Source organism: Somniosus microcephalus, chromosome 22, assembly GCF_052327205.1.
Source record: "Somniosus microcephalus isolate GS21.2 chromosome 22, FLI_Smic_1.0, whole genome shotgun sequence".
In the NCBI taxonomy this organism is placed as follows: domain Eukaryota; kingdom Metazoa; phylum Chordata; class Chondrichthyes; order Squaliformes; family Somniosidae; genus Somniosus; species Somniosus microcephalus.
This window is the reverse complement of record NC_141008.1, coordinates 20,497,859-20,569,947: the sequence shown is the minus strand read 5'-3', so window position 1 is coordinate 20,569,947 and position 72,089 is coordinate 20,497,859. Positions and strand designations below refer to the sequence as shown.

Below are 72,089 nucleotides of genomic sequence, written 5' to 3'. Positions count from 1 at the left end.
CATCAATCTGAGACTGTATGAGAGCAGTCTGAGATTGGATGGCAGCAGCCAGTGACTGAATTGCAGCACTAAACCGTTGCGTTGCGTCAGCCTGTGCTGCAGCGGAGTGCTCCACACTCCTTGCCAGTCCATCAATGCTTTCGGGCACCCTTGCCATTGCACCCATGAGCTGAGTGTCCATGTCCACCGCCTGGGTGTTCATTTCAGCGATCAGCTGCTGCTCCTCTGCTTCCAGTGCAGCAGGACTTGCTGGCCTACTCTCCCTCCGGGGAAATGGCCCCTGAGCTTCCCTAGCCACATGGCGTTGCTGCAGCCCGCAGGGTCCTGGAGCTTTGTCCTCATCAGACCCTTCCCCCCTGCTCCTCTCCATGGAAGGCATGGTCCCAGTGTGGGCATGGGCTCCCTCGGGAGAGGGTGGCGGTGAGGCTCCGGCTTCCTCTTCCTCCTCGTCTGGGGCGTCGCTCCCACTGGTTGGTTGAGGGACAGGCTGCTCAGCTGGTGGTTCACTATCTGTAAGCAGGGAGGTACAAGAATGGCTTTAGAGTCAGGACAGAGGGGCAGTAAGGGAGCAAGGACTGGAGACATTTAGTAAGTTGGATTGAAAGTGTAAAAGGCTGGTGTTGTGAGGGGCAAGTGGAATGAGAGAGGAGGGAAAGCTGATGAACTTACCATTTCTGTCCCCAAGGGGCTCAACCTCTCCAGCGGCCACGGCACCTATCACCTGGCTGGCAACGATCCTGTGCACTCGCGCCTCCAAATCGCTGAGGGTCTGCAGCTCAGCCGGCCCTCCACCTGTCCATTGCTGCTGCCGGCTGTTGTGAGATAGCTTGGCCTGCAAGAAAAAGGACGGCGTCTGAGTGAATGTGCAGCCATGTGCTTGCCTGATGTGCCTCCCATAGTTGAATAGCCCTTAATATATGCAAGGTGTGGAATCCTGCAATGGCCTCCTGCCACTCTGTGGGTAGAGTATTGATCTTCGGTGCTCCACTACGCCAACCAGAGCCACCAAGGCCCAATCGCTGAAGCGCTGAGCTCGTTCCCTGACCCTCGCCATTGTTCTTTCCAGCAGAATTGATGTGCAGGTCTGTCCAGGCCGAGATTCAAGGCTACAATGAGCAGGGTGTGGATGGAGAGCAAGGTCGACCCTCCCCTTTAAGAACTGGCCGGCACCAGTCTGTCTGTGTTCCATTGCTGACTGACATCACATGAGCTTCGCCAGTGCTCTGAGGTAGCGCCTCACTCCTCGGCATTAGCGCCTTAAGAGAGGTGTGTAGTGCCGGATTTAGCGCTCCAATCACCTCCAGGGGCGATGGAGGCCGAGTTTGCAGTCAGAGGCGATAATTTGCACCAGGCGCTAAACTTTATGCCCGGCCGATAATTGTGCCCCAAACAGGACGATACTGAATTTCTCCTCCTCAATGTTTTCAAGGGGAGACTGGATAGGCACTTGAGGGAAATAAACTTGCAGGGCTACGGGGATAGAGCGGGGGAATGGGACTGACTGGATTGCTCTGCAGAGAGCTGGCGTGGATTCGATGGGCCGAATGGCCCCCTTCTGTGCCGCTATGACCCTATGATACTAAAGGAGCATGGAGGACTCCAGCACCAGCTTGGCACAGGGCTTTGCTCAGAGCTTGGAGCCCATCCTTTCCAGCATTGAACTGATAGCCAACTCCATCAACACACTTGTTGAACCAACCATGAGGCAGCATCTGATGGCCGTTGTTGATGGCAACCCAAATTGCCCTATCTTACTCTCTTCCCTGCCCTAAGCACCTGCTGTGAGCTAATCTCACCAACCTCCACCCTTGCCACTCTGCTAGTGCCCCTGCTGTTGCCTGTCAGCCAGCCAGCCCAGACTGCTGCCGCTGATGCCGAGATGGAGCCGTCTGAAGCCGGGGTTTCTAGGCCCGGAGTTGCTCGAGGTCGTCCTCCAAGGCCACCTGCAGTCTCCGCCACTGAAAGTCAGCAGCCTTCCACCAGCCACTGGGGTAGCGCTGCGTAGGAGCAGTGGGACAGGCAAAGGCACACGGAAGACAGGCACTAAGGGAATGCAGAAGGTGATCAGTTTAATTTTGTATGCAATATGGCATGATTTAATTTATAAAATTGGTTTGGAATGTGTACAGGAAACTTTCGATTTACCGGCACCTAAATAACCGGAAATCTCGGTTAACCGGCAAAATTCAGGAGTAGGTTTTACTTCATATTGTATTTGCCTTCTTCCATCTGTTGCTGTGCAAGGGTGTGGCTGCAGCTGTTGCTAAGCTACAGAGACGCTTGGAACTTGAGGCCATTGTTCTACAGTTGTTGCTAAGCAACAGGGTTTGTTGCTTTATACGGAGCTGTCAGCTCTCCCTATCTTTTACTATAGCGTTCGGTTATCCGGAATTTTTGATGAACCGGCACCACGTCGGTCCCATCTGTGCCGGATAAAAAAAAGTTTCCTGTATTTTGTGTTGGCTTTTATTTTTGCATTGTAGCCAAGAGGAAGGTGTGATGGTCAGTCAGAGAGGGAAGGTAAGGAGTGTGAAACGGGCACTACTGAGCCCAATTTCACCCCCCCACATCTTTGCAATAGCTCACTGCAGCTAGAGGCACCAGCACAAGCAAAACCCATGTAAAGGAGCAGTGTCACCAGGAATGGCAGGCGTGCCAGAGATTCGTACATTTTTTTTTACGGAGTTGTGAGATTGTCAGGGAGACCTGGTCCTTGTTTAAATGCAGCAAAATCTGGATTGCAATACTCTTTAATTCTCATGGCATTGTTTGTACAGGATTTGTTTCAATTTTAGATAAAAGGGTGAAAGTGCTGCAAACACACAGCAGCTGTGAGGAGAAGAGATAGGTTAATGTTGCAATCATGATGGAGCTGTGAATTTGAAGTGTTTACGGTTTTTATTTTCCCATTACGCTACAGGCCTCAAAATGCCACTAGAATAATAAACATACTCCAAGGGAATCCGAAGGGAATAGTGGGGCCGATTCCGCAGCGGAATGCGCGTGGCACTGCCCCTCTCCAGCAGCACGCGCTGCCCATGGAACCAGGAAGAGAGGCCTCGCCGTACTTGGCGCAATTCCCACTTTCGCAGGAGAAACTGGGGGAGGTGCTTTGTGGTCATGCTCTGACTTTATTACAGAATACAAATGAAGGCCAATTGCTCACACTCTGGGTTCCCTGTGTCACTTTACAGCCTAGCTCTTGATTTGCTGCATGGCTGTTTACGACTGGCGCTGGGAGGCCTGCAAAATCTTCGCTGACGAGCTCCTGCCATTTAAAGTGAGGCTGCCATCTTAGAGAGACTTATGTTCTGACTGCTGTTTCTGACTCCAATAACTGAATTTTGAGTTGTAGATTTTGTTTTCACTGTATTTTTTGCTGCTGGTGCCCTTTAATTCCGCATTTCTCTGGTATCTCATTGAAACTTATAAAATTCTAACAGGACTAGACAGACTAGATGCAGGAAGGATGTTCCCGATGGCCGGGGAGTCCAGAACCAGGGGTCACAGTCTAAGGATAAGGGGTAAGCCATTTAAGACTGAGATGAGGGGGAATTTCTTCACCCAGAGAGTGGTGAACCTGTGGAATTCTCTACCACACAAGGCAGTTGAGACCAACTTGCTGGGGCAGAAATTCGGGTCGGGGGCTTGCCGCGCGTGCAAGCCCCCGATCTGCACTTACACGACGCGCCTGCCGTTCACCTCCAGGGACGCCTGGAATTCCTGTTTGAAAGAGAAGAATCCCGGGCAGCGTCTGACGTCACGCCGCCCAGGAGTGCAGCCAGCGCGAAGCCTGTAGCGCGCAGTGCAACTGAGACACGCCCCTTGAGGTCTCAGTTTAATAGGACACGCCCCTAATGTTTCTCACAAGCTGAAAAGCATTTTTACATGGAGAGCAGCATTTCAAATAGGTTTTTGGTATTTTTATGAAGCTTTTGGTAACTTTTTTAAACTTTTAAAAACATTTACATTATTTTGAAGAATCTGAAGTAGTTTTAAACAGAATTAAAGCAATTTAAAGACTTTTAAAAGCCCTGAGAGAATTTTTTTCATTCCATTTATTTATTTAGCAACGTCGTCGTCATACGTGTCTTCACACTGTTCCCTTTGGGGAACTGTATGAAGTGGTGGAAGGATTTATGGCCGTGATTAACGCTCATTCCGTGACCGTAACCATCTTTGAACCAGCCATTAGGGTGGTTAGTCCTATGGCGGGAGGGTTTTACGGGCTCCCACAAGCTATACGAGGAGGGGGGGCCACCCACACCCACGGACGCAAGTATCCCGCTGGATGTCAACCCAGAATTTAGAGCCGGAGCTCCGACTCCACTTGCCGGGACTGTCTGGAGCGGGGTTCGAAACCCTACCCCGTCTGGCCCAGCGGCGGGGATCCTACCGCTACGCCAAAGGCCCACTCCGATTAGCAACGTGAAATGGCTGGAATGAGCACAATTCACAGCATTAAAAGAACTCACAATTGAACTGATGATGACCTCAGCAATCTCCTCAATGAGGTGGAGGCGCAGCGCCTGCTCATCATTGGTAATGAGAAGTCAAAGGCGCCGCAAAAAGGACAGATGATAGCTTGGTCTTTCAAGTGGCAGCATAGGGCTCCAGTCACGGGGAGGGAAAAGGCGCAGGAAACGTATGGGTGTCACCTTTTGCGTGGAGTGGGCCTTTTGCGTAGCGGTAAGCATCCCCGCCGCTGGGCCAGAAGGAGTAGGGTTTCGAACCCCGCTCCAGACAGTCCCGGCAAGTGGAGTCGGAGCTCCAACTATAAATTCTGGGTGGACATCCAGCGGGATACTTGCGTCCGCGGGTGTGGGTGGCCCCCCCCCTCAGATGGTTTGTGGGAGCCCGTAAAACCCTCACACCATAGGACTAACCACCCTAATGGCTGGTATGAAGATGGTTATGGTCACGGAAGGAGCGTTAACGTGGCCAGAAATCCTTCCACCACTTCATACAGTTCCCGAAAGGGAACAGTGTGAGGATACGTACGACGATGACCTCTTGCGCAATGCACCTCCTTGGACCCTCAGTCGCAGATGCGAGGGGGCAAATCGTGCAATTGTTAAATTTTTCATTTTATTGACATGTAAAATGTTGGCCCAGTAATCCCGTTCCAAACGCGTGAGTACGGTCGGGGTACTCACGCGTCTGGCCGGAGGAAATGCCGGTTTTCAGCATGCACAGCACATGCGGGGAAAACCGGCATTTCCTGTCCTCTGAACGAAGGGGTTCAGAGGCAGAACGCATGCGACTGCACAGGCAGCGCGTGCGCAGTAAAATTCGCCGGTTTCATTCATGCTTTCAGTGAGGTTAAGTCCTTACAACTTACACATGAAAAAAGCATGTGTAAAGTTGCTCCAGAGGCTGCGGAGGAAGATATATTTTATCGTGGAGCTTCTGAAAGGCAATATTTTTGTTTGGGAAAGGGAGGAAAGTTATTTTAAGAAATGCTGAGGTAAGTTTTAAAGTTTATTTTTGTTTTTTAAAATGGGTTTTCAGTGCTGTAGGTAGAAGGAGCAATTGTGGCTATGTGAATTGAATTTGCTGTGTTTATTAAATGTGAAAATGACTCCAACATTTTTAAGAAAGAAACTTTTCATCAGTAATATATTCTTTTAAGTAATTATGTATGTATGTCTGTATATATTCCTTTGCGTATATGTATGTATATATTCCTTTACTTATGTGTATGAATGTATGTATTTAATTATGACTTTCAGAGAAAGTAACTTATTGGAAAATCATAATTGCACATTCTCCCCGTGTTTGCGTGGGTTTTCTCCGGGTGTTCCAGTTTCCTCCCACAGTCCAAAGATGTGCGGGTTAGGTTGATTGGCTATGATAAATTGACCCTTAGTGTTAGGGGGATTAAATACGTGGGGTTACAGGGATAGGGTGGGATATGTGTTGGTGTAGGGGTTACGGGGATCGGGTGGGATATGTGTCGGTGCAGGCTTGATGGGCCGAAATGGCCTCTATCTGCACTGTGGGGTTTCTGTGATTCTGTGAAATACATACATTCATACACATAAGTAAAGGAATATATACATAAACGTAAAGGAATATATACGGACATACATACATAATTACTTAAAAGAATATATTACTGATGAAAAGTTTCTTTCTTAAAAATGTTGGAAATGTTACATTACTCATTTTAGAACAGTCATTTTCACATTTAATAAACACAGCAAATTCAATTCACACAGCCACAATTGCTCCTTCTACCTACAGCACTGAAAACCCGTTTAAAAAAAAAAAAATTAAACTTTAAAACTTACCTCATCATTTCTTAAAATAACTTTCCGCCCTTTCCCAAACAAAAATATTGCCTTTCAGAAGCTCCACGATAAAATATATCTTCCTCCGCAGCCTCTGGAGCAACTTTACACATGCTTCTTTCATGTGTAAGTTGTAAGGACTTAACCTCACTGAATCCATGAATGAAATCGACGAAGTTCACTGCGCACGCAGAGAACAGGAAATGCCGGTTTTCCCCGCATGCGCTGTGCATGCTGAAAACCGGCATTTCCTCCGGCCAGACGCGTGAGTACCCCGACCGTACTCACGTGTTTGGAACGGAATTACTGGGCCATTAAATATATTCAAGAAGGAGTTAGATATATTTCTTAAGGCTAAAGGTGTAATGTATGTATACCTTAAGGGAGAGAACTACTTTTTACAGCTCCTGTATACTGTAGTACCGGCAGTGACCACACCTGTATATAAACCCTGAGTAGTGATCTGTACAGTTAGTTCTAGAGTAACCCTCATTCAGTAAACACCTGTTGATCGTTCCCTGCAGTCTGTTGTCTGATTATTGAAGGACACAACATTAAGATACATGGATATAACAAAAGGGATCAAGGGATATGGAGAGAAAGCAGGGACAGGGTACTGAATTTGGATGATCAGCCATGATCTCATTAAATGGCGGAACAGGCTCGAGGGGCCGAATAGCCTACTCCTGCTCCTATCTTCTATGTTTCTATGTCCCCCACCACCCCTTCGCATCCCACAGCAGTATTCCCGCAGCTGTGAGCAGTGCTGACCACGGGAATGCCATTGGGTCTACCAAGCTGCTGCAGGATTGAAGGAGGGAGAGATAGGTGCTATGGTGAGTCGGTGCGTGGTATTACCAGCACAACTTCTTGGCCATGTCGGAAGAGACCTGCCTTCACGGTTTTATGATTCAACAGGGAGGCAGTCACCAAGTTGTACTGCAATCTGACCTGCAGGTGGCATCTAGCACAGGTATGGCTTTGTAGTTAAAGTCAGCACCACATTGAAGATAGTAGGGTAGCAGCAGGTAGGTGCTCTCCCTCCTCCTGTGATGATGTCGGAGGCATCCAAACCAGATAGCAGGGGTCAGCCATGGCTCAGTTAGTAGCACCCTCGCCTCTGAGTCAGAGGGTCGTGGGTTCAAGTCCCACTCCAGAGACATGAGCACATAATCTAGGCTGACACTCCAGTGCAGCACTGAGGGAGCGCTGCACTGTCGGAGGTGCTGTCTTTCAGCTGGGATTTTAAAGCGAGGTCCTGTCTGCTCTCTCAGGTGGATGTAAAAGATGCCATGGCACTATCAAAGAAGAGCAAGGTGTCCTGGTGCCCTGGCCAATAGTTAACCCCCAATCAACACCTAAAATAGATTATCTGGTCATTATAACATTACTGTTTTTTGTGCAAATTGGCTGCTGCATTTCCTACATTATAACAGTGATTACATTTCAAAAGTACTTCATTGGCTGTAAAGTGCTTTGGGACGTGCTGAGGTCATGAAAGGTGCGATAGAAATGCAAGTCTTTTTTTCAAATGTGCTTCTTCCTCCAAGTAGCACATATATAAATAGGACCCCCCCCCCTCCATTGTGGTGCAATGAGGTCCCCAGGTGCTGTTGGGAGCTCCTGCCCATACTGCATCGCTATGGCAACAACTAAATGAACAGGGCATCTCTTCTCAAAGAAGAAAAATGAATAGCTCAGCCTGTGTTCCAATTGTTGCCTTTCTCTTTAAACTTTCAGCATCAGTAATGTAGCACAAATAAACTGAACGTCCCGGTTATATGGTCATCCTGCACATGACCTGTGGCCAATAGAAAAAGAAGAAACCCATGGGTGGATAAGAATGATGTCACCTCAAGCTCCCATGAGCAAAATATAAATAACAATGCCTAATTCAGACCCAATGAAGCAGCCACTGCCCAATCCATTGTTGTGTATGTAACCTGTTCCACCTTAAGAGAGCTTAAGCCTGTTCCACCTTAAGAGATGTACTACTTTCTCAGGCTGCTGTAGACGTAATACCGGGGGTGAACACACCGGTATATAAGCACTGTGCAGTAATCTTGTATTCAGTATAGTCCCTACCTCCAACCAGTAAAGACCTGTTTTTATTGTTACTCATTAGTCTGTGTCTTAATTAACTAAATAATTCACAGACTTAACATCCATGACTAGAAGTGCACATGAAGTGGGAGTGAGCAGGGGGTGCTGGGGGATGGAAACCTGGCAGAACTTGTCTCTAAATCTCTCTCCTAGGCATAGCTGGAGCACAGAGCCGAGGAAAAGAGGTCTCAGTAGCTCTTCGTGTTTAAAAATCTAACAGTTTATGAGGCACTAAGTTTAGTTAATATGTCTGTGCGATCTGCATCGTCGCTTCAGGGCTTCATCAGCATGGCAAATATTCTTTGCAGTTTATTCAAAGATTGAAGGTGAAGTAAGAAATATTCACACTGAATTCTGAAAGTGTGATCACATTGTGGGGCAGCAGTTGCAAAGGTGTGTGATATGCTGGAGTGTGTAAGTAGATGCATAGAATTCAAGTGCAAAGCAGTATTGCTGGTACTGTATAAAGCATTGGCGAAGCCAGCCATTCTCAGAGAGAGTTGGAGCTGAAATGACACAACAGACCAGCGTGTGAGACAACGGTGATGGCACAAGGGGTCACCTGATTCACTGGAGGTTCCAGCAAGAATTGGAAGGTAGTTGGAGCCCAGCGATCAGATACCTGGGAATAACTGTCTCACCTCAGGGGTCAGATAAGATAAGGTTGGATTTACTGTGTTGAATCCATTGGGTAATGTGGAGTTGGTGCAGCTCCGCTGCAAAGAAAGAATGAACTTGCATTTATATAGCACCTTTCACATCCTCAAATTTCTTCACAGCCAATGAATTGCTTTTGAAGTGTAGTCGCTGCTGCTCTGTAGGCAATTGCCGCAGTCAGTTTGCGCACAGCAAGGTCCCACAAACAGCAATGAAATAAGAGACCAGATAATGTTTAGCGATGTTGATTGAGCGCTAAGTGTTGGCCAGGACACTGGGGAGAAGCTCCTATCTTCTATGTATCTATGTATCTATGTATCTTTTACATCCACTTGAACAGGCAGATGGTGTAATGACTCATCTTAAAGGCGGCACCTCCAACAATGCCGCACCCCTCCTCAGCACTGCACTGAAGTGTCAGTCTAGATCAAGTCCTGGAGTGGATCCTGAAACCACAATCTTCTGACTCACCCTTCAGTCTGCATTTTTGTCAGTGCCAAATTATTGAGGCCAGCGTACTTTGTGATGCTGATGCATTTTGACATGCACAAAAAAAGAACCATCAATTAACAAAACCAGTGCAAGTTTATTGACTGATAATCCACACCTGACTACCAGGGAATACCACAATAAGTGTATATTACAAATACCATAATCAGTATAGATTATAAACACTACAGCTAGTGTACATTATAAATAGCCATTATCAGTGAAGGTTATAAACACCGAGTCAGTACACTATAAATATTACCATGAATCCCCACCACTTTAATCTCAAGTAGTGTGGAGCTTAATGCAATGCTATTTGGAAATCTAGGTGCAGTTACACATCATTGGGCTTTCTACAGTTCACTTGGGAATGTCACCCTCAAAAAAGTAAAGAAGGTTCTTCAGATATCATCCTTCTCTTCTGAATCCTTGCAGGGTTGTCTGGCATTTACTAGGTTATTATCCTACAGGTGATCTTCAGGCTTACTCCTGATAATTCATGTTGTTACTTTTCCTACTATTGATGGGTCTGTAATTACCTGGACATATGCGGTCAACCCTTTTTGAAAATGGCCACTAGGTTATTTGGTTTCCAATCTAGTGGGAGCCCCCAGTCAGGGAATCAAGGGATATGGGGATCAGGTGGGAAAGTGGAGTTGAGGTAGAAGATCAGCCATGATCTTATTGAATGGCGGAGCAGGCTCGAGGCCTCGAGTATGGCTTACTCCTGCTCCTAAAAGAAAGAAAGATTTGCATTTATATAGCGCCCTTCACGACCACCGGACGTCTCAAAGCGCTTTACAGACAATGAAGTACTTTTGGAGTGTAGTCACTGTTGTAATGTGGGAAACACGGCAGCCAATTTGTGCACAGCAAGCTCCCACAAACAGCAATGTGATAATGATCAGATAATCTGTTTTTGTTTTGTGGATTGAGGGATCAATATTGGCCAGGACATCGAGGATAACTCCCCTGCTCTTCTTCGAAATAGTGCCTTGGGATCTTTTACGTCCACCTGAGAGAGCAGATGGGGCCTCGGTTTAATGTCTCATCCGAAAGACGGCATCTCCGACAGTGCAGCACTCCCTCAGCACTGCACTGGAGTGTCAGCCTAGCTTTATGTGCTCAAGTCTCTGGAGTGGGACAATGAACCCACAACCTTCTGACTCAGAGGCGAGGGTGCTACTAACTGAGCATGTAAACATGTTGCTACTTAGCATAATTAAGATGATCATATTTCACTCGTTGCTGAAATCAAATCTTGTACGAGATGTGGGTCGGAGATATTTAGTTCTGTCACCAGGCAGATGCAAAGTCCCAGTCTTTCCATCTCTGGTGATCAGCGATGCAGATATGCCACTGATCTCCATGGCCTCTTCCTCTGATGATGTCAGCTGCACTAACCGTGGTGGGCCGCCACCGGTCCTCTGCCTCGCCCTTGTGTTTTGTGCTCACTTCTCCTGCAACGGGGGAACAACAGACCTATGGATGCCTGTGAGGCATGTGTTCTCCCGATGGAAGCAGTGCATTCGGTGAGGGTGACGATCAGACAGATGCATCACATTACATAGGGGCAAGCACGGTGGCATAGTGGTTAGCACTGTTGCCTCACAGCGCCAGAGACCCGGGTTCGAATCCGGCCTCGGGTGACTGTCTGTGTGGAGTTTGCACATTCTCCCCGTGTTTGCGTGGGTTTTCTCCGGGTGCTCCGGTTTCCTCCCACAGTCCAAAGATGTGCGGGTTAGGTTGATTGGCTATGATAAATTGACCCTTAGTGTTAGGGGGGTTAAATACGTGGGGTTACGGGGATAGGGTGGGATATGTGTTGGTGTAGGGGTTACGGGGATCGGGTGGGATATGTGTCGGTGCAGGCTCGATGGGCCGAAATGGCCTCTATCTGCACTGTGGGGTTTCTGTGGGTGGGTTTCTGTGGATTGGGGTGAGTGACAGTGGTGGGGGAATAAATGGGAAAGTGAGGAAGTGCATAGAAAGTAAACGATGGGTGTCTGTGAGGAGTGATGTGATGGAGTACACTTCACTAGAATAGTGGGGGAGGGGGTGTGTGCACCACTGGATGTAGGTGAATCTGCAACTGTACTCACCTTTCCTGATCTGGTTAGGACATTAAACCGCTTCCTGCACAGGATCCAGGTACGAGGCACAATATTCCTCCTGCTGACCTCCTCAGCCACTTCTAACCACGCCCGCTTGGTGACAACAGCATGTTTCTTCTTCCCATTTCTGGGACGATTATCTCCTTTCTGCATCTTACTGCACCCAGCAGTATACTGAGTGCGGTATCGTTAAAGCAGAGCGCAGCCTTTGAATGTCCTGAGTTCATCTTGTTATCTTGTAGTCTCTTTGCAAAACATAAGAACATAAGAAGTAGGAGCAGGAGTAGGCCATATGGGCCCTCGGGTCTGCTCCGCCATTCAATAGGATCATGGCTGATCCAAACCTAGACTCACGTCCACTTCCCTGCCCGCTCCCCGTAACCCCTAATTCCCTTATCTGCTAGGAAACTGTCTATCTCCGTTTTAAATTTATTTAATGTTGCAGCTTCCACAACTCTCTGAGGTAGCAAATTCCATAGATTTACTACCCTCTGAGTGAAGAAGTTTCTCCTCATCTCAGTTTTAAAAGGGCAGCCCCTTATTCTAAGATTATGTCCCCTAGTTCTAGTCTCACCCATCAGTGAAAACATCCTCACCGCATCCACCCGATCAAGCCCCCTCACAATCTTATATGTTTCGATAAGATCGCCTCTCATTCTTCTGAATTCCAATGAGTAGAGGCCCAACCTACTCAACCTTTCCTCATAAGTCAACCCCCTCATCTCCGGAATCAACCGAGTGAACCTTCTCTGAACTGCCTCGAGAGCAAGTATATCTTTTCTTAAATATGGAAACCAAAACTGTACGCAGTATTCCAGGTGTGGCCTCACCAGTACCCTGTATAACTGCAGTAAGACTTCCCTGCTTTTATACTCCATCCCCCTTGCAATAAAAGCCAAGATTCCATTGGCCTTCCTGATCACCTGCTGTACCTGCATACTAACCTTCTGTGTTTCAAGAAAAACGGCATTAACGGTTGGCACTAAGGTAGGGAGCTTCCTGGCCACAGACTCAAATAAAAGCTAAGATAGGGAAAGAGAAGTGAAAACAAAAAAAATATTTTAATAGGGAACTTCAACCGACCAACTATAAAGTGGAAATACCCAAGTGGTTCGGAGCTGATAAATGTAATATGTGAATGCTTTGTGATCCAATACATCACAGGAGTAAGTGCACATCTCGACTTAGTATGGTAAGAAACGCAGGCAAACCTCCCAACTCCTCCAAATTTGCCATCTTTAAATTGGCCCTTTAAATAGTCCAGTTGAAATCGCGTCATGCAGGTGCGTATCACGCTTGCTGACATGCATTGGAGAAGTGAGACCCGGAAATAAAATGATAATTAGGTAACCATGTTGAAATCGGATATTCCAACATGGCAAAACTTCTTCCAGGTTTCGCGCCTGCTATCGCCCCCTCCCCGCCGCTCAGAACCCGCCTCTGTATTATTATCGAGCCTCATGTGTTTACTGAAGAGTTGCTGGACAACCCCCACCTCCTCCCCCAATCAATTTTGCTTCAGCTCCTCCCACATTTCCTTAAAAGTGAACCTTTTAATAAAATAATATATTCTTGACTGCTGGCTTTAAAATTCATGAATCCCAGATTATGTTACACTTGCTTGCTATCTCCCAAGAGTGCCACAACTTCTATTTCCTGTATGTTGCCTGCGTTTCTTAGCATACTAAGTCGAGATGTGCACTTACTCCTGTGATGTATTGGATCACAAAGCACTCACATATTACATTTATCAGCTCCGAACCACTTGGGTATTTCCACTTTATAGTTGGTCGGTTGAAGTTCCCTATTAAAATATTTTTTTTGTTTTCACTTCTCTTTCCCTATCTTAGCTTTTATTTGAGTCAGTGGCCGGGAAACTCCCTACCTTAGCGCCAACCATTAATGCCGTTTGTAATGTATACAACATTGAAGGGACTACTTTGTTTTACGGATGTACATCCTTAGTTGCGAGCGTATATAACAGACGCGTATCGATTTGTATAGTCAGTGCCGAAGTTCCAGTTACCCAGTAAAGATCACTTGAAGTTACTCTCAGTCTCTGCTGCTTTATTATTTTATGTAGTTGTGTATAGCGGTACAAACACAACAAATTGGCGACGAGAATTATGAACCTACGTCTTCCTATTCTGGCATCGCATCCAGAGGACACCGAAACTTGGAAGAAAGGAGCGAGAAGGTAGAGAAAACGGAGCACGCTTGCTAAGCTAGGCAGGGGATATGTAAGTCAAGTGAAAAGTGCACAGGACTTGCATGACGCTAGCTAACTAGTAAAGAAAGAAAAACGGGTTTGGAAAAAAAAAATGGCGATGATTGGCACGATTGCAGCATTTGATAGCAGCATTGAAGACTGGGCAACTTACATTGAAAGAGTGGAGTTGTACTGTGAGGCTAACGGAGTGGAGGTAGAAAAGAAAGCCACTGTTTTGCTGAGTGTTATGTGTGCAAAGACATATGGGCTGCTACGTAGTTTACTAAGCCCTGAAAAGCCAGCAAACAAAACATTCAAACAAATAGTGGACACGCTCCAAGACCATTTAAGCCCCAAACCACTGCTCATAGCCGAAAGATTTAAATTCCATAAACGGAACCAGAGCAAAAATGAAAGCATTTCTGAATATTTGGCAAAGTTGCGCAAATGATCAAAACATTGCCAATTTGGAGTGGGCTTATCAGACGCATTGAGGGACAGATTTGTGTGTGGCATGCAAAGTGAAAGCACACAAAAGAAGCTCCTGTCTGAAAAAGACCTCACATTGGAGAAGGCTCTGAGCATCGCAATATCAATGGAAGCAGCAGCACGTGGCGCTTTAGAAATTCAACAAAAATCCCTGGAATAATCAACTAATAAAATGTCACTGAAACAAGAAAAGAAGTGCTATTGCTGTGGCAAAATGTCACATGACCACAATGACTGTTGGTTTAAAGACAAAGATTGCAGACAATGTGGCAGACGAGGGCACATTGAAAGAGTCTGCAAAGCAAATAAGAAGCAGAAAACTGATACAATACAGAGTAACAAAAAGGTACATCAAGTGACTGAAAACAAGAAACCTTTCAAAGATAGATACAAGAAGGTACACCACGTAACTGGAGACAGTTCAGATAAAGAAAAAAGTGACACAGACTCAGAGGAAGAGGATCTGGCTTGTCTAAAACTACACAGTGTGAAAGAAACAGAGGATCACAGAATAATATGGGTTACTCCAGAAGTGGCAGGAGTTAGGCTGAAAATGGAGTTGGACACAGGCTCAGCTTTAACAGTGATCTCTGTACATGACTACAAACGATTGTTTTCACACATACCGCTAAGACCAACTAAAGTACTGTTAAAGACATACACAGGACAAAGAGTGTGCCCCAAAGGTAAAATAAAAGTGACAGTGACATACAAAGAAAAAAAAATACTGCAATTGAACCTCTATGTAGTGGAAAATGAAGGACCACCATTACTGGGACGTGAATGGCTCAGGAAAATACAGTTGCATTGGCACACCATCCAAGCACTGTTTGTGTCAGCAAAGGAGGACAGCAACGCCACTCCTGAGAGACTGTCACAAATACTCTCTGACTCTCAGGAAGTGTTCAAGAAGGGAATAGGAACACTTAAGGGCATGAAAGCAAAAATTAAGATTGAGGAGAACGCAAATCCAAAGTTCCACAAGGCCAGACCAGTGCCTTATGTAATTCGCCCTTCAGTAGAAGCAGAGCTGGAGAACTTGGAGCAGTTAGGGGTCCTGTCCAAGGTGGATTGGAGTGAATGGGCCACACCTATAGTTCCAGTGATGAAGAAAACCTCCAGCACAAAACCAGGAAAGCCAAGAAAAGTGCGCATCTGTGGAGACTTTAATGTGACTGTTAACCCAGTCCTCCACACAGTACAGTACCCATTGCCTCGCATTGAGGACATCTTTGCTTCCCTGTCAAGAGGGGAATGCTTCACAAAGATTGACTTGGCCCAGGCCTATCTCCAAATGGAAATTAATGATGTACCTGACAATAAATACGCACAAAGGCCTTTACCAGTACAATCGGCTGGTATTCGGAATAGCATCAGCTCCTGCAATCTGGCAAAGGGCAATGGACCAAGTCCTGCAGGGGATCCCAGGTACTCAGTGTTATCTTGATGACATCATCATTACTGGCAAGAATGACAACGACCACCTTTCCAACCTCGAACAGGTGCTCATCAGGTTACGGGAGTATGGGCTCCAAGCGAACCGAGACAAGTGTGAGTTTTTCAAAAAGGAAATCTCATACTGTGGACATGTGATTGACAAGGATGGTTTACACAAGTCTCCAGGCAAGATTGAAGCAGTGATTAATGCACCAACACCTGAAAATGTGTCTCAGTTGACATCATATCTTGGACTGGTGAACTACTATCACAAGTTCTTGCCCAACCTATCCAGTGTTACATCCACTAAATGCACTGCTACAGACAGGGTCACAATGGAAGTGGAGTGACAGCTGTGAACAAGCTTTTCAAGAGAGTAAAAGACTCATTACTTCAGAAGAGGTGCTAGCTCACTTTGACCCATCCTTACCTATTCGACTGGCATTGGTGCCGTGTTGTCACATAAGTTCCCAGACAGCTCAGAAAGACCAATAGCCCTTGCCTCAAGATCATTGACTACAGCTGAACGCAATTATGCACAGATTGACCGAGAGGCCCTCAGCCTTGTGTGGGGAGTCAAGAAATTCAACCACTACTTGTATGGTCAACAGTTTACACTGTTAACTGACCACCAGCCTCTCGTTTCAATCTTCAACCCAAGGAAGGGCCTTCCAGTGAAGACGGCACAACGGCTACAGCGATGGTCACTCTTCCTAGGGGCTCACCTGTATGACATTGAATACAAGGGGACCAAGCAACATGGCAACGCCGATGGTTTGTCACTTTTACCACTGCCGACCTCCGAGAGAACTACAACAGTTGACTCAGCAGAGGTATTTCACACAACAATAGTTGAGCAGCTACCAGTGACAAACTCCCTCATTGAAAGAGAAACACGCAATGACCCTACATTGTCAAAAGTTTATGACATCACTGTGAAGGGATGGCCAGCGCATGGTGACTCATTGTTTCCAGCATTCTCAGCTAGGAGGGAGCAGTTATCAGTGTGTCGGGGAACACTGATGTGCGGCTCATGAGTTGTGATTCCTCCCAAGCTTCGTAACCGAGTGCTAGATGAACTGCATGAAGGCCACTTAGGTACGGTAAAGATGAAAAGCCTTGCCCGTGGTTATGTGTGGTGGCTGGGAATTGACAAACGGATCGAGGACCTGACAAAGAGCTGCTCAGGATGTCAAAAGGTCCAGAACGCACCACCACAAGCCCCTCTCCATCCATGGGAATGGCCCTCATCACCATGGCAACGTGTGCACATCGACTTTGCTGGACCGTTCATGGACTCCATATTCTTGATTGCAGTCGATGCACATTCCAAATGGCCCGAGGTCATTAAAATGAAATTAACCACATCTGAAAAGACCATTTCAGTTCTGAGGACCATGTTCGCTAGAAATGGCCTACCAGAACAAATCTGCACAGACAATGGACGACAATTTGTCTCTGACGAATTCCAAGGTTTCATGAGGAAAAATGGAATCAAGCACTACACATCTGCCCCGTACCATCCAGCTACAAATGGCTTGGCAGAAAGATTCGTACAGACTTTCAAGAAGGCCATCAAAGCAATGTAGAGCGAGAATCTACCACTGCAACACAAGATAGACAATTTCCTCTTTGCTTATCGGAACGCAGTACACGCAGCCACTAATCAGACTCCAGCGATGATGTTTCTGAACAGGAACCTGAGATCTCGCATGGACCTTCTTAAACCGAATGTACGTCGTGATGTAGAGAACAAACAGTTCAAACATTTGAATGCTAAGCCAACAAGAAGCTTCAGTGTGGGACAGTCAGTTCTTGCTCATGATTTCCAGACGGAAAAGTGGCAACCAGGGACAATATCCACAAGAGAGGGACCACTGATGTATACAGTGGATGTGGGAGAGAACGTTTTGAGACGTCATGTGGACCAAATTCTGGATGTTCAGGTGGAACACACCCCTATACCTCGCCCAGACTCACCTGACATGGAAACAGACACTCCTGATTCATCAACATCAGCACCAGCCTCATCCACAGCTAAGAGCTCTACCTGTGCTGATAGCTCATCTGATGCACCTGTACTGATAGCTCATCTGATGCACCTGTACCTGTACAGTCTCATTCCCCAAAGCAAAAGAGTCTGGAGAGACGTTACCCAGAGAGGCAGAGGAGGCCTCCCCAGAGACTTGACTTGTAAAAGGGCTGTTGACAAAATAAAATGTTATGTTGGAATTTGAATTTTGTTACTTTTAAGAAAACAAAAAGGTTACTGTAAAGACAGGCTCTGTATGTTAATTATAGAAATTTTGCGTTAATATATTATTAAACTAAAGGGGGAGGAAGTGTAATGTATACAACATTGAAGGGACTACTTTGTTTTACGGATGTACATCCTTAGTTGCAAGCGTATATAACAGACGCGTATCGATTTGTATAGTCAGTGCCAAAGTTCCAGTTACCCAGTTAAGATCACTTGAAGTTACTCTCAGTCTCTGCTGCTTTATTATTTTATGTAGTTGTGTATAGCGGTACAAACACAACACCGTTTTTCTTGAAAAAATGGCAGCCGGCGTGGGACATGGTGGCTGCAATTTTGGAGAGGTCGATAGTGCTGCCTGCGCTCACCTCTCTAATGCAAATGTGCAGATTGTGATATCAATCGGTATGCAATGCCTAATTTGACCCACGACTGCGATTTTGGACGTTGCGACGCTCCATAACACTCTCCTAACCACGCATGGAAGAACGTGCGTTCCGCAATATTGCAGAGACACTGTCAGCGCTTCTTAAAGGGACACGCATAGAGTTCAGGTAGATTTCAATTTCAGCTTTTGGTGTGTTTGTTTTAAATATTTTACTGAAGCAGTGGCTTGGTGCAATACATTTAAGAATTTGTTAAAGTGTGCAGGGAGTGCTGCTGGACATTTGCAAGGCTTTGGAAGTTAAAGGAAGGCTTCTGAGAAGACCACTTGCTGGGGGGAGGGGGGGGGCCACATGGAGATGAAGCCGAGGCAGCAAAAAGGACAAGCTGCTCGCAGAGAGAAGAGGAAGAAGCAGAAGGGGAGGAAACAGAAGGAAGGGTGCATCCCAGACAGCCCCTTTCTGGCTGGGATATGTGGGGTGGAATCATCCGCCTGCGGTCCCAGGGACCAGAACCCCAATTCCCCTTTCAACATTTGTCCCACACCTTACCTTCCCTTCAGCACCAGAATAACGTGCTGCATGCGATATTTTTACAGCCGCGAGCAAATCTCGCCCCGCGGTGACACCGCCCGTTTTCAGGCCCTATCAAATTTCTAGGCCTTTGTCTTTGTTCCTTTTGTACCATACTCCTCATGTTAAATTTGCCTTTTTTACATTAAAGATATGCAACCAGGGCAGTTTATTGTGTAGCTTCCCACCTTGCAAGGGGTCAACTGAGTTTACCTCCCAGATATTGCCAACATATAAAGATGCATCATCTCCTTTCCTGCCTGCTCTATCTTTCCTGAACACTCCAAACCCTTGTATGTTGCAGTTGGTTTTATCTTCTGGTGTTTGCCATGTTTTTGATATTCCTACAAGTACTTTTGAAGTGTAGTCAGAGTTGTAGTGGCAGCAAATTTTTTGCACAGCAAGCTCCCACAAACAGCAATAAGATAATGACCAGATAATCTGTTTCAGTGATAAATATTGGCCAGAACACCAGGGAGAACTCCCTCTGCTCTTCTTCAAAATTCTACCATGGGATCTTTTACGTCCACCTAAGAGGGCAGCCGGGGCCTCGGCTTAACGTCTCATCTGAAAGACAGCACCTCCGACAGTGCAGCACTCCCTCAGTACTGCACAGGAGTGTCAGCCTAGATTATGTGCTCAAGTCTCTGGAGTGGGGCAAAGTACAAAATGCCAACCTTGCATGCAACCTTTTGACCAAAGATACGGGATAGGTTGGCGGTCTTCCATAAGCTTACTGTACTGACTCCCATTATCTGAACCTACTATTGCCTCTATGCCTGGGCATGTAGCGAAGGGGAATTTCATATATCAGAGCAGTGGCAAAATACCACACACAGCAAAATGATTATAATTTGATGCTTCTTTAACATACATCACTGATACAGTATAACCCCATTGTAACACCTTGTTTATAGTAGCATCAGGAAGAGTCCTCTCAAGTGATGTCATGATTGGGATGGTAGAGCTGCAGACAGCATTCTCAATTCACACTGCGGGGAAAAGCCTTCGAGATGTGACAGAAGAGAGGAGTGTAAAAATATATCTATCTGTTCTCAGGTCAGCTCCATCCAGCAGCTTTAAAGCATAATGCACAAGAACAAGGGACAATAAAGACCGCCTCCAAAAGGAGACCAGACTATGAAGGCAATGCTGTAATATAAATGAGGTTGCATACATGCTCCTGGAGGCAGTGAGCACCACTTCATGGTGTGGGTTTGCTCCCTGCCCCAGAGGTAAAGCACCAACAGTTGTGATGGTAAATGGCTGCTGCTGCTGCCCCTTGCCCGTACAGGCCTGCATTGGGATTTTAACCAGTAGTGTAGCTCGGCAGCCAGAGTGGGAAAGGCATACCTCTGTGGTTATTATGGTGTTGCTGCCAGTCTCATGATCACAGAATCATCCAGCACAGAAGGAGGCCATTCAGCCCATCGTGCCTGTGCCGGCTCTTTGAAAAGAACGATCAAATTAGTCTCACTCCTCTGCTCTTTCCCCATAACCCTGAAAATTTTTACCTTTCAAATATTTATCCAATTCCCTTTTGAAAGTTACTATTCAATCTGCTTCAACCACCCTTTCAGGCAGCACATTCCAGATCACAACAACTCGCTGCATTAAAAAAATCTCATCGCCCCATTGGTTCTTTTGTCAATCATCTTAAACCTGTGTCCTCGGGTTACAGACCCTCCTCTCTGTAGAAATAATTTCTCCTTACTTACTCTATCAAAACCCCATATAATTTTGAACACCTCTATTAAATTTCTCCTTAACTTTCTCTGCTCGAAGGAGATCAATCCCAGCTTCCCTAGTCTTCCCACATAACTGAAGTCCCTCATTCCTGGTTACCAGATCCCCCCCAAAGTGCAAACATTGTGCATTAGGCATTGCAGAAAACAGATCGTTTTGTCAAACCATTTGCTTTTGCATTGTGTGATGTAGGAAACACCGTTTGATACATAGGAATTTCCCTTAATAACATTTTACCTTGTCTAACAATTGAGCTGAACACAATTCCCTTTTAAATTATGATTATCTAACACTCATTGGTGATGTGGCAAATGGTGAACCTTCTCTGAACCTTCCCTAAATAGGCTTGCTCCTTCTTAGTAATAGGAAACATATTTACAAACCAGCCGTATTGAACTGAATGATACACCGTTCTCACTAAAATGTGGCCTTTGACTGGGTAAAAGACACCATATTACAATGAGGGCATGATAGTATTTCAATACAATGAAATATAAGCAGATCTCCTGTGGCATTGCTCATGGGCACAGCACAAAATCCAGGCTGACACTCCAGTGCAGTACTGAGGGAGTGCTACACTGTCGGAGGTGCCGTCTTTCAGATGAGACATTAAACCGAGGCCCCGTCTGCCCTCTCAGGTGGACGTAAAAGATCCCATGGTACAATTTTGAAGAAGGGCAGGGGGAGTTCTCCCTGGTGTCTCAGCCAATGTTTATCTCTCAACCAACACCACTAAAACATATATCGGCCCAGAACTTCGGGTCTCCACGGGTGAGTACGCACGGGGTACTCACCCGTAAGCCCAATGGAAGTGCCGGTTTCCTGCATGCACTGTGCATGCACGAGAAACCGGCACTTCCATTCCCCTGAACGAAGGGGTTCAGAGGTCGAACGCGTGCGCAGGAGAGGCTGCACGTGCGCATCGAACTTACGTTTTTTTTTCCAGGTTTTCCCGGGAGGGTAAGTCTCCAGAAGTTACACATATAAAAAGCAGGCGCAAGGCCTGCTTTTTACAAGGTAAGTGGAGAATTAATTAAAATTAAAACATTTTTTCCACAGGTTTATTATTTTTAAATACTTTAAAGAAAGGTAAGTTTATTTTCAGTTAGAAAGTAAAATTATTTTTTTCAAAAATTTAAATTATTGTTTAAAATAGTTATTTCATGTAATTTATAGTTTATTTAAAAAAGGTGATTTAAAAAAAAATTTATTTGAAGATTTTGTGATGTTTTGGGGCTTATAGTATTCATAAGTTTGACAGCCCTTCCTGTCAAACTTATGAATGAAGCATTCCCTGCTACCATTGGCTCTCCATGGCCCACGTGAACCCGGGGGACGCATCGAACTAACTGCGCCCCTGGGATAAGCAAGCACTGCGCGCCGGCAATTGGAGGAGGCCCAGGATCGCAATTCCACGGGGGCCCACAGCTCAACGGCCGGCGCGCAAGGTAAGTGCAGGTCGGGGGCTTACACCCGCGGGAAGCCCCCGACCCGAATTTCTGGGCCATTATCTGGTCATTATCACATTGCTGTTTGTGGGACCTTGCCATGCGTAAATTGTCTGCCGTGTTTCCCACATTACAACAATGACTAGACTTCAAAAACTTACTTAATTGGCGATAAAGCGCTTTGGGATATCCTGAGGTTGTGAAAGGCGCTATATAAATGCAAATCTTTCTTTCTTTCCTCCTTTCTTTCTTTTATGGGTAGCCTTGAGCTTGCAGCATGACTGAGATGTGGCGTTGTTACCTTAACCTGTGCTTTTAAGACCATTGCCCTAAATATACAAATGCAGGCGGAATCCGATCACCAGGATTATCAGTCTGCAAACCAAACAGTAAGAATACAATTTAAAATAAAATGTTAAATAAAAATAAACGGTTGTGCTTGTGTGCACCTGTTATCTCTTTTACTCCTATTTTCTCTTCTTCCCTATGCTCTCATATTATCATTTCAACATTATTATTTTAACTTTCACTTCTCGTTTCATAACTAACATGATCTGTGTGTACTTCTGTTATTTTTTGGTTTCATCAGGTTTCCTGCTTCAATCTTCCATTTTGAGGGTCAAAATAGCAAGGATAATGGTTGGTTACCGTCACTCACATGAGGGAACAATGTCTGAGTAACCTCACCCACAGTAAGGTTGTGAAAGGCGCTCTATAAATGTGTCTTTCTTATACACCAGTCCTGACCATTAATATCAGTACCTGCCCATTGTAAATACCACTCCTGACCATTAATACCCATACCTGCTCGCTGACCTACATTGACTTCTGGTTAAGCAACGCCTTGATTTTAAAATTCTCATCCACGTTTTCATATCTCTCCGTGGCCTCGCCCCTCCCTATCTCTAATCTCCTCCAGCCCTACAACCCGCCACCTACCCCCCACCCCACATCTCTGTGCTCCTCCAAATCTGGCCTCTTGAGCATTCCCAATTTTAATTGCTCCAGCATTGGCTCTGGAAGGCCCGAAGCTCTGGAATTCCCTCCCTAAATCGCTCTCTTTCTTCCTTTAACACACTCCTTATAACCTACCTGTTTGGCCAAGCTTTTGGTCATCTGTCCTAATATCTCCTTATGCGGCTCGGTGTCAAATGTTTGTTTGATAACGCTCCTGTGAAGCGCCTTGGGATGTTGTACTACATTAAAGGTGCTATAGAAATACAAATTGTTGTTGTTGTAGTACACACAAGTACAGCCCATTAATACCAGCACCTGCCCAGAGTACACGCCAGTACAGCCCATTAAGACCAGCACCTGCCCAGAGTACACACCAGTACAGCCCATTAAGACCAGCACCTGCCCAGAGTACACACCAGTACAGCCCATTAAGACCAGCGCCTGCCCAGAGTACACACCAGTACAGCCCATTAAGACCAGCACCTGCCCAGAGTACACACCAGTACAGCCCATTAAGACCAGCGCCTGCCCAGAGTACACACCAGTACAGCCCATTAATACCAGCACCTGCCCAGAGTACACACCAGTACAGCCCATTAAGACCAGCACCTGCCCAGAGTACAGCCCAGTACACCAGCCTAGCCTGCTGGTGGGTGGTTGGAAGCAGTAACTTCTGCAAGCTCTCGCTGAGCATGCGCGGTGGCGGCACTGGACACTCGGGAGTGAGGCACGCCCCCTGGCGCCGGCGGCGCGCAGCACGAGGCGCGCCGCCAGGGGGCGTGCCTGTTGATTTGGGGGCGGGGCGCGCGCCGCCAGGACACGAGAACGCGCACGGGCGCGGGCACGCTGTGTGTCGAGCTTGCCGCCCCGGCCGTTGCTATGAGCTCCGAGCGGTCAGCGCCGGCCGGCTCTCCCGCTCCTCCGTGCTCGGAGCCCGAGGGAGGAGCCGCCGACTACCGGGACTGGGTTCGGCGCAGCTACCTGGAGCTGGTCTCCTCCAACCACCACTCGGTGCAGGCTCTCTCCTGGAGGAAGCTCTACCTCAGCCGAGCCAAACTCAAGGCGTCCAGCCGGACATCAGCGCTGCTCTCCGGCTTCGCCATGGTGAGTCACCGGCCCGCCCGCCTCCAGTGTCCAGCATCGCTGGAGGGCGTTTCACATTAAAACCCACTTTGCACGATTGTATGGTACTTACAGCAAATATGCCAATTATTTTTAAATTAAGCTCATTATTTTTGGAGCACCAATAATTTTAAGGTGAAGGGGGAAATGTGTGGCATATGTGTTAGGATGAAGGGGGAAATGTTATTTCTGTATTATCATGGTTAAATCTGTGACGATTACTCCACAATTATCGGTTCTCTCCACGGATGTTGCCTGACTTGCTGAGTTTTTCCAGCATTTTCTGTTGTTATATCGGTCTGTCATTATTGACGTTATCCCACATCACTTGGAATAAAACACTCGGGCACTCGCTATCGCCCATGATGCCTGCTGCCAGCAACACGGAACAAAAGCCCCAAAACAAAATTGTGTTTTTTTTTTAAAAAGGCTGAGTGAGTTAATGGTTGTCGTCGGTCCGAGGGTTTGGATCGTGATTGTAACGCGCGATTCATCTCTGCCTCTTGATGCTTTCTGAGGCCAGAGAGAGGGGTGCTGCTGTGTAAAGAGTGCTGTCGCAGGCTTTGCTTAATAGTAACACACTGAAGGAATATATTCCAGCCAATAGCTTATTAATTCATCATTTAAAATTACTTCCACTATGAATGACAGTCCTGCAGCCCTAGCTTTGGAAGGGCAAAATCTTAAAAGCGCCCTGGAGTGTTTTTCTCACTTACAAAAATTTTACATGCCCGCTGTTATGTTATACTGGACCCCCACTGATAGCACAGCAAATCAGTCCAAGATATCCATTATTTATGTAATCTATATGGAAGTCTTGTTTCCTGGCATTCTACCAGATAAACTTCTTAGATAACATTACACAGGTACTGTGATATATCTATTCAGTTATCGGTGTTATTATCCGATCACATTTCTGCTGTGCAGGCATAACTTCATAACAAGGAATGAAAAATGCATTTGACTAAGTGTTTTGCATTTGAATTCTGCAGCGCTTTGAATTAAGCAGCATAAATAATAAAGCAAAGTGGGAATTTAGTGCTGAAAATTTAAATTATCGGGTAATTTGAATTAAGACTAGACTGTAAATCAACTTGCTGACTTTCTCTTTTCTCTCCCCCCCATATTCCTCCAATATAACCAAAGGTGGGTATATGGAGTTAGGACAGTGATCAGCCATGATCATTGAATGGCAGAACAGGCTTGAGGGGCTAAATGGCCTCCTCCTGTTCCTATGTTCCATGATTGAAACAAAAGCAAAATACTGTAGATGCTGGAAATCTGAAACCGAAGCAGAAAATGCTGGAAAGACTCAGCAGGTCAGGCAGCATCTGTGGAGAGAGGAAGGTCGGGTTAACATTCCAGATCGATGACTTTGTCGGAGGGAGGGGGGTTGAGTGGGTTGACCCTACATACAGCAACATCCAGGTTAAGTTGGCAGAAGATCTAGTTTACAAACAAAATGGCTCTTCCGGATGGCTTGTCTCTGCACTCTGGCAGGTTTGCTCTAAGGTTGCCCGAGGAGCGCCGTGTCAGGAGCTGATAGCACTAACACCCCACTATAAATCAGTATACGAACAGATTCAATCTCTGCCTGTGCGCACAGGGGTTCAGAGCTGAGTCATGTTGGCTTTTACAGCCCCTAATTGAGTAGGATTAGTTATTGACAAGCCAGTGAACGATTTTGGTGACACGTCATTTTGTTGCGATCACGCTACATCATCACTTTTGTTGCCAGAAGTGCTAATTTTATACGATTCTGTAGGCAGCAGGGCTGTAATTCAATCCACAAACCACGTATCACTCGCATGATTTATGACCTGAGAATAATTTGATTGAAATATAGCCTTCATCTGAGTTTTAAGTGCATGTGCTTTGAGTACAAGGAGACGTGTCCTGCTGCATTTTCCAAAATTTGGCAAGTAAATTATTCATTTGTGGATTTTTCTGCAACTTGGACATCAGAGACCTGTTTCTGCGTACCTTGGATATCAGCCAGCGATTATTCTCCTTTTCTGGTGGCCTGCTGACCGCGGCAGTCTTCTGACCTGCAGCACCTTTGTCGAGATGTTAAACTGATGGAAAAAGTACATTGTCTATATTCTACAAAGTATTGGAGATGAATCATAAGCAAGAAAGAACTTGCATCTATAATAGAGCCTGTCACATCCTCAGGAAGCCCCAAAGCACTTTACATTTCAAAAGTGATTGACGCGCTGTAGTCACTCTTGTAATGTCGACAAACACAGCAGCCGGTTTAAGCACAGCTTTCTTCTTCTCTTCTTAGGCAGTCCCTCGGAACCGAGGATGACTTGCTTCCACATTAAAAATGAGTTCTCAGGTGACTGATGAGTCCAATGCAGGACCTACAGTCTCTGTCACAGGTCGGGTGCGTGGGGGTGTTCGGGTTGACGTGCGCTGCTTGCGCTTGGCTTCCGCTTGCTCCCAACGAAGAGACTCAAGGTGTTTGGTGCCTTACGCACAGCAAGTTCCTAAAAACAGCAGTAATAAATGACTCCCCAAAGCCTTTCCACCATCTACAAGGCACAAGTCAGGAGTGTGATGGAATACTCTCCACTTGCCTGGATGAGTGCAGCTCCAACAACAATCAAGAAGCTCGACACCATTCAGGATAAAGCAGCCCGCTTGATTGGCACTCCATCCGCCACCTTCAACATTCACTCCCTCCACCACCGGCGCACTGTGGCTGCAGTGTGTACCATCTACAAGATGCACTGCAGCAACTCGCCAAAGCTCCTTCAACAGCACCTTCCAAACCCGCGACCTCTACCACTTAGAAGGACAAGGGCAGCAGACGCATGGGAACATCACTACCTACAAGTTCCCCTCCAAGCCACACACCATCCTGACTTGGACCTGTATCGCCGTTCCTTCACTGTCGCTGGGCCAAAATCCTGGAACTCCCTAACAGCATTGTGGGTGTACCTACACCAAATGGACTGCAGCGGTTCAAGAAGGCGGCTCACCACCATCTTCTCAAGGGCAATTGGGGATGGGCACTAAATGCAGGCCTAGCCAGCCAGCGACGCCCACATCCCATCAATGAATAAAAAAAAAAAAATTTACTCTGTGTTGGTGGTGATGCTTGAAGGCTAACTGGTGTCCGGGACACCAGGAGTCCCCTGTTACTCAAATAATGCCACAGATCTTTTACATCCGCCTGAGTGGGCTGATAAGACCTTGGTTTAACATCTCATCCGAAATCTAGTTCGCAGCACTAATTTCATCTACATGGGATGAAGGTTTTATCTATCTAGTAGCGGTGATTAATTTCTGTGTATTGGCACCAGATGATGAATCACAGCTCCTGTTTGGAGAAAGGTCTAATAAACTACCAGATTGTATATAAAACCATGAAAAACTGCCGAATAAAGCCATAAGAAACGGCCATATCTATTCACATAGTAATACTTAGCGGCTCAAAATTCCATTCCCGAAACTAAGAAATCCATGACCCTCCTATAAGACGAAGGTGAGCATTATGAAGCGTCTGTCCACCAAACTTCACATCCTTATGCCGGCTGGAGTTCACAAATACATTTTCTCTGTCCTTTTTCATTTCAGCCAGCGCATGCCTGCCTGCTAATGCTCTGCTCCTGCGGCTCTGTGATATTTAAGTGGCGGCGTTCTCTCCAGACTCCTGCTGCTGACGTTTTACAATCTCCTTTTTAATCCTCTGGGCAGACTCTGCTTTTAAATCGCCCCAATTGTATCGGTCCTGCTGGGCTGTTTCCAGTTTTCAAACCGCAGCGGTTGAGGCTTGTGGCGAAAGCAGCATTTCAATATTGCAGCGATGGAGGGACTGAGTGGGAAAACAGCTGACTTTGGCCCTCTGATAGTAATGTACTATGTGGTGCCGCTGGGTTCAGCACTTTGGGAGAAAATTGCTCTGCTAGGAAAGAAACCTGAGCGAGCTGTTTGATTTGTGTCTAAGATGATCTCACCCCTCCGCTGATATCTAAAGTCCTGAATTTGTAATTTAGTATGGGAGCACATGCAGTAGAAATAGTAGATTGTGGAGGAGAACTTAAGTAGTTAGATTTATGGGGAAAACGTTCGTAATAGTAATTAAATGAGCGTTTCTGTCTATTGGTAGTTGTCCTACACTCTGCCCACTCTACTTGGAACTCAGGCAGAGCTGCTGAGTTTCCGTGTTGATTTATTCCCCTTTTAGAGAAATGTTTGGAGGAGATTTAATTGAGTTACTTGCTGAAGCAATCTTCAAACCCAAGCCAAAAGCAAGGTATCTGAGTAAAAGGGGATACAAAAGGAGAGTTGTAAACAACGCAAGGTATAAGGTTGAGTACAGTATAGTGTCAGAATTACTGGAGAAATGAGAAACTTCAGAAGGGAAATCAGCTGGGATGAGCATAGAGAAAGATTGTTTCTAGGCAGTGGGCTGAGAGAATAATGGGTCACATTGATTGTGATGAGGTGGAGTAGTTTCAGCTTCACATCAATGCAAACTATTGTAAGTTGGGTGCAAGGTTGTGTGAACTGAATTTAGGCAAACTGTTTGGGAGCAGCCCCAGAGTTGTGTAATGATATTTTGAGGTCACACCCTCTGCCAACGATTTCAACACTCGGTCAGCTATAGCGTACAAATCTTTCTTCTGTTTCCTCATCTTTAACAATATACACACTTCATTGTTCAGCTGTGTTTTTCAGTACCAATGTACCTTGCATTTCTCTCTTAACTGGTATTTGTCATTCTGTGTCTGGTTACATAGTTTGTAAATACCCTGGAATGCTATCCCTCTCTGTGGAATGTATTATGAAGGCCTGTAGGATATGATTTATGTCCCATGAGTCGGCTGAGCTGGTAACTCACAAGCAACTTTCCTGTGAGTGAGTTGGAAGCCTGGATTTTCCGACTGCCTTTATTTTAACAGCAGTGGTGACCCACTTGTGCCAGCAGTAACACATTTAAATTAAATTGGATACGGGCCGACGGAAATCCAGTCTGATGAGTCTGCCGAGCTTATTCTGTTTCCACCAAACTGAAAGCACCTTGGGATGTTGTACTGCGTTAAATGTGCTTTATAAATACAAGTTGCTGTTGTATTAGGTGCAGAGGTGAGTGGTTGGGTTTAATGATGCATTATCTTCCTTTCGGGGGTTTGGTTCCATTGCTGTTAGGGGCAGTGTGATTTGCAAATTAGTCTGTTGCGTCCAGAAGGCATTTGATAAAGTCCCACATAGGAGATTGTTATCTCAGGCAGGAGACAGAGTCGGGATAATGGATAGGTACTCAAATTGGCAGGATGTGACTAGTGGTGTTCCGCAGGGATCGGTGTTGGGGCCTCAACTATTCACAGTATTTATTAATGACTTGGTTGATGGGATAGAAAGCCACATATCCAAATTTGCCGATGAGACAAAGATAGGCGGCAGTGTAGATGGAAGAATAAAATTACAAAGGGATATTGATAGATTAAGTGAATGGGCAAAACTGTGGCAAATGGATTTCAATGTAAGCAAATGTGAGGTCATTCACATCCTAAAAAGGATAGTACTTTCTAAATACTGAAAAGCTAAAAACAGTGGATGTCCAAAGAGACTTGGGGGTTCAGATACATAAATCATTAAAATGTCATGAACAGGTACAGAAAATAATTTAAAAGGCTAATGGAATGCTAGCCTTTATATCTAGAGGACAAGCTGGTAGAAGTTATGCTGCAGCTGTACAAAACCCTGGTTAGACCACACCTGGAGTACTGTGAGCAGTTCTGGGTACCACACCTGGAGTACTGTGAGCAGTTCTGGGTACCACACCTGGAGTACTGTGAGCAGTTCTGGGCACCACACCTGGAGTACTGTGAGCAGTTCTGGGTACCACACCTGGAGTACTGTGAGCAGTTCTGGGTACCACACCTGGAGTACTGTGAGCAGTTCTGGGCACCACACCTGGAGTACTGTGAGCAGTTCTGGGCACCACACCTGGAGTACTGTGAGCAGTTCTGGGCACCACACCTGGAGTACTGTGAGCAGTTCTGGGCACCACACCTGGAGTACTGTGAGCAGTTCTGGGCACCACACCTGGAGTACTGTGAGCAGTTCTGGGCACCACACCTTAGGAAGGATATATTGGCCTTGGAGGGAGTGCAGTGTAGGATTACCAGAATGATACCCGGACTTCAAGGGTTAAATTACGAGGCGAGGTTACAGAAATTAGGGTTGTATTCCCTAGAATTTAGAAGGTTAAGGGGTGATCTGATCGAAGTTTTCAGGATATTAAGGGGAACAGATAAGGTAGATAGAAACTATTTCTGCTGGTTGGGGAGTCTCGGACTAGGGGCCATAATCTAAAAATTAGAGCCAGACCATTCAGGAGTGAAATTAGGAAACACTTCTACACACAAAGGGTGGTAGAATTTTGGAACTCTCTTCCGCAAACAGCAACTGATGCTAGATCAGTTGTTTTTAAATTGGAGATAGATAGCTTTTTGTTAACCAACGGTATTAAGGCATATGGGCAAAGTTGGGTTTTTGGAGCTAGATCGCAGATCAGACACGATCTCATTGAATGGTGGAACAGGCTCAAGGGGCCAAATGGCCGCCTCCTGTTCCTATGAAGTGGATTTAGAAAGGTTACATGGTGAACATAGGAATTTTCAAATACAAGTCGAATCATAGAATTTTACAGCACAGAAGGAGGCCATTCGGCCCGTCACACCTGTGCTAGCTCTTTGAATAAGCTGTCCAATTTAGTCCCATAGCCCTGCAAGTAGTTCCAGTAATTGAAATTAGATGTCCTCGCTGTACATTCCATGGAAATACGTCTGTTGTGAATGAGGTAACTGTCCTAACCTAACCTTGCACCCCATTTAGGTGGCAGAATTCCATACTGATGTGCCTTCAATAACCACAAAACTAGAAGTTATTAACTTAAACAAGTTGGCTTTTAATCACTAAGATCAGAGCTAACATCTCAACACACTGACTGGCTCACAGGAATGAGTCATACAGATCCTGGGATCTTTATGTAAGAGAAGTCAGGGGCGGAGCCAAGAGCCAAGACCTGGAACCTTCCAGGTTAGTCAGGAAAGAGGAAGTGAGACTATACACCGTGTGGGGGAGGGTAATATACATGAGTGCAAAACGAATACAGGCACGACACAGATTTCATTACATTCATCCCTTCTTTAGATTTAGTCCATCGGGGTGATGTTTCTTAAAAGTTGGTATAAGTGAGTCTGTCAGGAGGTTTTGCGGTTCTCGGTGATCGGCGCAAAGCCGGTTGGGGTGCCTCTAGGGGAGTGGATTCTGGTTCCTCTGCTGTCCGGGCCTCCGCAGTGTCTTCCAGGTTATCTGCAGTGTCCTCCAGGTTAAAGTTGGGTATTGATACCTCTGGGCGTCCTGTCTCTTTTTGGTGTAGGTCTTCCTCGGGTAGTCTCTCATCGTTCTCTCCGCTCCCTGAGGGAGCGAGGTCTTTTATGGAAACAGTGTCCTCTCGCCCGTCAAGAGTATTCGATATAGGCGTACTGAGGGTTTGCATGGAGGAGCTGTACCTTTTCCACAAGGGGGTCCGTTTTATGGCCTCTCACGTGCTTCCGCAATAGTACTGTCCCCGGAGACATCAGCCACGCGGGTAGAGATATGCCCGAGGTGGATTTCCGGGGGAAAACGAACCTCTTTTCGTGAGGGGTAGCGTTAGTGGCTGTACATAACAGAGACCTTATGGAGTGGAGCACGTCTGGGAGGACTTCCTGCCAGCGGGAGGTCGGAAGGCCTTTTGACTTTAAGGCTAACGTGACAGCCTTCCAAACAGTAGCATTCTCCCTTTCCACTTGCCCATTACCCCGGGGGTTGTAGCTAGTGGTTCTGCTAGTGGCTATCCCTTCGAGAGCAAGAATTGGCGCAGCTCGTCACTCATGAATGACGTCCCCCTATCGCTGTGTATGTAGTTCGGCATGCCAAACATGCAGAATAGATTACCGAGACACTTGATGACCGTGGCACTGGTCATGTCTGGGCAGGGAATGGCGAAGGGGAAGCAGGAATATTCATCGATGATATTGAGGAAGTATACGTTACGGTCGGCAGAGGGAAGGGGTCCCTTGAAGTCCAGACTTAGGCGCTCGAATGGCCGTGTGGCTTTGATAAGGTGTGCATGGTCAGGCCTGTAGAAACGAGCATTGCATTCCGCACAGATGCAGCAGGCTCTGGTCATTGCCCTGACCTCCTCGATGGAGTGGGGCAGATTGTGGGACTTTATAAAATGGTATAGTCGGGTGACCCCTGGGTGACAGAGGTCATTGTGGAGACCCTGTAATTTGTCCGTATGAATGCTGGCACACATTCCCCGCGATAGGGCGTCTGGGGGTTCATTAAGGGCTCCCGGCCTGTACATAATATCATAGTCGAACGTGGATAGTTCGATCCTCCACCTGAGTATTTTGTCATTCTTGATTTTCCCCCTTTGTTATTAAACATGAAGGCCACCGACCGCTGGTCGGTGAGCAGGGTGAAACGTTTGCCAGCTAGGTAGTGTCTCCAGTGCCGCACTGCCTCCACTATAGCCTGTGCCGCCTCCTCGACAGAAGAGTGCCTGATTTCAGGTCCTTGAAGGGTTCGGGAGAAGAAGGCCACAGGTCTCCCAGCCTGATTGAGGGTCGCAGCTAAAGGAAAGTCTGACGCATCGCTTTCGACTTGAAAGGGAATGCTTTCGTCCACTGCACACAGTGCAGCCCTTTCAATGTCCTGTTTGATACTGGTGAAAGCCTCCCGAGCTTCAGCTGATAGTGGGAAGGACGTCGATTTAATGAGGGGTCGGGCCTTATCAGAGTAATTGGGCACCCATTGGGCATAATACGAAAAAAAATCCCAGGCACCTTTTTAAAGCTTTGGGATTGTGTGGCAGGGGCAGTTCCTTTAGGGGGTGTAATCGGTCAGGGTCCGGTCCAATTACCCCATCTTCCACCACACAGCCGAGGATACAGAGACGGGTTGTGTTCACAGAAAATCACAGAAACCTCACAGTGCAGATAGAGGCCATTTCGGCCCATCGAGCCTGCACCGACACATATCCCACCCGATCCCCGTAACCCCTACACCAACACATATCCCACCCTATCCCCGTAACCCCACATATTTAATCCCCCTAACACTAAGGGTCAATTTTTATCATAGCCAATCAACCTAACCCGCACATCTTTGGACTGTGGGAGGAAACCGGAGCACCCGGAGAAAACCCACGCAAACACATTTGTCTTCGTTGTAGGTTAGATTCAGCTTTAGGGCAGTTTTTAAAAATCTCGCAAGATTTAGATCGTGGTCTTGCTGGTTGTGCCCGCAGATAGTGACATTGTCGAGATAGGAGTAGGTAGCTTGTAGTTTATTCTCGTCAACCATGCGGTCCATCTCACGTTGGAAGACCGAGACCCCATTTGTTACCCCGAAGGGCACTCTGAGAAAATGGTAGAGGCGTCCGTTCGCCTCAAAGGCGGTGTATGGGCGGTCCTCCGTTCTAATGAGCTGGTGATACGCAGATTTGAGGTCGATAGTCGAGAAGACTCGGTATTGCGCAATCTGGTTGACCATTTCTGATATGCGGGGTAAAGGGTAGGCGTCCAGCTGGGTATAAATATTAACAGTCTGGCTGTAGTCAATTACCATCCGTTTCTTTTCGCTATTTTTAACTATGACTACTTGGGCACGCCACGGACTGGTACTGCATTCAATAATGCCTTCCCGCAGGAGTCTGTCCACTTCCGCCTTGATAAAGTGTCTGTCTTCCAGACTGTACCGTCTACTTTTGGTCGCTATGGGCCTACAGTTCGGAGCGAGATTAGCGAATAAAGAGGGCGGGCTGATTTTTAAGGTTGATAGGCCACAGACTGTGAGTGGCAGCTGGGACCTGCCATATGCTAGCGTGACACTTTCGTGGTGGCACTGGAAGTCCAGGCCCAAGATTACATTAACACAGAGTTCTGGCATCACGAGGAGTTTAAAATCCTTGTAGTCCGTGCCTTTTACAGTCAGTGTTACCACACAGTAGCCCAAAATGTCCGAAGTGTGGGGCTTAGCAGCCACAGCAATTCTGCTCCGTGTAGGGGTTACCGTTAATGAGTGCCGCCATACCAGGCTAGGGTGGATAAAACTCTCGGTACTCCCACAGTCAATTAAACATTTCGTTAAATTCCCGTTTACCTGTATGTCCATCATGGATTTTGTCAACAGGTGTGGCCTGGATTGATCCACCGTGATCGAAGCCACTGTTGGGCCCTGGGTGGCCGTTGAGTCAGGAAAAGATGGCGGATCCCAAGATGGCGGCCCACACGGCACGCACGAGGCGGTGACGGAGTTGGAAATCGGATTCCCCCTGCAGACTTTGCTAAAATGCCCCTTTTTCTTACATTTGAAGCATGTAGCGTCCTTCGCTGGGCATCGTTGTCTGGGGTGCTTGGCCTGGCCGCAGAAGTAGCATTTCGGGCCTCGAGACATTGCCGCTGTAGTAGGACTCCTGGGTGAACGTCTGTGTGGGGTTTCCGGCGGTGTAGAGCTGGTCTGAGACCTGGATGGGGAAGATGGCTGATTCCAAGATGGCGGCCCGCTCGGCGCGCACGAGGCGGTGAGGGCCGCATGGCCGGAAGAATAAGAGTCAGAGTTTTTCTGGGCTACGTCCAGTGATCGCGCAGTGGCCACTGCCTTTTTTAAGCCCAGGACCACCTCCTCCAGCAGTCTCTGCCGGATATAATTTGATTTGAGGCCCGTGATGAAGGAATCGTGAACCAATTCGTCAGAGTACACGTTGGCCGTCACGGCCTTGCAGTTACAGTCCCGGACCAAGTCCTTTAGGCCCTGTAAGAAATCGTCCATTGATTCCTCAGGTCGCTGCCTGCGTGTAGCCAGCAGATGTCTGGCGTACACTTTGTTTACTGGCCTCTGGTATTGGGCCTTCAGGATAGTGATGGCCTCCGTGTAAGAGGTGGCGTCCCGGATGAACGAATAAATCCGATGACTAACGCGAGTAGTCAGTAGACTCAGTTTATCTACCTCGCTAGCGGATGAGGCCCTCGCGAAGAGTTCGAAGCATTTGAGCCAGTGTCCAAATTGATTTGATGCTTCAGCAGAATGTGGATCCAAGTCCAGACGCTCTGGTTTTAGGAGTCGATCCATCCTAGTATTCTTTAGTGATTAAAATTGATGTGCCTTCAATAACCACAAAACTAGAAGTTATTAACTTAAACAAGTTGGCTTTTAATCACTAAGATCAGAGCTAACATCTCAACACACTGACTGGCTCACAGGAATGAGTCATACAGATCCTGGGATCTTTATGTAAGAGAAGTCAGGGGCGGAGCCAAGAGCCAAGACCTGGAACCTTCCAGGTTAGTCAGGAAAGAGGAAGTGAAACTATACACTGTGGGGGAGGGTAATATACATGAATGCAAAACGAAGACAGGCAAGACAAACAGATTTCATTACACATACAAAGGCTGCTGGTGTTCTGCATTCACCCTGTCAGTTCAGACCACACTGGAGCAGCCGCACCGCTTTACCATTAACCACTGATGTTGAGTGATTCATTCAGCCGACCATGTAAAAATCGCATCAGTGCGCATTCCTGGTGGTCCACCCACAGCCATTGTAATCCTCTTGGGTATAAGTATCAGCCTTAGCTCAGTGGTAGCACTCTTCGCCCTGAGTTTGAAGGTTGTGAGTTCAAGTCTCACTGCAGGATTTGAACACATAATCTAGGCTGACACTTCAGTGTAGTACTGAGGGGAATGCTGCATTGTCGGAGGTGCCGTCTTTCAGATGAGCTGTTGTACAGAGGCACTCTGTATGCCCTTTCAGGTGGACGTAAAAGATACCACTGCACTATTCAAAGAAGAGCAGGGACGATCTCCTGGTGTCCAGGGTGACATTTATTTCTCAGCACCACCAGAAACCGATTAACCAGTGATTTGTTTTATTGTTGTTTGTGGGACCTTGCTGTGTGCAAATTAGCTTCGACATTTGCCTGCAAACTAACAGTGATTACATTTCAAAAGTAATTCATTGGCTTTAAAGCGCTTTGGGATGTCTTGAGAATGTGAACAGCACTGTATAAATGCAAGTTCTTGCTTTTCTTTATGGCACTGCACTAGAGGTCGTGAGTTCAAACCCCATCATGGAATTGTGAAACTGAGTTCAGTAACTAATTTGTAGGCGGGCACCAGAAAAATGACCTTGAAAGGTGCTGGATTTTCGTGGGAACCCAACCGGTTCACCAATGTCCTTCGAGGAAAGGAACCTACCCTACACATGACTCCAGTGCCACACTATATGGTTGACTCTTGATGTGTTCAAGGTAACTAGGGGTGGGCAGTAAATGTTACCTTGCCACTGTTACCCATATCTTAAACACAAAATAAACACAACAAAATGAGAGGTTTTAATAGGGAAAAAATATTCCCTCTGGCGAGTGGGTCAATAACTAGGGGTCATATATTCAAAATCATTGGGAAAAGATCTAGAGGGGAGATGAGATGTTTTCACTGAGTTGTCAGGATCTGTAATGCTCTACCTGAAGAGGTGGTGGAAGCTGATTGCAGCAATAATTTGAAGTGAGTTGGACAGGTACTTGAGGATGAGGAATTTACTGGGTTACGGACAAAAAGCGGGAGGGGGGGGGGGGGGAGGTGAGACTGAGCACGACTGCTCTTCCAAAGAGCCAGCACGGGCACGATGGGCCGAATGGTCTCTGTCTGGTGCTGTAAGTTTCTATAATTCTAAAATGGTGGCCATTTACACTAGCCACCTTGTGAGGTGAATCTCTGGAGGTGCCAGTGTCACTTCATTTTGTATTACAATGGGCTAGTAGACATCACACAGGCGGCCCCCTAATCGGTTATCACCGATGCATGCAGCAGAGGTACTAGGTCCTAGAGGACCCTGCTACTCATTATAGCTCCGCTGTGGGTAAAAAATCTGATTATCATCTACTTCCTATTGTCAGGATTAGACATTCCATTTTACAACTTCTGTGAACATCTTGTGGTTTTCTCCTGTTGTTCATTTTTTTGTCGCAACGCCTCTTACTCAATGTTGTTTTTCTCTACTTGTCACTGTTTTATACAGGCATTCATTCACCCTTTATGGGCCAGTTTATGGGAAAGATTTATTGAACTTTCCCAAAATATGGATGTTGGGGTAGGAGAAGCTGTTGACTTAAAAGTAATTAATTTTTAAAAAATTGCGGTCAATGAAATGAAAATATTTAGTAGCTAGTTGACCACCGACATAGAGAAACATAAACTTCCTGTGCTCATCTCTTCCTGTAACTATCTCTGCTCATCGCCCATGCTCTAATTCTTCGGTCTATTTCTCTCGGTCTTCAACTCTCCGTCTCCCTCCTTGACTTCTTTTACAGCTTTAACACTTTTTCTTCTCATCATCTCTATATAAATCTGTCTGAAACAAGATTTTCTGTCACCCTCTTTCTGTAAGTCTGTCCTTCACTCCCCCCACACTCTTCTGTATGCACCCCATATTTAGCCATACAGTTTGTGTATCTCTCTATCTGCCTGTATTTTCCTCTGTCTCTCTCTTTATCTGCCTGCCACAGAGTTCCTTCTCATTTTGTGTTTTTTTTTTACCTTTAGGATTTGCTTTGTGTTAGATCCATGGTTCAATGGATAAATAATCACACGGATGCTGTACATTAACAAATAACAGGTCTTTACTGGAGGAGGGTAATCTCTAGACTGGGGGTACAGAGGCATGCGCAAAGCTTATATACCGGTGTGGTCACTGCCGGTACTACAGTATACAGGAGCTGTAAAAGTAGTTCTGACTTAAAGGCACACACACTACACTTTGCATCTTTTTTTTTTCTTTCTGCCCTTTTGCTCCTTTGACTTACGCTCTTTATTAATTTCTGATTTGCTAAAGCACAGGTTCACAGCTGAGCTTGGAGGGGAGACATGTCTTGGATTGGATCTGGCAGAGGAGCGAGACTCAGTCAGTCAGGACCTGGCTGTACGTAGAAAAAAGTAATTTAAAAAGATCTTGGAATACTGAAAATAAAAAGCTGAAAATTCAGGTGGAGTAGATAATAAACAAGGCAATTAGAGTAACTGGGAAGTATGGGTGCAAAGTTAAAAGTAAAGAATAATAGCTGCCTTTGTCTTAAGTTGTCAGCAGGGCTCAGTTGGTAATATTCCTACTTCTGGATCAGAAGGTTCAAGCCACCTACCCAGGATTTGTGCACATGATCTAGGCTGACACTTCAGAGCAGTACCAAGGAGGTGCTTCATTGTAGAGTGTGCCGTTCTCTAAATGAGATGTTAAACTGTGGTCCTGTCTACCTGCTCTGCGGAATCAGGTGGATGTTTAAAAGTCTGTAGCGCTAATCAAAGAACAAGTAGTTCTGTAGATAATTTTGGCCAACATTCATCCCTCAACCAATACCACCCAAACCAGATTAACTGGTCCTACGTTGCCATTTATGGGATCTGTGTGTGCAAAATAGCTGCGACATTTGCCTATATAAGTGGTGTCACTGGATCGCAATGTAATCCATTGTGAAATGCAATGTGATATTTCTGAGAGATGTAATAATATAAATAAACGCAAGACTTTTTGTGGAATTGATTTTTGGGGTGTGGTTGTTAGCTGTGTGGAAAATGCTGGAAGCATTTTACAATCATGTGATACGTTCTCACAGATGCAAAACTTTGATATCGGTGAGCTCACATGAATTTGGAGGATGTGTTGCTTTGTAAGGATAGGAGTGGGCTTCTTTCCCCTTTAATAGAATTCCCTTTTGCACAACCGGTTGCCTGATTTATCATAGCTCCGTAACACAAGATATCAAAAGGCATTCCATGCACAGTGCACTAGGAAGCCACTGCTTAAAAAATGAGTATTCACTTCATACAAACAGCTGCCAGCAACCAATGTAAAAACTCACTTTATACCAGCGACCATCAATCAGCATTGCACTCCTACCAAAAAACTACGACAGTCTGCTCTAATTCAAAGCCAATTCAAATTGTCTGATATTTCACATTTCTGGCACTTAATTTTGTTATCAGGTGTAGACTGGTTGGGAAACAGAAATTATGCGTCAAATTTTTCTCATTTTGTTAATCTGTTTTACACAATGCACACATCAAAATATGACTAAGTGAAATGTCGCTCCAACAAATACACAGATCATCACACTCTACTGCCATCTTTATCATCATGTTGAACTGAAGACTCTCCCATTCCAACTCATTCTTTCCCAGGTCCTCAAAGCTGTAGAACGCCATATCTCTCAATCTTCCCTCCTTCCTACAATCTACAGGTTTCTAAAATGCAAGTTTTGTCACCTAATCGCTATTTGATTATTCTGAATTGCCTCGTCCTCTCTCCTCCTTTCGCACCTAGTGTGATGCCCTACAGTATGGGCCCTGGCTCCTCGCCAAACTTTCTCACAAAAAGAATGCATATAAATCCAATGAGTCTGGCGCTATTGTGGGCTCTAATGCACTCTTGGCACTTTATATTCAGATTTTTCTGAGGAGTTTTAATTTATGTGTATAAAACATTTTCAGAATAGAAGTCTCTTGCCATACCCTCAATCCCTTGTCTTCACATCGATTTACCTCTTAAACCCATTGGTACTGCCCACTTCAATGGCCTTCCATGGTAGTCTGTTCCTCAAGTCTATTACTTCAAGTAGACTTTACTAAAGAAAACAATCTCAAACTTCTTGATCTTTCTTTGTAACTTACCTTTCTATTGCCCTCTCAGTAATGTCTTGTTAGAAGCAGATAATGCTGGAAATGCACAGGTCAGTCAGTGTTTAAAAGAGAAAAGATAGGTTACATTTTTTGGTACAAGAAGCTCTGCAATTGGAATGTTAAGCTGTAAGATTAACCCCAGTATAGATTTGAGTTGCAAACTGATCTTTTCCCCCCCTTCTCGAATGTAATTTGCAGCGACCGCGTCAGTGAGAGTACATGTTCCATTGCCCTCTTATGTATGTGTTGTTGTACCTTACGGACCTGCCCTCGTTCGTACCTGACACGACCAATGTTCCTTTGCCACTTTTCTCCTTCTCGTCCACTGAAAGTGTTGACTCATGCTGGCTACAGTTTCACGGGAACCAGAAGCATTACAACACCTTACTCACTCAATTAGTCTCCAAGGAACAACCCGTGGGGCCACATGCAGCCTGCATGCCCTGGCAATCTGGCCCTCAAAGCCCAGTTTTAGTAATATTGCCTAGGATGGCCAACAGCAAATCTTGTTTGCTAATTCATACTGGATTGTCTTATACCCTCAGATTCTTTCCAGACTTCAAAAAGTGGGATAGACTAACACGAGATCTTGTTTAGAGTGTAAAATATGAAGCACATTTATTACTTAAAGAATAAAGTCGCCTAACGACAATAAAATACAGGGAGGTATTTACAGTCGGAGTTTTTATTTGTCTTCTTGAAATGATAAAATAACAAACCGATCACGTCTAAGAACTAATCTAATAGGTTGTACTTATATGTAAATATAGACTGCATTTATTTTGCTAAGCCTGTAATTTAAACTGTCAAGTTCTTTCACCTAAGATCTCTCTACATGACTGCCAAACAGGAAGGTATTCTTTAATTGTTCCTTTAACTCCGTGTTACCCAATAGAAGTTGCTGACTAGCCACGGATGTGGCTACAGTGGTGCCATATTCACCACATGTACTCATTTTAGTAGAAAACGCCTTACACACACCCACAATACAGGTAAAGTTACTTCGTGTATATTTACTTAACAAACATCTACCACCTTCAGTAACCAAGAAAGTAAAGCACTCAATGATCAACAAACACTCGCGCACCCTGCTTTTAGTCTTACTATTTTCCCAACAAACGCACAAAAAGGTTAAAGTGCACATGCTTACACCATGCGATTGAGTATTGAAATTACATGCCCAACGATGGGGTCTATTGCACATTTTTTATTTACTATTCAGAAATGCAATTAGCCACATCTGGATTCCTAATTATCCACATGTGGCTAACTTGTTGGACAACACTGCTTTAACTCGAGTCATGTCCATCTACCCTTCTTTGTAGAGTATTTCCACCTGCTCTTCCTTGTAGAGTTTCCTACTGCCCTTTTTTTGTAGAATATTTCTGGCTGTCCTTCCTTCCTCGTCTGCCTGTTCCAGTGGAGGTAGAAGTGCCATGTTACTTTTTAAGAAGAGCAGCAAGTTTTCCCAGTGACCTGGCCAACATTCTTCCCTCAACCAACATTACCAAAACCGATGAATTGGTCATTAATCTCATTGCTGTTTGTGGGGCCTACGGCATCCAATTTGGCTACTGCAAAAAGTAATTCAATGACTGTGCAACGCTATGGGATGTCCTGAGAACATGGAAGGATGTATAAATACATCTGTCTGCCTTTTCTAGAGTGAATGCCCTACTGACTTTTTTGATTCGAGTAAGTTTGTGCATTTTATCTGGAATTGAGTAGACGGGGTCATCCTGTGCTTTGGATTGCTCGCTAGTTAGATTCAAAATACAGACTTAACCAATCCTGGATTTTGTATATAGTTAAAATTGTGTTTCAGAATCTCTCAAGGCTGTTTCCAGGATGATCATACCAACACTTTGCCACGTTATGTCAGGTAGACTTTAGCTGGCTGCTAAACACCTTTTCCACAGTGACCGAGTTTCAAAGTGACATCTACCAAACCAACACTAGGCACTGCTGGCCGACAGAGTGAGCATCTGCAGGTTATTCAGCTGCCTTGGGCATTATTGTCAAGCCCACGCCTGACCTCCACCAATGGCTATGTAATGATCAAAAGCTAGCCAGTTTTTTAATCCCCCTCTCTATCTCAAAAACATAGAGGCCAATTTCTAGTACTCTACCCTGCTGCCTGGGCTACAATCTGCTAACTGGCACCTTCACACCATGTAGTGCTTTCACCCAATGAGCCATTTGGGGAGCTACTTTCTCATGTTTTTATATCATTAAATTCTCTACCCCATGCACCGTAAGTCTACGGGTATGTAGGGCACACGAGTTGGCAGATGAAGGAGCTGGCTATTCTCAGACTTATTGTAGTGCATTGTGAAACTGGCAATCGGGTGTGTGTAAGAGTAATTTGAGTTTCTCTCTGTTAAACCAGTTCTTCTTTTGTCCCTTTCTCATCCATCACTGCCTCTGTTTGCCATCTCCCCTGACAATATACCATGACTAGAACTCATTGTGTCTGTGTGTGTGTGTGTGTGTGTATGGGGTGCTATGGGGGGGGGGGGGGCGCGTGGATTGCAGGTTCAACCCTATATATCGCACTGTATGACGCAACAAGCGGTAATTACTCTGCCACAAGGTTTCCTTACTGTAAGGTATCTTGAAAAGATTGAGGTGGAAATGTACCTATAGGATGGGCAGTCCTTTTAAAATAAGAAACACAAATTGCTGGAAATACAGGGCAGGTCAGTCAGTAACTGAAACAGCAGGTTGTGGGTGTGGTGTTTCAGATGTGTACCCTTCTGTCTTCAGTTCCGATGAGCGGTACACAGCTTAAATGTCACAATCTATCTTGCTTTTTATGGATGCTGATTGACCTGTGTATTTCCAGCATTTGCAGTTTTTCCTTTTTATTTTACGGACTTTCTTTAAATATGGAGCACTTGAGTGCAGATGAGTCAAGGGGTTTGTGACTAGTTCGCAGTTTATGTTTCAATCAATCATCACCATTTCTAGCTAAGTAAAATGGGCTTATGTTGTAACTAATGGTATCATGACAAAGGCACAATTGTTTTTTTTTAAACCTAAGGAACTGGATGAGTTGCACTGTAGATAGGGCAGTGAAGCCTCTGGATTAGTTGCACTGTAGATAGGGCAGTGAAGCCTCTGGATTAGTTGCACTGTAGATAGGGCAGTGAAGCCTCTGGATTAGTTGCACTGTAGATAGGGCAGTGAAGTCTCTGGATTAGTTGCACTGTAGATAGGGCAGTGAAGTCTCTGGATGGGTTGCACTGTAGATAGGGTAGTGAAGCCTCTGGATTAGTTGCACTGTAGATAGGGCAGTGAAGTCTCTGGATTAGTTGCACTGTAGATAGGGCAGTGAAGTCTCTGGATGGGTTGCACTGTAGGTAAGACAGTGAAGGCTCTGGATGGGTTGCACTGTAGATAGGGCAGTGAAGTCTCTGGATGGGTTGTACTGTAGATAGGACAGTGAAGTCTCTGGATTAGTTGCACTGTAGATAGGACAGTGAAGTCTCTGGATGGGTTGCACTGTAGATAGGACAGTGAAGTCTCTGGATGGGTTGCACTGTAGATAGGACAGTGAAGTCTCTGGATGGGTTGTACTGTAGATAGGGCAGTGAAGTCTCTGGATGGGTTGTACTGTAGATAGGACAGTGAAGTCTCTGGATTAGTTGCACTGTAGATAGGACAGTGAAGTCTCTGGATGGGTTGCACTGTAGATAGGACAGTGAAGTCTCTGGATGGGTTGCACTGTAGATAGGACAGTGAAGTCTCTGGATGGGTTGTACTGTAGATAGGACAGTGAAGGCTCTGGATGGGTTGCACTGTAAATAGGGCAGTGAAGTCTCTGGATGAGTTGCACTGTAGATAGGGCAGTGAAGTCTCTGGATGAGTTGCACTGTAGATAGGACAGTGAAGTCTCTGGATGAGTTGCACTGTAGATAGGACAGTGAAGTCTCTCTGGATGAGTTGCACTATAGATAAGGCAGCCGGATCTCTGTAGAAGAGTTACTCTACTAGCATCAGTGATAGATGTGTAGTTCACCCCAGTGTTACACCACTCCAAATGCTCTCCAGAAACGACCCAAGTTTGGAAGGACAGGATCTATACTTGTTCTGTGGGATGATTCCACTTGTGGGCATTGCATGGAAGTTTTACACCCCACTACTGTATTGTAATAACCTTAATATGTCAGCACTTGTTGGAAACCAGACAGAATATGTGGGACCTTTACAGTGTCACAGTTTGAAATGAGATGTAAACACTGCAAATCTTTAAACCACAGACAGCTGGTACAACAGAGGAACATCAATTGCAGCTGCTGCTAAGAGATAGTGATTTTATTATGCATAAGCAATTTTCTGTCTGTGTTTGTGGTAAGTGCATGAAGTGTGCAGTTAACAGGTCTGTTTGCCATCTGAAGCTGGAAGTAAAGAGATTCAGCTATTCTACTGTACCCAGTGACAGCTACCGTTCTTATTGTACATGGCCCTTTTACTTTTAAAAGTAAAGTCACACTAACTTCCTTCATCCCATCCCTCCAACTCAAAAAAAAACATGAGCATGAAGGTGCAGTAGACTCAAATGCTAGAGCTTTCTTATTTCTGGTTTCTCCCCATCCCTCTCAAAGGTGGTGTTTGCACGATATGGTTCTGTGGGCCCCAGCTAGCCTTTGATACTTTGGCGTGGCCTTTTTTTCATCTGAGTTATCAATCGGGTTCCCCAGGCAGCCTCAGGGCAGCAAGGCAATAGAATGAACAGAGTTGTGCAATTGAGCAGTTTGTATTTTTCAGCAAAAGTCATGAGACAGACAAAATCAAAGTCTTGACAGTAAAGGTTTATTTAAAACGTTTAAACCAAATGTTTCTGCGCTGTTCTGTGTAAATGTGATAATTAAACAAACAATGGTTTATGATATGTATACTGTTGAGGCTGTTTTCCAACACCGATTTTCTCATGTCGTTGGCTTGATGACAATGTCTGTAAGGTCAGGTCTCTTATATTTCCAACTACATTGAGATTAGTGCAGGCCAAGGCCTGATGATTAACCCCGATCATGATGAGTTGCTTACCAGAAAAATATGTAGGATCTTCATTTGTCATTTTGGATAATGGAAACCATCACACTGTTGGGCCATTTTTTATAGATTAAACCAGTGTCCATATTTAGTTACAATGAAAAATAATTGACTGATGCAAGCCAACATAGGCAAGATACTATACAGCACAGACAGCAATTTGCATACAAATTGGGCTCGCTGTTTTTAAAAAGTCAGTAGTTCTTCCAGTTTACCTTGACAACTCTTAAATGACAGTCTCTAGTGGTATATAATGCTGCTTATTGAGAACTATGTAACTTCCTTATAAATAATGGTAAAGAGGAACAGCAGACTTTTTTTTAAAACTAGAAGCGCCTAAGTTATAAGGTGTCGGCTGTGGCTCAGTGGTTATCACTCTTACCTCTGACACGGAAGGTTGTGGGTTCAAGTATCACTCCAGGCATTTGAGCACGCAATCTAGTCTGACGCTTCAGTGTAGTACTGAGGAAGTCTTTCTTCTTGGGCAGTCCCTCGGAACCGAGGATGACTTGCTTCCACATTAAAAATGAGTTCTCAGGTGACCGATGAGTCCAATGCGGGACCTACAGTCTCTGCCACAGGTGGGGCAGATGGTGGTTGAAGGGGTGGGTGGGTGGGGTGCTTGGGTTGACGTGCGCTCCTTGCGTTGCCTGCACTTGGCTTCCGCTTAGGTTGATTGGCCATGATAAAAAATTGGCCCTTAGTGTTAGGGGGGATTAAATATGTGGGGTTACGGGGATAGGGCTTGTGTGGGATGGCTGTCGGTGTAGGGACCGGGTGCTAGGGTTTGGATGATCAGCCATGATCTCGTTGAATGGCGGAGCAGGCTCGAAGGGCCGAATGGCCTACTCCTGCTCCTATCTTCTATGTTTCTATGCTTGCTCCCGGCGAAGAGACTCGAGGTGTTCGGCGCCTTCCCGGATGCTTCTCCTCCACTTTGTGCGGTCTTGGGCCAGGGATTCCCAGGTGTCGGTGTGGATGTTACACTTTTTCAAGGTGGAAGTGCTGCACTGTTGGAGGTGCTGTCTTTCAGATGAGATGCAAAACTGAGGCCCCGTCTGTCCTCTTAGGTGCACATAAAAGATCCCACGGTACTATTCAAAGATGTGCAGGGGAGTTCTCGCCAGTGTCCTGACTAATATTTATCCCTAAACCAACACCTCATTATCACATTGCTGATGGTGGGAGCTTGCTGTGTGCAAATTGGCTGCCACGTTTCCTATATTATAACAGTGACTACACTTCAAAAAAATACTTCATTGGCTGTAAAGCGCTTTTTATTAAGGATGTATTTCCTTTAAGTTCAAGCTATCTGAAACAGTTAGGAAAACAAATCATTGAGCCTTCAAACCTTGGTAGAGCAGGATAATAGCTTGCAACTGCCGGCTTTCCTGTCATAACAGCCCTCTCATTGTAACAGCTAACAATCGGAAATTACAGTTTCTTCAGACTTGTTGCGTCAATTAACATTTTAATCAAACTGCTCCCTTCATAACTCGAGTCCTCTATCCGGAAATCCTGCCTATTTCATGCCGATGGCGTGTAGCTGATTCATGATTAGGATACTTGAGTGAAAAGATCAGCCTCTGTTTTAAACCATTGAAATTTGAACTGTACAAGAATAAAGACAAATCCTATTTCTGTTAAATGTAATTTTTAATAAATATTTCATACTGTGTTTCATATTGCTGCAATTTTCATTTCAATTGGATGTATATTTGTATCTTGTATCTCTCAGTTTATGTTTATTGCAACAGACTAAAATTGTTGATCAGGCGATCATTCTCACTTCATGGAATGATCTGGTTAAGGGAATCAGGACATACAGAACTGCAGCAATTCTGTACTGTACTCAGTGGTGCCTTGACCCATTGAGCCATCAGAGGAGCTCACTGTTGCTTACAATTCCCCCTCTCCGGTGGGACGCTCCATTTAGTGATTCTCGCTTACCTAAATGCACCCCTTCTTTCAAGGGTGTCAAGTTTGAGAGCTGAGATGGGCTTAAGCATTTTCTGTACAGCTTGTTGTGGTCTCTGCCATTTAGTGGTACTGTAAATACACTTGTACCCACAGTAATATTGTGATAGTCAAAAATATTCTACAGGAAATCTTCCTCTCACTGTGTAACTGTAAATATACAGTGTGAGATTGTATTTGGTTGAACGGAAAGAGGGTTGTAGCAGAGAGGGGAGACACTTACTTGTTCCTGTAAAGTAAAATTAACAGGTGACCGTATTAAACAGAACTCATAAATATGGTTATATTCTTTTGCTCATGCAAGTCATTCTTTTCACTTACTGGAGATGCACAGAGTCGAGATTTGATGGCTAGATCCTATCTCGTACTGCTTTCCGCATGGTACTTTGGGTTATCATCAAACTCATCAAGAACTGACAAAGTTCTCGCAGTGAGGCAGCTAGGGTTGAGCAGCAAGATGGGCCTGGGCAGTTTCTCTTCTGTTGCTGCACCTCATCCCTCTTTCCCCAAAAATGGGCATCATAGGAAAATCTAGATTTGTATATGTTTAGAAATGTGTGCTCAACTTCATTAATAACTGAAGATAAACTGTAGCTCTTAATAATGATGAAGTATCGTACGAAAGGGACATCTGTGAGAAACATTAGCAAAAGTTACGCCTCTTATCCAATTCAGCAGGATCGACTTCCCAGTTACTGCATCAGGCTTAAGCTGGTCATGTGCGACCTCGACATCCTTTTCAATACTAAGTTCAATGTCTGATCCTGTTGGCAAGACTACCTTCATTAAGTTCTGGAGCATTACCCATCTATGTCCCCACCTCCCTCGCAACTGCTAAAACCCTAATCAAAGCTTTCATCATCTCAAGGATTGACTTGTCCAACTTTCTGCTTGCTAATTTTTGCCTGTACCTTTCACAAACTCCAACTCATTCAAAATTCAGTAGCCCATGTCTTATCCTGCGCACCCATCGCTTTGTCCCTGCCAAGCTCCACTGACCAATCCCTCAGCAAGTCAACTTCAAAATTCTTGTCCTTATTTTCAGATCCCTCCATGGCCTTGCCCCACGCTGCTTGAGTGAGCTCCTGCAGCTTTACATCCCCTACAGGCAACTCCCGCTCCCCCAAGATTACTGCTCATTTCCTGCTTCTTCCAGCATTGGAGCCCGTTCTTCCTGTCAATCTGTCCTTGCCCTTTGGAACTCACAACCTCCTTTCCTACCTTCAAAAGCATTTGGCGATGCTTTTTAGAGCTCTTTTCCCCCCCCCCCGAAATATTTTGTTTTATTTATCTTGGACATTGCCCTATTGCATCTTGAGTGCTCTGAAACATTTTCTTCACGAAGTGCGCTACAAATGCAATGGTGTCTCCTTGTCGGGGAAACCTCGGGTCAGCAGCATTTCCATGTTGGTGGTGCTCTGTACAGTACAGTGTGCCTTCCTGGTTTCGCGATTGCTCATTAATAACTGTCCAACACAAGCAGCCTGTTGGGCATTGTATATGTATTTGGCATCGGATGAGAATTAAAGTAACAGGACACATCCTGGAACTCGATTCATTTAAACAGATAAATCCTGGTATGCTTAACTCTAGAGTTTAATAGAACAAATTTATGTAATATAGAACTACAGGAAAAAATGAAATTAAGATTTCTTATTGCCTAATCCAACGAACCCTCACTAAATCTATTTCCCCCTGTCTCTGATGACTCCTGCTGGGTTGCTATTCCAGGGGGTGCCAGCAGTACCTTAGCCTTCATGTGTGAGCCTAGGAACTGATTATTGGCAGGTTGTTCATCTACTGAGGATATCATAGCCGAGCCTAGTCATGTCCTAACCCAGCACCCAGATGGGCACACCTAGCAATCAGGAGTGAGAACGATGCTTGATTTATTTTTTTCTACTTCCTAACCAATGCTGCTGCAGCCAATTGTAGCACCCCAAATGCAGCCGTACCTGAGATGAGCTAATTCAGCACACACCAAATAGTGAATCTGAGATCTTCTGGTCTACACGGCCCTCCTTTATCCTCAACTCCCACATCCACTATGCCACCGTGGGGCAGCACGGTGGCATAGTGGTTAGCACTGTTGCCTCACAGCGCCAGGGACCCGGGTTCAAATCCGGCCTTGGGTGACTGTCTGTGTGGAGTTTGCACATTCTCCCCGTGTTTGTGTGGGTTTCCTCCGGGTGCTCCGGTTTCCTCCCACAGTCCAAAAATGTGCGGGTTAGGTTGATTGGCCATGATAAAAATTGGCCCTTAGTGTTAGGGGGGATTAAATACGTGGGGTTACGGGGATAGGGCTTGTGTGGGATGGCTGTCGGTGTAGGGACCGGGTGCTAGGGTTTGGATGATCAGCCATGATCTCGTTGAATGGCGGAGCAGGCTCGAAGGGCCGAATGGCCTACCCCTGCTCCTATCTTCTATGTTTCTAGAAGCTCAAGGATTTCTTTGGTTCCAAAAGTTAGGATATCATTTGCCTTCTCCTCTTCCGCAAATCCCTTTGACTCAGCACATGACCATTCAAGAAGCATTTAGATGAGCACTTGAAACGCCATAGCATACAAGGCTACGGACCCAGTGCTGGAAAATGGGAGTAGAATAGACGGAGCTTGATGGCCGTCGTGGACACGATGGGCCGAAGGGCCTCTTTCTGTGCTGTATAACTCTATGACCAATGAACGACCTCTCCTTAGCCCAGTGCTTCCCAACTTCACTAACCTCTCTCTTTTCTCAGACTTGTCCCACCCATCAAAAATGCAATTATCATCCCTTCTTTAGAAATCCTACTCTTGACATCTATCATCTGCTTCTACCAGCCCATCTCGAACCTCTCCTTGCTCTTTTAGGTCCTTAAAAGTATTATTGCCACCAAACTTGCATCTACATCTCCTTATTTTAATCCCTTCACTTTGGTTCCTGTCCCACTCACAGCATCAAGACCATCCTGATCAAAGATGACAATGATATCCTATGTGAAAGTAACCATGGTGCACCATCCCTCTCCCATGATCCTTGTTTTCTCTGTAACTTTCACCAGTCAACCACTCCATTCTTGTTCACCTCTGGCCCACCTCCACTTTTCTGTGGACCTCCTCCATGACATTGTTCTATTATAGCACTCTGCATGGTGCAATATAATCAGTACCTCTCCTTGGATTGGCTTCTCCCATCCTTGCATAGTTATCTCCATTGTGTTATGATGGCGCCCTCCAATACCTCATCCACATGCTGCCCCTCGCCAACATCATAGAATCATAGAATATTACAGCACGGAAGGAGGCCATTTTGGCCCATCATGTCCGCGCCGGCCAACAAAGAGCTATCCAGCCTAATCCCACTTCCCAGCTCTTGGTCCGTAGCCCTGCAGGTTAAAGCATCCCAACTGCACATCCAAGTACTTTTTAAATATGGTTAGGGTTCCTGCCTCTACCACCCTTTCAGGCAGTGAGTTCCAGACCTGCACAACCCTCTGGGTGAAGAAATTTCCCCTCCGATCCCCTCTAAACCTTCCACCAATTACTTTAAATCTATGCCCCCTGGTTTTTGACCCCTCTGCTAAGGGAAATAGGTCCTTTCTAGCCACTTTATCTATACCCCTCATAATTTTATACACCTCAATAAGGTCTCCCCTCAGCCTCCTCTGTTCCAAGGAAAACAAACCCAGCCTATCCAGTCTTTCCTCATAGCTAAGATTCTCTACTCCCAGCAACATCCTTGTAAATCTCCTCTGTACCCTCTCTAGTGCAATCACATCTTTCCTGTAATGTGGTGACCAGAACTGCACGCAGTACTCTAGCTGAAGCCTAACTAATGTTTTATACAGTTGAAGCATAACCCCCCTGCTCTTGTATTCTGTACCACGGCTAATAAAGGCAAGCATTCCGTATGTCGTCTTAACCACCTTAACTACTTGGCCTGCTACCTTCAGGGTTCTGTGTACATGCACTCCAAGGTCCCTTTGTTCCTCCACACTACTGTGTCCTACCATTTAATGTGTATTCCCTTTCCTTGTTAGCTCATCCCAGAACACAAGGTCTCCTTTCATATGCATGCCATTGAAATTCAATTTTACCTCATCACTGCAGTCCTTGACTCTATGACTACTGACTGCCTTTCAGACAAGTTGGTAAAATTATCAAGGTGGAAGCCATTCCGTTCGGCTTCCACCCAAAATCTTACATCTTTTCTTGCTCGGGTTGAATAAGTATAAGTATACAAAGCCTTAGTATCATGTTCGACCATGTGCTGAGCTTCAAACCTCGCATCTGGTCTGTCCCCAAGATTGCCCACTTCCACTTTTACAACATCACCTACCTCTGCTGAAATCCTCATTTTAGTCATCGTGTGGCTTGATTTCTCCAAAGCGCTCAATACAGCCATTTTGAGCTCAGCCCAAAATAAACTCCAACTTGTCCAGAATTCTGACGCTAATATTCTACTCTACTAAAATGCATAAAACCATCAACCCAGCTGTGTCCGAGCTGGATTGGCTCCCCATATCCCACCCCATCGACTTCAAAACCTTTTTAAAATCCCACAGTGGCCTCACTTCACCCCAATTCAGCAGTTTCTTGAAGCCTTGTGTCTTGTGCATACCCTCTGCTGCTCCTGCTGTGGCCTACTATATACTTCGGTTTCCTGCCCCCCCCCCCCTGCCCCCCAATCTATTATCAGTGGCAGTCTTTACATGACCTTCCTAAAACCTACCTCTTCAGCCACATCTTCAGTTATCTCCCACTTCCTGCTTAGTGCCCTCTAATCTCCTGGAAAGCACTTTGTGATGTTTACTTTGTGATGGATGTTACACAAGTGTAAAATGCTATGGCTTAGTACGATACCACACAGTATATTTACATTAGAAAAGTTAAAAGACATGAAAAGAGCCTTGGCCCATCCCTTGTTGTCAGGAGAGCTGTCACTATAAATAGATAGAAAAACATTTGCACTTGTAATTATTGTTTTTTTGTCTCTCTGCAAAGTACAGGCTGTGGTAAGGAAATCCCAAATACAAGCTGGTGCTTGGGTTAACTCCTATATAATCCCTTATAAGTACTTAAGTACTGCTTGAGGTGCAGTGTGTCATTAACTGGAGCTAACCTAGCATGTACTGGCAGGCAGGAATTGGGTTGCTACAGGGACATAATATCTGGTCATTAGCCTTCTGCTTATATCATTATAGATGTAGCAAGTTTCGAATGATCAAAGCCAACCTTTGGGCCGAATCTCCTGACGCAGTAGATGCAAGTTGCTGCTCAAGTATAAATTCGCAGTTGTAAATTACTGTGGTTGCCTTCTGTCTCCTGCTTGATCCAGACTCCTCGTCGAGCAATTTTCATGGACCTATCTTGAATACAGCTTCCCTTCATATGGTTCAAAATAAATTCTGAAATAAACAAGAGTTTGGGGGGAAGGGGGAAGCCCCCAGCTTTTGGCTCCTTCCCATTAATCAACAGTAAATTTAATGGTTCACCCAACATGAGGGAACACCTCCAAATACTTTGACACGCAATCGGACTGAGAGTTGTTAAAGGAGAGGGTAATCCTATCTGGGAGTACTGTGAATGGAAAACACTTCCTTTGTTGGCAAAAAAAACCAGGGGCGACATGAGGAAAACCCAAGCACCCCACCCACCCGCCCCTTCAACCACCGTCTGCCCCACCAGTGACAGAGACTGTAGGTCCCACATTGGACTCATCAGTCACCTGAGAACTCATTTTTAATGTGGAAGCAAGTCATCCTCGGTTCCGAGGGACTGCCTAAGAAGAGAAGGAGGAGAAGCATTAAGCTATGGGAAATCAGTGACTTGGCCAATGCTACCTCAACACAATTTCTCCAAATATTTCTGTGCTCCCCACAAGCACGAGCATTAATTGCCTCCAGCTGCACCGTTATCATAGAATCATACAGCACAGGAGGCCGTTCGGCCCATCATACCTGCGCCGGCTCTTTGAAAGAGCTAAACAATTAGTCCCATTCCCCTGCCCTGTCCCACAGCCCTGCATTCTGTTCTATGTATTATGGTCCTCTCTTGGCATTTCAGGGCTTTGTAATGATAGCAGTGGGGGTTGCTCATTTTTAGGTGTTTCCAAAATTTGGTGGCTCTTTTTTGGATAGTAATTATTAATGGATATTGGCCTAGTTCTGCCCTGCATGCATTGTTTACGGTTTTCCTTTGAGTCCGGAGGATACCTTTACAGAATTCTGCATGTAGGATCTCAATTGGGTGTTTGTCCCATTTTGCAAATTCTTCTTGTGTTAGCGGTCCCCACACCTCACTGCCATAGAGTGCAATTGGTTCAATTACTGATTTAAAAATTTTGAGCCAAATGCTAATTGGGATTTCTATTTGGATTGATTTTTTAATGGCGTAGAAAGCCCTTCTAGCTTTCTCTTTCAGTTCATTCACAGCCAGATGAAAATTTCCCGTAGAGCTGATTTTTAAGCCCAAGTATGTGTAGTTAGTGGTTTGTTCAATTTCAGTTGTTCCTAGTGTGAAATTTATTCTGGGTCCCTGATGTCTGGATCTTTGTGGATGAGACGTTAAAGCAGGGGTCCGTTTGCCCTCGGGTGGGAATAAAATATGACTGGGCATGATTTGAAGAAGAGCACGAGAGAATGGGAGTGATTAAATCAGAAGTTGGAGGTGCGGGGGGTCAGGGTGGGCTGGCCCCTTTAAGTGAGGATGATTGACGGGGTTCTTGCAGTGTTTGTCTAGATTAATGCAGTCCGCCCTCGCTCCCGTGTTCGAGCAGAGACGCGAGTGCTGGAGCTTCAAGAATCCGGAGGAGGGGGAAGGTACCATGTTTATATAAGATGTCGCTCCCCCTTTTACTTGCCCGCCCCGCTGTTTAATTCCAACCCTCATTTTCCCCCACCTGCCCCGCAGAAAGGGTGGTGGGGTTTTTGTGGACTTGTTTCTCTTGGATTGCTCTGCTCAGTTTGGGGCGCGCGCTCGCTCCTCCCGCTATGACAATGCTAGATTGGCGATTTTCCGCCACTCACCTCAACGGCCCGCAGAGCCCGAGCCCAGGAAACTACAATTCCCAGACTCCTGTGCGTCTTCCTTCCGCGTAGCGCGTGAGGCCCGGCAGGACTCACCTTAGCTCAGGTCCCGCTCTGGGCCGCCACCGACGTTCACGCGCTCGGTGTCTCCTGCCCCGCCAGCCTTTACCAAGATGGTGGCGATCGCGGGCCGCTGGTTTGGAATCGGGCCCAGCGGGACGGGCGGTGCCTAGCTCGGGCGTGGCTGGAGAGGCCGAGGCTTCGAGGCCTGAGGCCTGCAGGCAGCTCATCCACCGCCGGGGGGGGGGAAGCCAAGTCCCCTTTGCAAAAGGATTTTTTTTTCTTTTAAAACCAACTTTTTTTTTGCTGGAAATCTATATTTCAAAATAAACACACAGAAAGTGGTAAAAATAAATTAATAGTTAGGAATCAAGATGGCGGCCACTCCCCTCAGCTCAGAAGGATTAGGCCCGCCCACACACGCAATGGAACGCCCCCCGTGACGCACCGATTGGTCAACCATCGCGTCACTCAACGCTATCCCCTGTGATGCACCGTGGACTGAGCTAATTGTCAGATTTAGTCTTTTACTAGGTTGTCCAGCCACCTATACTGCTTTCTTTGCCCAGTACAGATTAGATGTAATAGAACAAAATGTACAATGCTGCAGATGCTAGAAATCTGAAATGAAAACAGAAAATGCTGGAAACACTGAAAGGTTAACCCTATGTTATGTTTCTCGCCACAGATGCTGCCTGACCTGCAGTGTGTTCCCAGCATTTTCTGTTTTTATTTTAGATGTAATGAGTATTTGTAAGAAGAGAATTTCAGTTCTTGCATTGAATAAAATTGGTTAACCAATGACACCTGCTCAAAAAAAAAAATCTCCTTTTGAATCTCCAGCCCTCCCCTCTCTCCTTTGCAACCTTTCTTGTCACTATTCTATTGACATTACCACGCTGATTGTCCTTTGGAGCTTAAGCTCCATATCTGCCATCCCACGTGCTTTTCATTCTCCCTGTATTCTCATTGAACCCAAGACTGCACCATCCCCTACTCTAGCTCATCGTTTCCCAGAACCTCAAGTCTGTGACACTCAGTCTCCCCTTCTCGCAATCTACCGCCTTTTAAAACTCTAGCTTGGCATCAGCTAATCACTGCCTCTGGGTTTGCATTGTCTTTTATTTTTAACCATTTTAACCGTGCTGGTGCCCTGGTCGCTGCCCCTTCATTTATATTTTATACTAAAGCCTGTTTGTTGCAGCATTTGTTGAAGGAAATGGGATAATGGATCCTTGGGAACAAAAATGTTTGCATGTTTTTTCCTTGAACTGTAGATATAAAGGTGATCTGTGGGTTATTTCCATTTACAGCACTTGCTGGTAATTATCTACTGTACTGTTAAATTACCTAAAAAGTTACCTTCTTTAACTCTTTGGAGAGCTGAATGGAGTATCATCATTTTAAGCTAGTTTATCATAAAACTAACCATGTTTCTAGAATACAGGGTTACTGTAAGATCCAATATATAAGTTACTTTATATTTGTAGCTTTAGTACAAGTCAAAAAAGTTGAACCAGTGTACGAATCACTGTTTAGAAACTGAAAAACACTTGTGCAATGTCAGCTGCAACACTGCACTTTTAGATTTTCAGCAGGTTGGGAATAAGTGTAGTGCTTCGCGGTTGAAAGGAGAAAGTCCATTTGAGATTTATAGAGCCCCATGATCTTACAGGAGCTTTTGACAAGCTATGTAAGATCATGTTCAGCGTGGTACAGGATGGCCTGTTAGACCCGGTAGAAAGGACGATGTTCATTGGTGCTGGAACATTATTGACATCTGGGGGCCATGTCTGAAATCGGGGTTTCAACAAAAATAATCATTTCTGTGTATTTGAAACCTACTTCACCAGAGAGCGCAATAAGGATATTTTCCACATTTTAATTTTCTCTCCTCTCTTGCTGGGGCACAGGTCCACAAACTCCAACTGACCTCCAGTGACTCATTCAACAGCTCTGTCTGTCTTTTTTCCAAGTATGCTTGGACAACGAGTGTTGGCAGATTATTGACCCACAGCAGTATCCGAGCCTGGTCCTGTTCTCAAGTACGTCATGCATGCGCCATTTCCAGCAGGATAAAAATCGGTTCACTTAAATCTAAGTTATCATGAGAGCCATAATAATAATGGGTAGCAAAAGGCTGAGATGGCAGAAACAAAGTGACAGTTGGCAAGCTACCAAGCTCCTTCATGTTTAACTGGACTTTCAAATTGCGTTTCATGTTGCTTATAAATTTATAATATGAGTGAGGTTGGTAAAACTTTCATGATTTTTTAAAAATGTTTTTAGAATATATCGACCCTGTCAAGGAAGTACTTATTTCCCATCTGTTACCGCACCCATACTGAGCCAGATTTGGTTTGCTGAATTCACTGATTTATAAACTCCCAGCACCAATACTGAAATAATTGTACAGCTTAGGAAAGCGAAGCCCATTTACAGTAAATGGGAAGGGGGAAATCGAGTTCAATCATATACAGAGTTGATCATAACCTGCTACTGTATTTTGCTATTTTCCAAATATAGGGTTAAACTAATGGACTATATATTATATAATTCTGCGTTCCAATGCTCTCCTGACCGGCCTCCGAGCTTCCATCCTACATAAACTTGAGCTGATCCAAAACTCTGCTGCCCATGTCCTAACTTGCACCAAGTCCTGTTCACCCATCACCTCGTGCTCGCTGACCTACACTCACTCCCGGCCTGGCAACATCTCGATTTTAAAATTCTCATCCTTTTCAAATCTCTCCATGGCCTCGCCCCTCCCTATCTTTGTAACCTCCTTCAGCCATACAATCCTCTGAGATCTCTGTCCTCCTCTAATTCTAGCCTCTTGCGCATCACCGATTTTAATTGCTCCACCATTGGTGGCTGTGCCTTCAGCTGCCTAGGCCCTAGGCTCCGGAATTCCCTCCCTAAACCTCTCCACCTCTCTATCTCGCTCTCCTCCCTTAAGGCGCTCCTTAAAACCGACCTCTTTGACCAAGCCTTCTGGTTCTCCCTTATCTATTCTACCAGTTACATCCTCAAAAAATTCCAATCGATTAGTCAAGCATGATTTACCTTTTGTAAATCCATGTTGACTTTGCCCGATCCTGTCACTGTTTTCCAAGTGCTCTGCTATTACATCTTTTATAATGGACTCTAGCATTTTCCCCACTACCGATGTCAGGCTTACCGGTCTATAATTCCCCGTTTTCTCTCTACCACCTTTTTTAAATAGTGGGGTTACATTAGCTACCCTCCAATCCATGGGAACTGTTCCAGATTCTATAGAATTTTGGAAGATGACCAGTAATGCATCTACCATTTCTATTTCACACCCATTTATTTCTATTTGTGCCGTCAGCTCATCTATCTAGTTACGAATGCTGTGTGCATTCAGATAAAGAGCCTTTAATTTTGTATTTTTACCATTTTTCTCTACTCTAACTCTATTTGCTGGTGCACTCTTAAGTTTGTACGCTCTGTCTCTTCCTGTCATACTCTGGTTCTCATTACCCCTATCGCTACCCTGCATTATTGCCTCCTCCTTTCTCTCTAACTTTCGAAATTCCCCTTCACCTGAACCTCCCCCCCCCCCCCCCCCACTATTTAGTTTAAAGCCCTATCTAAAGTGGAGTTGAGGTTGAGGATCGGCCATGATCTTGTTGAATGGTGGAGCGTACTCGAGGGGCCGAATGTCCTAATCCTTCTAATTCTTATGTTCTTATGGCTAATGTTTGTTATTATTAGAATATTACACTGAGGGAGTTCAGTGTGTGTAACTAGGCTGGATTACACAAAGGCAATGCTACCAGACGCAAATTTGCAGCTTGTGTAAATGTTGGTTGTGGAGGTAAGTATAGTGTGGTTGGTCCGGTTAGTGACACGTTATCTGGGACTCGGCTGACTGGTTATGGTTAAGAGGCAGTTGGGTGCAGTCGTCATCTTGCAGTTTTATGTCCTGAACAGAAACGCAATGAAATCGTGCACTGCTTTGGTAGCATGTGGCAGTTCTGTTTGTGGCGTACTCCTCAAGGCTTGTAAATGACCACTGAGGGTTCCAAAATCTTGGAAGCTATTATAATTTTGAATGTTTATTCTCAAAATCGTTGTAAGGATGTTCTGTCCAATTCTGGGCACCACACTTTAGGAAGGATGTGAAGGCTTTGGAGCGGGTACAGGAGAGATTTACTATAATGGTTCCAGGGTTGAGGGATTACAGTTACATGGATAGACTGGAGAAGCTGGGGTTGTTCTCCTTAGGACAGAGAAGATTTGATAGAGGTGTTTAAAATCATGGAGTTTCAGATAGAGTAAATTTAGAGAAACTATTTCCAATGGCTGAAGGGTCAATAACCAGAGGGCACAGCTTTAAGGTGGTTGGCAAAAGAACCAGAGGTGACATGAGGAAAAACTTTTTTACGCAGCGAGTGTTCAGGATTTGGAATAGTAGCCTTCAAAAGGGAATTGGATAAATACTTGAACGAGACAAAATTGCAGGGTCATGGGGAAAGAGCGCGGGAGTGGGACTAACTGGGTTGCTCGTCAAAAGAGCCAGCGCAGACTCGATGGGCTGAATGGCTTCCTTCTGTGCTGCACTATTCTATGATTTTTGTTATCTGCTCTAATATCTCCTTACGTAGCTCGGTGTCAAATTTTGTTTGATAATCGCTCCTGTGAAGCGCCTTGGGACGTTTTACCACGTTAAGGACACTATATAAATGCAAGTTGTTGTTGTTGTTCAACAGCCTGTATATGAATCTTAGAGAAAAGCACAATTTTATAAGTTAAAAGAAAAGCTTGCATTTATATAGCATCCTTCACATACTCGGGATGCCCCAAAGCAACAAGGTGATTGTAGTCACTGTTGTAATGTAGGAAAACGTGGCAGTCAATTTGTGCACAGCAAATAGATTAATGAGCTGTTAATCTGTATTGTTGAAGTTGGTTGAGGGAGAAACACTGGCCAGGACAGCAGAATAATTCCACAGTTTTCTTGGAATAGTGCCATGTGTCTACTTGAGAAGAACAACAGGACCTCGTTTTAACATCTCATCCAAAAGACAAAACAGCATTCTTTCAGTGCTGCACTGAATTATCAGCCTGGACGATTTGCTGAGGTCTCTGGAGTGGGGCTTGAACCCCATGACCTTATTCGGGCGAGAATGCTGCCACTGACTCTTTACAAACACGAGCATAGTATCTGGTAGCAGGAGGTAAGACATGAGATATTTTCTTCCTTTGCTGAGACATGGCTCTGGCAGTTCAGTCCAGACTACAGGATAAAAATGAAGATCACCCTGTACTGGTTGATTGAGTTACCACGTACCCACTACTATATTTAATCAGACATTGTACTGTCCTTTAAAGTTGCTGTATTCGATTTTATGGCACTCTTGTAAGCGAGTTTGTTTCACTGACACTGGATTCCTTTTTGAAACAGCAAGTATTACTGTGCATCCCTGACTAACTCAGTGGTGCTGGCGCTCTGGGGCGGTGCCTAGTCTTCCTGAAAGTGACTGTCTTGTCATTGGGTATTGGACTGATAAGTTTGGATATTTGACACTTTCATTTTGAGTTTCTAATCAAAATTTCACAAGATTATTTGATGAGTTTAAGTAGAAAAAAAAATGTGCAGATCCTTTCCTTTTAATGGAACCTGGATTCTGTTTGTTAAAAACCCAGTAACATTCCTTATTTGGAAGTGAGGGCACTATGAATGTGTGAGATTTGCAGTAAATGTTTGTGTGCACAGTGGTGTCGCCCTGCCTTTTACTTTCGGTGACATCAACCATACCATTCTAAACAGGAAATGCTGGGAAAGCACAGCAGGTCGAGAGCATGTGAAAAGTAGTGTTACAGTACGGGCTGTTTCCCAAAACCATCTCCAAATGTAAACCGCTTGATGAGAGTTTTCAGAAGTACACCGAGCCTCCTATGAATTGAAACCTGCCTCTTTACTCTATTGGACAATCAACCTTCATCATGGTAAATCCTCAGGGTGCCCACTATGTGTCCGTCACCTTGAATGGTGGAAAATACATCGCTAGACCACTTTATACAGATTCAATTATGTTCTGTTTATTTAGATGTAAAATGATGCGGAAGCGAAGAGTCATAAACAAGATACACATACAGCACGATCAACAAATCATACAACGTACAGAATAAGTTCACTGTTCTGAAATGACCTACAGTTCTTCCAGCTTTTCTTGGCAAACTCTTAAAAAGGCACAGTAACGATTGGGGAATGTGTAAGCCCGGCTGGCAGTGTTGTATCTCCCCTGTCCCATGTAGCAGCATGATGATTAGAAAGCTGAAGAACACGGGAAAGTTGTAATTTTTTTTAATTGAAGCACATTCCTTGATGCTGGTAATGCCCATCAGCTTGATTACATTAAGCAGCAGAGCAGCACTGGTCTATTCTCCTTAGGCAGTCCCTCGGAACCGAGGATGACTTGCTTCCACACTAAAAATGAGTTTTCAGGTGACTGATGAGCCCAATGCGGGACCTACAGTCTCTGTCACAGGTGGGGCAGACGGTGGTTGAAGGGGCGGGTGGGTGGGGTTGTCCATGAGGGTCCTGACGTTCCAGGTCCAGAACTTCATTTTAAAGAGTGGAAGATGCCTGTGCGTGAATTATTTTAACGTGGGGTGGCTGTTGAACACCAGCTACCACACGGGCTTGACAGAGCAAGGTCTTGGTCCAATGGCAGGGGGATCCAAGACGATTGGAGACCAGGCTCTGCTACATCGGCCTAGCACACACACACAAACATGCTCCTACTGTCGTCTTCCCTCCTTCCTGTAGGTCCTCTCTGCCTGGGTTTCGTACTTTTGAAGCGTCCCACGAACAGCATGAGATAAATGATCAGAGATACAAATGTATTCATCACATGGCCTGGAAAGGCAGCAGTGGGCTGTTTCTCCACTGTAATATACTGGGCTACTCATTAACCTGCACCTGGCTATTGAAAAAACTGGTCTATTACCCCATGACAATGACACCAATCCTAAACCACAATCACAATGGATCTCTGCTTGTTTAGCCATTATATGGGAGCAAAGGACTATAGACATCGAGCAGTGAATTTATCAACACCGGAGCAAACACCTATTATTGACGTGTTTAGAACAACATATCTGTCCGGGAGCCAATCACACAATTAACACTTAAAATACCACTTTCCCTTTCAAAGGAGACCCTCAACTTGACTGATTCAAGATCAAAGTTTACTTGACAGTTTCACTGACATAAAAAATCGTCTTCCAATTGCCATTCCAAATATTCGGTACACTGCTCTGTGCCCTAATCAGAGTTTCCACAGCTTTAAAAAATTCATATACAAGATATATTCTTACTTAAAACCTGTTCTATCTGTAACATTTTCCAGTTCTGATGTAAGATCACCGACCTGAAACGTTTATTCTGTTTCTCTCTCCACAGATGCTGCCTGATCTGCTGAGTGTTTCCAGCATTTTCTGTTTTTATTTCAGATTTCCAGCATCTGCAGTATTTTGGCTTTTGTATGCAAGTTATAATATGTGTCTCACTGGCTGAAAATGCTACTTCCATCACGGGTTCTGATAAAGGGCCACACGCCCAAAATGTCAACCTGTGTTTCAGATGTCCAGTATTTTCATTTTTTTATTTCACATTTCCAGTGTTCAGTTTTTTTCAGTTGCTTCTTTCAAGAGCCAATATGTTCACATCATTCCAGCTCCTAAATCGGGGGGAAGAATTCCTTGTGTTTAGTGAAATTGTAAACTATTCTTCTTGCGTACTCCTGTTTTGTTTGTGCACCTGAAGCCTCTTTGTGTGTTAGTCTCGACAGTGTCACCAGGCTGTTTCACTATGTGGGGTATTGTTGGAGCTGAGCCCAATCCTGTTCTCACCCCAGTGTCCCCACCCATACTTTAGAACAAGAGGCAGTAGTAGCAGGAGCCCTGGCTGATTCCCCCTCCTTAGTCCAGCCGATTGTTGTCCTGAGGGACCCTGAGGTTTTCCAGCTATAACTTCAGTTGTAACATTCCTACCGCCATCCTGTAGACACCAGCTAACCCAGCACAGACTGAGAACTAAACCTGGGACTTAGTTGTACGTTGGGCTGACTAGCTAACTGACTAACTAACTCATACTTACTAACCGATCCTTACGCACACCTATACATAAATGATATATATATATTCGCACAATAATCCTTTAATCTCTATTTCTAAAATTGTGCCTGGAAGGATTTTGATGGCTTGTGCAGTTGACTTGATCCTGCAATGTGGATCTGAGTAGCCCTGTTTGTCACAGTCTATGGCTGGACCAATTCTTTCCAATTATCTGCGATCTACCAGCTCTGTAATTGCCTTGTTGACGTGATCCTCCTCAGACTGATCACCCAGTTGAACATAAGTCGTTCATTAATGGATGCCTTGTTCTTGTTACGCACTTTATAGAATATAATTTTCAAAGAGCCTTTTTTAATAAAACTGCTTAAACTTCTTGGCCCCAGGATACGATGACCACTAACTTTGCAATCCTGCACTTGTCAGTTAATATTTCACTTTGGCTATAATACTGCTACCCTGATCTTTACCGTGCCCTTTGAATGAAATGTATCGCCTTCCCAGACTGAGATCTTTGTAGCTGTTGTCTCGTTTACACATTATGATGGGTCATGAGTTTATTGTAATGTAAGCTGCAGTTATACCTAATATTTTCATCACTTGTATTGGAGCAGTGTGATTTTTTAATTTGCTGTGGCACATCTAGAAATTTCTAAAGAGGGATGAGAGCACTATATATTCAGGTTTATTTTCTGGGGGGGTGGGGTTGCTCTAGGGGTATCTCCCCTTTCCCTTCCCACCCACAAAGAAATGTTGACTTTTGACTTTTTGACCCTGTTTTGGTGCATTTTGGAGTGAGCTGTAATTCTGCCTTTAAAGCCAATAACAGTTTGTTCTGGAACGGTTACAGATATTTTAAATATTAAAGTTGTTACAACTGACCCTTACGTTTTGTAGATCAGACAGAAATACACGGTTAGTATGGAGGAGCTGGTTCTCTGCCTGTATGATCCAACGTTTTCAGTGAAACCCCAACATTTCTTAATAGATAATAGATTCACTGCTGTTCATTAATGTTGATTAAACCACCTAACTACGAGGGGAAAATAGCCGCATTGGAATCAAAGTTATAGAATAGTATTCCGAATAAGGCCACACATTTAGCAAATACTTTGTTTTGATCTTGCAACCAAATTTGATATGGCCCCTCTTTAGGGATTTACATAGAAATGACTACACAGAAGCAGGCCATTAAACCCATCGTGTCTCTGCTGGCACTAGATCGTCAACTAGAACTACCCGCTCTAATCCATTTCCATGATCCAATTCACTACTCAAATCGTCATTTTCCTCCTTTACCTACTCAATTGCTTAAATTAATATAGATTCTCACAAATAAAACGGGTAATGAATCAAAAACCATCGAGTATCCAATTCAACCTCTGCCAACCAGCACTAGATTGTGAACAGCACACTGACACAGAAGTGGATATTCATTGGTCATGGGAACTGGAGTAGGCCATTCAGCCCCTCAAACCCACTCCGCCATTCACTTAGACCATGGCAGATCTGTACCTCAACTCAATGTACCTGCCTTAGCTCCATATCCCTCTATCCTTACCCAACAAAAAATCTATCGATCTCAGTCTTGAACACTCTAATTGCCCCAGCATCTACACCCTTTTGGGGGGAGAGAATTTCAGATTTCTACTACCCTTTGTGTGAAAATGTCTAGCATCAATTAGTCGCTAAGTCAAAACCTTCTCCAACTGAACACAAGATTGAAGCCATTTGTTTTCAGCAACTGAAGCAGACTTTGCTCCCTTGCCATTGACTCCATTCCCTCCCTGTCCAGGCTGAACCAGACTGCAAAAACCTTGACATCCTATTCGGCACAGAGCTGAGCGTCAAACCCCACAATCTGTCCATCACTGAGATTGCTTCACAGCCTGCACACACTAGAAGCATACCAAGCTTGTACAATTTGGGAGGAGACATCTGCACAGAGGCCTGTTGACCAATTTGCCAAAGAATGTCTTCTGCTATAGACAGATCTGGGCAGTAATGTTTGGTAAATGTGTGAGGATTGTTTCATGGAGCAACCTTGCTTATGTAATCAATTGGATCCTTTTTGTAGGTCGTCTTAAGTTCTCCTGGTGCCCTAGTCACCATTCCTCTTTCCGTCCGCCAAAGCAACCAAAAAGACAAATTAAGTGGTAATTTCTCGTCCTGCGGTTTGTGGATGTGGTGCAGAACACTGGCCAGGTTTGCATACCCAGCAACAGATGCTGCACTCCACAAAGTAACTCCTATTCCGATCAGGTGTTTATATTTATTTTATCCATCCCATTGCTTATCTGCTGCTTAGTCATGGCATTGCTTTGGGTACTTGCAACTCTGGAAACTACTAACTGGAGATACTGCCTAAATTGCGCCGCGTGCGAGACATAACTTTGCAAGCATCTGCGTAATGGAAACAATGTTCCAGTGTGGTTACCGATAAATTTCTTGACCCAAATTACACTGGGAAGTGAACTCTAAGTGATTTGCAAGGACCAGCTTGCTAGAATACAGAATTACATAGGGCTAATTTACTTGAAGGGCCTGCAGAACACTAACTCACACTGATATCAACACCAGCTGTGCAGCCAGTTAAGCCCTCACCTTTAAAAGAAGTTTAAATGATGGGCGTATTACCTTCTGAAGAAGTAAATTAAGATTCAAAGTAGGAGCCAGTAAGGCCGGCTTGGCCCCCCCCCCCCCCCCCGGCAGTCAGTGGCTGGACCCATTCAGCCATGTGGACTCTCGATTGGGAGTGCTGGGGCACGTCTGTTGTAGGGTGGATTCATCTTGGTTTCAAAAAATTCTCCCCACAAGGAATTAATTGATAGGTTAGAGGGAGAAACCTCGAACAATAGAAGGCAACAAACGAAAGGGATCTTCTGAAGAAGTTGTATTTGTATCCAGCAGACTGAGGTGCTTTGCTTTACTGCCCAAAGACTGCACACCACGGGACTCGGTAGCAAAGTACTCTGTGCTCCAACAACCCTCTGCGTAAAAACAATTCTCCTAACTTCCCTCCTCGCACTTTTAAATTAATGACTCCTTGTCACTGACTCCTCAATCCGAGGAAATCGTCTTTTCTTTGTCACTCTATGAAAATCGTTCAACAATTTTAAAAGCTACTAAATCTTTTCTTGGCCTTCTCTTCTGGAGTGAAAATAATCCCAGTGTCTCAAGATAGTTATCATTGTGTAACTCTAGTTTCCCATCCTTGGCACCGGCCTGGTGAATCTATGGCTTTAATATCCTTTCTATAATGGGCCGCCCAAAATTGTACACAGTACTGTAATTATGGCCTAACCAATGTTTTGAACTCTTGTACCCTATTTATAAAATGGATTTGGCATTATATGTCGTTTTATCTACCTGCACATTCAGTCTCGGGATTATGGATTTAAACCCCTAGGTGTCTGTTCATCCTTTGTTCATCCACACCCTCGAGCATCATTCCAGTGAGTGTATTCTCCCATTCCAGCGTGTATTACCTCGCACTTATCCACCTTAAATTGCCACCTGTCTATCCATTCCGCTAACCTGTCTGTGCCTTCCTGAAGTCTTCTACAGTTCTCCTCGCTGTTTGCAAAACCCCTTAGTTTTGTCATCAGTAAATTTCAAGATTGTACTTGTCCAAATCATAGAAACATCGAAGATAGGAGCAGGAGTAGGCCATTCGGCCCTTCGAGCCTGCTCCGCCATTCAATGAGATCATGGCTGATCATCCAAATTCAGTACCCTGTCCCTGCCTTCTCCCCATATCCCTTGATCCCTTTAGCCTCAAGAAATATATCTAACTCCTTCTTGAATATATTTAATGAACTGGCCTCCACTGCCCTCTGTGGCAGAGAATTCCACAGGTTCACCACTCTCTGGGTGAAGAAATTCCTCCTCATTTCAGTCCTAAATGGCTTACCCCTTATCCTTAGACTATGACCCCTGGTTCTGGACTCCCCGGCCATCAGAAACATCCTTTCTGCATCTAGTCTGTCCAGACCTGACAGAATTTTATAGGTTTATGCTGAGAACCAAAGTGGTCCCAGCACTGACCCCTGGGGTACACCACTTCCCAACTCTTCTCCAATCCAAGTAGCACCCACCCGTCAACCAACTTTCCATCCATGCTGTGTGGGAAGGTGGAGGGACTCTTTGCTCAACAGTTCTGTTAAATATGAGGAGAGTTGGTTTTGGTGTTCTACCATGGCCACTGTACAACTGTATAGACAGGATGTCCCTGCTCGAGATGAGATTCTTTAGCCAAAATGGCATGGAAATATTTTAACGGATGCCAAGACAGTTTTCCTTGTATTGATTAAGTCACTTACTTAGGCTAGACCATACTGGACGTGTATCTCCTTTCTAATGGAAACTGGCAGTTCATCTGATGTTTCTAGAGGAGAAAACTGGAGTCACAGGGCAGAACAGTGATCTCAAATCATTCAGTGGCTAAAACCTAACATCACCTGATTATGTAATTTGCCTCGTCTCTCCTACTCCTTTCAACCTCTGCATGATGAGCCTCAATCCTGCAGCTAGGTGTCTTCAATTCTAAAAGCGGTAAATTCCCAGTATTTGTTCCCTTTTGCCTGTTTACAGTAGAAATCTTTTATTGGCCTGATCTTACCCCAGCATTGCCAGGGAAACGATTACGTCTCATCATGCATTTGTTTTTTTCTAGATGATTTATGAAATTGTTTTAAAAAAAAAAAAACATACATACATTGAACTTGCTGTTGGAGAATGCCAAGAGTGAGCATCCCAGCAATTCATTCATATAAAAATGCCGGCATTAGTCCACATTTAGGGGATGCAGGTCCTATTAAGTGTTTTACCAGCGGTTTTATTTTTAGCTCCAGAATTTTGCTGACAAAAATGAGCTAAAATAAACCAGACCCTGTAACATTACCCATGTAAATACTGTACACTGAAAGGACTGGCTTGGCAAAGTTCAAATACTAGCAGCAGATCTGGTTACGTCAATCTGAAATATCCCCGCATCATTCTACCAGTTTCATGGAAGGTTTAACATCCTCCTTACTCTTTGCAGCTTTTGGCGGAGTTATTATGGGTCACTAAGCAGCTGTGTAAACAGCCTCATTTTTGTGAACTCCTTTTTAATGTGGAAGCAAGTCATCCTCGGTTCCTGAGGGACTGCCTAAGAAGAAGAACAGCCTCAGTAGGATGCTCTTTGCAGCCAGTATTGATTCACATGGATGGCATGACACATGTCTAATCCCCTTTACTGTACAGCGCTCTGTTCACAGGGCACCATGGTCCTGCTGGCCCAGACTTCTGTAATAGGGCCACTTTAATCATTCTCTCTGCTGTCTATGAGCAGTAGTCTTCCATGTTCTGCTGTGCTATGGTTATGTTGTATTTTTGCCATCTTAATAAACCCATTGCTCATAACTACTACTCTGCTTAAATAAATCCTCACTGTTTTAGACAAAATTATGAATTTCCATTTAAGTGAAATGAAAAATTGCCGTGCCTAATGGAAAATATATTTATTCTTGTGAATTTTTATGTTCATCAAGGTGACGGGTGTTGGGGGATGGATCACCCTCCATATGAAGCACCCAGTAACAGTATCTAGGACTGATGTAGCATGCTTAGTTCAGAGACTATCTCCCTCTGCACTGGCTCAGCACAGAAGAGCGCCCTGTACCTCACCATTGTGATTTTTCCCGTACTAATCTTGCTGTGGTTTCAATGTGGGATTGCCGTTCTAGTGCTGGTATGTGTCAAATAATCTTTAACGAGCTTTTTTCTTTTTTCTTGCAGGTTGCCATGGTTGAAGTTCAGCTGGAGATGGAGTACAACTATCCCAAGTTCCTGCTTATTGCCTTCAGTGCCTGCACCACTGTGCTGGTTGCTGTCCACCTCTTTGCCCTTCTGATCAGCACTTGCATCCTCCCTAATGTGGAGGCAGTCAGCAACATCCACAATCTCAACTCTGTCAACGAGTCACCCCACGAACGCATGCACTACTACATCGAGCTGGCCTGGGGCTTCTCGACTGCGCTCGGGATCCTCCTCTTCCTCACAGAGGTGGTCCTGCTTTGCTGGATCAAGTTCCTGCCAGTCGACAGTGTTGTGGTGAAGGACAGTGAGACTGGTCCAGTCAAGACAGGAGGGGGCCACACTGGATGGAACGCGGCGATGGCATCCACTATTATCATGGTACCAGTGGGCCTTATTTTCGTGATTTTCACCATACACTTTTACCGTTCGCTGGTAGGGCACAAAACAGAGCGTCACAATCAGGAAATTGAAGAGCTGCACAAGCTGAAGGTACAGCTGGATGGTCATGACCGGGTCTTGCAAGTGGTTTGAAAAAGTAGCAAATAGCAACAACAAAAAAGATGAATTACTCCGAACCATCCTGGGATTCTGAGCTTCTATAGCCCATTAGATCGCAATTGCAAATGCCAAATGGGCTCTACTGTTACATTTCAGAAATCCAAGTTTACAACTGTGGCTTTTAAATGTCTTTGTGGTTACAGTATTTGCTGCGCTGTCTCAAGAGAAGTAAACTGTCAAAGCTTGTGCAATTCTTTCCCTTTGTCACAATTAAGATGTAAACTGGAATTTGAAGGATATACAGAAGTGCTTCAGATTGCACTGATACCTTGCCAGCCATCGATGAACTGTGACTTGAACCAAAAGGACACTTCCCCGAAAGAACTTGCTTCGTTACAGGGCTAAAAGCTCTAGAGATACCGGTCCAGATTAAAATGAGGACCGAGCCCAAGTTTTCTCCAGTCCACCATTTTGTTACAGTACAGGAGTTGAACATCGGTCAGGAATCTGGATAAATGGCTCCGTCTGCAACGTACAGAGAGAGAATGATGGATCAGACCAGCCGTGAAAAGCTGTAACTGAACAGAAGATCCAAGGATAAATAGGAATGGTGTTTGGCATGTTTCGGGAATGTCAGATTTGTACAGTAGATTCTTCCCCTCCCTACCCCTACCCTTAACTGAAATTGTTAATAGCAGCTTTTATAAAATAAAACCTGCTTTCTCTTGCTAGGCCGCTCCAGGACGAAACTGTATCCAATGCTGCTCCCAGCTTGTCATAAGAGTATGATAACCCAGTGGGGGCTTACCTATTAATGTCCTCCCACTGGACCTCTGCTTTGCAGCATTGCCGCTATGGGCTGATGCTATCAGGAGCTCAGCAGAGTGAGTGCTCAGCCTGTGCCCCTCTATTCCGTGGCAACACGTACTGATGCTCCAATGCAATGTGCCACTGTACCACCACATTATTAATGGTAAGCTAATAAAATCCTGACAAGTGGTTCACCTTATTTAACCTAAAGCCCTAGATCCTGATGTATACGCTGTTGTCCAGCGTATTCAACTGTTCCGATCTCCGCAGACAGTTTCACCGCTGATGTGGAGTGAAGCTGAGGCCTGCTCCTCCCATTACCTGTCAAACTCTCGACATCAAGGGGAATAGTTCATGCAACAAGGGGAACAAATATTTACAATGTAACTTTAAAACCCAGACTTCGCACCATCTGAACACTACTTGATTTATCACGTTCTCACTTCTCCCCATCTCTCTTCAACCACTATACTGTCCTCCACTGTGGAGCTTGGCCCTTCAGCTTATTCAGTTAAAGTTTCAGGATTTTGATTACTGAGTTTTAATAAAGGAGCAATCATTTGTCACAATGTTAAATATTAGGTATCTTTTAAAATAAGTTACAAAAAATGATAACATTTTCTTGTATGATGGGATCTGCAGCAAATCTGGAGTGATCAGAGTGAGCTGATTATGATTATGGAAGCAATCCAAATGTTCCCCAAATCGGACCCTATCTGTATTACCTGCCTCTTCAGAGGGCAGCAGGGGGTAATTATAAAGGTTGTTACCTTTTCATGGAGGATTTTTGCATACTGTGTGTTTGGGGTGATCCAGCACCTAATCTAATTCGAGTGTTTAATTCCTGATGAGCAATCTTTTTACGTAGGGGCGCAGAAGGAAGTACATCTGAGTTTCCTTGGGGCTATTGATGGGTGAAGAGGAAATTGGGCTGCTGCATCCATATTTCTTAGTTGGGGGACGGGGGAGATAGGATTCTGTAGCTCTGAGTGCACACATTGCTTTGCAGGCTCGTGGATTTGTAAGATATACATTTTGAGGGCTACCAATTCAGCCCTACTGCGCACACCAAATAAGAGACCAACTGTTGCATGTTTGCTGTTTTGATGTTTACTTGTACAGCACTAACATACTTTACTACAATTGTGGCCTTGTTACTGAAACCAGTGACCTACTGTGTTTTTTTAAAAACATTATTGTGGTTTGATTGTTCCTTCGATCAGGCAGCGTGTAGTCTTAAGCTTCCCAAGTACAGTATATGCCGACCTTTTGCGTTTTATATGTGAACACTTAATTTTCTTAATCTTTATGGGGTCAAAAGCTGTGGCTTGAGTCCGAGAAAAGTGTAGTGTGCCGCTCGGTTCCCTGTGCTTCATTACAAAGCTTACAGCTACAGTAACTCGCAAGAGGGGCAACAGTTGGCATACTGTTATTTTCAATTTTATAAACTAGATGCCTGGGCAAATGAGATGTTGCCTTTTTTGTAAAAAAAAAACCCTCTGGTACTTGACCAGTATTTTCTGCTTGCAAGTCTTGTACATACTCTGTATACGGTACCGTTTAGCATTTTGCTAGCTTGGCGGCTGCTTGGGTGTTTGTCCTGTAGCTGTTGGAGAAATGAAAGTTATATTTGAAATAAAGTATTGGCAAACAGATTTTGTAACATGTGTTTTCTGACTGTTGGGTTATTGTGCATTACTACACAAACATTGTTGCCTTGTAATCTGTCTTCCCACATCCGACCCATGTTGTTTTCCCCAGCCATCGCATTGCCACTGTCCAAAATAAATAGCTTTTGTTAAGATGATTATGGGTAAGTCGGGGTAGCAGACACCGCATTACATTGGTGTAATAATTAATTAATTGTGACGATACAGATGCTCACATTGTGCCCACAGAATGGCAAAGACTCCCTCGCGCACCCCCCCCCCCCCCCCCAAACCATTCACTGGTGGTAAATTCCTGGTCTCAGCCAGGACAGCCGGGAGAATTAGTGTCTGGAAGAAAGCTGCTTCCCTAGAAGATGATGACACCGGGGATACGACTGTAGCACTGGCAGAAACACGCAAACAAATCGGGGGTGCTATCTTTCAGAAAGTATTAACACCTTCCGAATAATCCGCTGGCTTAAAGATACGGATAGGACATAAAACCTGTCTCCAATGAGCACAGTTTTAGTTTAAATACTGGATTCAAATCCAGCCCAGAACGTTGGGATGAAAGTTGTGTTTTTTTGGCTAAAGGGTCTTTGTGAAATTAGTTTGCTGTGTCCCAATCCGGTAGGCCCAGAGCATTTAGCTGGACCCTAATGTGGCCATCTTACTCGGAACGGCCACAGCATAGCTGGTGTGGGGAATGGGGTGTTCTCAGCTTGGTGCAACAACACGAGCTCCATTTTGCTTCTAGCTGTGCTCCACTTGCCTCCGGACTGCTTGACAAAGGGTGACTTGAAAGGGAAAGTGCTCCATTCTCCAGCACGATCATCCCTCACGTGAGCGAAGGGCGTTGTACACAAAACACTCACGTGAAAATGGTGCAAGGCATGATGCATGGTGTGCCCAATGGTAACTTCATTCAATGTCACTGACAGCTGAGGATTTTTTAGGCATCAGCTCAAACTAGGCCCATTAATGACCAGAGCAATGGCTAAATTGAGCATGAATAGGTCATTTTTAATAAGAAAATAAGCTCTTTATTTTCACCACAACGTTTCAAACTAAATGTAACTGTTTGTCATTCCTGATGTTTCTGCTAATTC

At 45.0% G+C, this 72,089-nt stretch overlaps 1 protein-coding gene across 1 annotated transcript; it reads left to right on the top strand.

The window, feature by feature from the left end:
- The first annotated feature begins 23,958 nt into the window (after positions 1-23,958).
- orai2 (ORAI calcium release-activated calcium modulator 2) lies at positions 23,959-70,986 on the top strand. The gene is made up of 2 exons (XM_085964270.1): positions 23,959-24,259; positions 68,003-70,986. Exons 1-2 carry the CDS (start codon positions 24,035-24,037, stop codon positions 68,552-68,554), a joined length of 777 nt encoding a protein of 258 aa, XP_085820396.1. The 5' UTR covers positions 23,959-24,034; the 3' UTR covers positions 68,555-70,986.
- The last annotated feature ends 1,103 nt before the right edge of the window (positions 70,987-72,089 follow it).

Excerpts from the sequence above, each read along its gene's own strand:
- orai2 (XM_085964270.1), top strand. The coding sequence starts at position 24,035 with ATGAGCTCCGAGCGGTCAGCGCCGGCCGGCTCTCCCGCTCCTCCGTGC. Across the intron at positions 24,260-68,002 it reads TGCTCTCCGGCTTCGCCATG|GTTGCCATGGTTGAAGTTCA; the intron begins GTGAGTCACCGG and ends TTTTTCTTGCAG.